Source organism: Tetrao urogallus (genome assembly GCF_951394365.1).
Source record: "Tetrao urogallus genome assembly, chromosome: 25".
In the NCBI taxonomy this organism is placed as follows: domain Eukaryota; kingdom Metazoa; phylum Chordata; class Aves; order Galliformes; family Phasianidae; genus Tetrao; species Tetrao urogallus.
Genome location: NC_136838.1, coordinates 2,394,399 through 2,464,662, shown reverse-complemented (window position 1 = coordinate 2,464,662; position 70,264 = coordinate 2,394,399). Strand labels below are relative to the sequence as shown.

The 70,264-nt window shown below is 52.6% G+C and overlaps 4 protein-coding genes across 4 annotated transcripts in view; 1 reads left to right on the top strand and 3 right to left on the bottom strand.

Annotated features, from left to right (window-relative positions):
- LOC306955455 (uncharacterized protein) overlaps positions 1-4,990 on the bottom strand; it is a gene marked incomplete at both ends in the record, with an annotated part of 5,883 nt that extends 893 nt beyond the window's left edge. The window contains 4 exons of the mRNA XM_079546752.1: positions 72-202; positions 303-368; positions 822-978; positions 4,964-4,990. Of these exons, the coding sequence (XP_079402878.1) occupies positions 72-202; positions 303-368; positions 822-978; positions 4,964-4,990 (381 nt within the window). The remainder of the gene's footprint in view (positions 1-71; positions 203-302; positions 369-821; positions 979-4,963) is intronic.
- A 14,817-nt stretch (positions 4,991-19,807) lies between these two features.
- On the top strand, positions 19,808-23,630 carry OAZ1 (ornithine decarboxylase antizyme 1; the record flags this gene model as incomplete). Its single annotated transcript, XM_079546819.1, is given in 6 exon segments — positions 19,808-19,923; positions 22,082-22,139; positions 22,141-22,227; positions 22,357-22,529; positions 22,999-23,084; positions 23,201-23,630. Coding segments are annotated over 6 exon segments (651 nt in total). The 3' UTR covers positions 23,332-23,630.
- A 3,525-nt stretch (positions 23,631-27,155) lies between these two features.
- Positions 27,156-29,648, bottom strand: PEAK3 (PEAK family member 3; the record flags this gene model as incomplete). The annotated part of the gene is made up of 3 exons (XM_079546751.1): positions 27,156-28,136; positions 28,828-29,414; positions 29,525-29,648. The coding sequence occupies 3 exons, from the start codon at positions 29,646-29,648 to the stop codon at positions 27,156-27,158; spliced, it is 1,692 nt and encodes a 563-aa protein (XP_079402877.1).
- Positions 29,649-35,090: 5,442 nt separating this feature from the next.
- On the bottom strand, positions 35,091-36,908 carry LINGO3 (leucine rich repeat and Ig domain containing 3; the record flags this gene model as incomplete). Its single annotated transcript, XM_079546949.1, has 1 exon — positions 35,091-36,908. The coding sequence occupies one exon, from the start codon at positions 36,906-36,908 to the stop codon at positions 35,091-35,093; it is 1,818 nt and encodes a 605-aa protein (XP_079403075.1).
- Positions 36,909-70,264: the final 33,356 nt, after the last annotated feature.

Genomic DNA, 70,264 nt, shown 5'->3' with positions numbered 1-70,264 from the left:
ATGGTTCTTTAACACCTCCAGGGATCTCCTCTGCACCAGAGGATGCTGTCCCCCCACCTTCAGCCCCATACCAGGTTGCTGTCCGCTTCGTCATCATCGTCATCATCATCGTCACCATCGTCATCCTCCGGTATGCTGCTCTCAGGCGGGACGGGCTGTGGAGCCACCACCTCTGGGACCTCCTCCTTGGGGATAATGACCTCTGGGGATGGAGAGCAATGAGCCACAACCCAAGCCCTACCCTACCCCTAACCCTAAAACCCCAGCAGCCTCTTGTGGAACCCACCCAGCTCCGAACTCACCATGGATGGGAGCTGCTGGGGGCTCTTGCTTGCCACTGCTGACACCGTCCCTGGGGCATGGTGGAGCTGGAAGAGAAGAGGGGAAAGAGGGCAGGGGGTGGAGGTGGCAATGTTGAGGTGCGGCCGTCCTGGCAGCACAGGGACAGCGCTCACCTTGGAGCACCTGGAAGCTGACGCTGAGCAGGGCGACGATGGAGGCCACCAGGATGCACTTGTTGAGGGTGAGCCCTTCCCAGATGAGCGGCTCCTCCGTGGGGTCCAGGCTGTGGGGCTCCACTTTTGCTTTCACGGGGAGGCTCTTGGGGACTGGGAACCCCAAGGAACTCAGAATTACCAGAGGTGGACCCTGACACCCCCTGTGCAGCCTCACAAGAGTTGCATCAAGCCCCGTAGGGTTCATATTGCAGGAATGGGGGGTTCTATCCCCAACCCATCACCAGATGGTGCCCGTGGGCTGCCTGGGGACATGGGACAGTGGGGCAGTGTTGGGGTTGATGAGGATTTTCCATGCACTCCTACCTGCAGGCGCCGCGGCGCTGCCCTTTGCTCCCACCTTCTCTGCACTTTTCTCACGCTTCTTTTCCGTGCTTTGCGACGTCGGCTCAGGCATGCTCAGCTCAGGGACGTCCAACTGCTGCTCAGGGACACCACACCGGGTCCCCACCTCCTTTAGGCCCTGTGCAAAGAGGAGCAAACGTTGGTGCATGCACACGGTCAGGTGGGATGGCGGTCAGCTGCGTGAACCCGCCTAGAGCCAGAGCCAGAGATGCTGAATGAAGCTGGGGATGAGCGGATGGAACCAGCCCCTGTTTGCAGTCCTGGTGGCTGCTAGGGCCAGGCTGGAGCTTTGCCAGCTCCTCCCTGGTGCCTGTGTCTGTATCTCTGAGCACGTTGGGATTTGATTATCTGCTAAGATGGGTTTCACCACTAGCTGGCTCCTTGCTGCAGTGTTGGGCTGCGCCTGAGCAATCCCAACCCTTGTGGGATCCGCCAGATGGGCCCCACTACGGGGACAATGCCTGGGGTCTGGGTTCGGTGCTGGCTGCCTGCTGCCCTGTGTCACAGTGCTGGATTGGTGCCACAAGTGAGAACTGCCACTCAGTGACAGCAACAGCTGGGCCATGAAGGCTGTGCTTCCTGCTCCCAAACTCTGCAGGAGGGACCTCTCTGCTTCCCAACCTGCAAACCTCTCCGGGGTGTGCACCTGAGGATGCCCAAACGCTGACACCAGGGCAGGATGCAGATCCCAGCCCACCACCACTACCAGCTCCTGAGGGTGGTGCACTCCATGTCAGGTGGATTGTTTTGTGCTGTTCCATGCAGGCTGGGAACGGAGCAGCCCCTGGGCCACATACCACAGCCCTACACAGACATAGGGACTATGCTCCTCATCCCCAGTTCAGGAGCTGGTCTCACCCCTTGGCTGAGTCGGCGAAGGTTTTTTCCCAGTAACCCTCCCCAGGACCCTTTGTAAGCCCCGATCCCACGACAGGAGGGTCTCAACTCTTGTCCAAACCCACCAGGTTGCAAGGTGGAACCACAGGTGTCAGGATCCCAATCCTGTCCTGCACCCAGTTTAATCACTGAACCATCCAGTCTTCATCACAGTTGGTGCAAATGGGAACTGAGACACCGCCTCCCTGTCCCGATGACGGACCCAAAGGCACCAGCACACTTACAATCTATGGCTCTCCCCACCGCTGCTCCCCGGCACATCAGCACCTGCAGAAGACAAGCAGAGCGTGGCACTCAGTAGGATGCTCACCTTCCTGGGTGAGATGAGGGGGACAGTGGCCTCTGTGCCATCACCCACATGGGGACAATCAGCCTGGAGGGCACAACATCACCCCAAAAGCACCACCCCAAGGCCGTGGGCTTCCGGGATCTGCACATCCCATCCATCATCGGGAAGAGGAATTTCTGCCCCATCTGAGCCAGATTTAGTTTATTTTTCCCTGGTGGAAAAATGAATGCTGAGAAAAAAAAGCACCAATTCCCAGGCTGGAATCTAAAACACGACATTGGAAGCAACACAAATAATGATGAGCAAACTTGGTGGCTGAGAAGCAATGGCTTGAAAGATCTTGGCTTTCGACATGGCATCAAAACAAGACTTCTGGTTCTGTTTTAGTTACCTCAGTCAAGGCAAGCTGGCCTGTGCTCCCCTGAGAAGCAGAGCATCTATTGCCCAGAATTGGATTTTGGGGGTCCCTCCCCAAGCTCGTGAAGTCTTCTCCATGGCGAGGCAATGGGAGCGTGGAGGCGGTAAGCGTGGTCCCCAGGGTTCATACTGGATCATCTCCAAAGCCCCAGGCACGCAGCCACTGCCCAGCAGAGCATGGCAAAGACGGCCACATGGCAGGGACAGCCGTGTGGGATAGGGATGGCCACATGGCATAGGGACATCCACACGGCAAGGATGGCCACATGGTAGGCATGACCACCAATGCCAGGGCTGCCACCACACAGCCCATTTCCAGCCCTCATCTTGCAGTGACTCCTCTAAGGGGTTAAGGCTACCTCGTGCATGAATGCTGCATCCTCTCCCACGTGCTCTGCACTCCAGGTCTTTTCAACACACAGAGTTACGGCCACAGATGAAACGTGGCCCCATTTTGCTGTTGCTTGGACTTTTCCTGAGCAAGCCCAAGTTGTGAGAGCCCGCGGTTGCTAACTCATGTCAAAGAAATGGCCAAAAATAGCCCCTTGCCTGCCCTGCCATCCCTGAGCACACTCACATAGCTGCATCAGGATGGGTCCCGTTGCCCTCATTGTGCCCGTGGCCAGCACGGCACCACATCCCCCTGGCTCTGTGTTGGGCTGCTGCCCACCCTGATTCAGTAAAAAAGTAGAAAATCAACACAAAGCCATACCTCGGGCTGAGCACAGCCGCCTCGCCTCCAGCCTGCGGTCCGGTACAGGCAGTGTGCAGTAATGTACAGCAACAGCTGCTCCTGCACCGAGCAAAATAGCACCCAATCACCGGGGGCTGCAGCGCCCAGAGCTGCCCCCCCAGAAAAGGCAGTGTGGCACAGGGCTGACCCCAAACCTGGGGCTGAGGCTCTGCTCCCTGAGTGCATCCCAGCGGTGAGGCTGCAAGGGGATGGGGTATCCCCTTTTTGGGCAGCAGGAAAGGAAAAGCAGCTCTGCTGGTGGGGACAGCCTCAGGTAGGAGCCCGCCCTCCCAGTGTGTCCCCATTGAAGTGGCACCACGTGGCACGTGTCCGTGTCCTGCCTTGAGGACACCTCTTCGGATGTTGCTCTGGAAGGGAGAAGGGCTGAGAACCCAAAGCTGCAACACGTCGTTTTGCAGCACTGACATTTGCCATCAGCACAGGTTTGATATTTCATCCATTGCAGGATTCACAGGAGGGACAAACCAGGCACCGGCACCTCTGGAGCCCCAGACAGCAGGAGCCGATCCCAAACAGAGCTCCAGGGCTCCGCAGCCAGATTGAAGCCACGCGGTCTGTTTCCTATTAACAGAATTAAAAACAACTTACAGAGCATTTTTTCCCCCTAACATCACTTCAGCTTGACGCAGCTCTGTTTTTCTGACGCCGCGATGATGGATGGCATGGGCTGGCCCCTGCCCAAGCTTGGAGGACTCCCAGAGTTTTATGCACATTGGGACAGGGAGGAAACCTGCACGGTGCCCAGCATGAAGGCTCGCCCTCCTCATCCTCTGCCTGGGGAGCTCCTATATACCCCAAAAAGGATAACTAGCATCCTCCTCCTGCATGCTGGGAGCACTCTTGGCCACGGGGCGTCAGCCCACGGTCCTGCTTTAGGACCACGCAGCAGACAGGAGCAGCCGTCTGCTTTCCAGGGCAGGGATTTCCCGGCTCTGGCAAAGGCAGGGCTGAGCACGCAGTGAACCCTACTGCAGTATAAATAACCTTCTGCCGAAGCCGAGCCCAGATGGAGGAGAGCTGTGCCGTAAACAAAGCCCTCCCCAACGCGCCAGGGCTGCGGGCGCGTGCCAAGGGTATATTTCTGTTTTGTTCCCACTCCAGTAGGGTCAGGCAGTTAGCTGGCGAGGCACGCTTGCTTTATAGGGGCAAAGTGAAAGCAGGGCTGAATAACAACCCCTTCTGCTCCCAGCTGTGTTTCATGTGGGGCTTGCAGGTCTGTCAGCTTGCTGTGTTCTCTTGATGTCAAACTCATCCTCCCAGGACACGCATGCAGAGCCCAAGCAAAACTTCTTCCCACTCATCCTGGTGTGGGACCGTGGGACAGGGACTCTCCTGCACATTCAGGGCCTTCTCAGCTCGTTTCTTGCAGCAGGAAGGGACCAAGAGGTGTTTCATCCCCAGTGTCCAGTTCTAACTCAGGCAGACGGAGGAAGGAGATACCCAGAGGTAAAATCTTTCCTAATCCCTTGACTTCCCCACCAAATCCCAGCTTTTCCCTTGCCCTGAGGCTCAGAAAAGGGGTTTTGGTTGGTACCCATGTGCCAGCTTCCAGTTGGGCCGCAGCAACCCTGTGCTTCTATAGCAATGCTCTCCCATCTTCCCAGTGGGATGTAATCTCCTTCCTCCCCATCCTTAATAACTTGTGCTTAAAAGACAGCTGCTAAGACATGAGGTTGGCCCCCGGTTATCTTCAGACTTGGGTTTAAGGGAAGTTGATGTTGTCTGTAGTCAGAACTGAAGGACTACGTGGTCCGTGAGTGCAGCCAGCGTCATCCCCGCATCGTGCCCTCGCACAGCCATGGGGTGATGCAAACAAATGGACACTATCTTCATCAGGGAGTGCTTGAGAAGTTACAGGAAGCAAAGAGACGTTTTCTGTCTGCCAGCTGTGCCTCTCCCGTCAAATCACACTTCTCTCATCACCGATGATTTGAGATGAATCAAGGCGAGCAATCTCCTTGTCTGGGTGCCATTAATTGGAAGCCCGCAGCGTTTTGGAAGCAAGATGTTCCTGTGGCTTTGTGCCACCAGGTGTTACTGTGGGATTGGGTAATGCTTCCCGACACGGAGAGATGCAGTGAGAAATGGAGCATCCTAAGCACAAGCTGATGCCCACGGCTGGTACCAAATGGGCCCCTCTGCCCTCGGTGATCCCATATGATCCAGAGCAGCTCTGCGCTGTCTGATCGCACCCTAATCCACGTGTGACCTAAATACTCCGATTTATGAATCCCAGAGGTTTTCACTCCATTTGCCTGGCAGAAGGAGCAGCATTCAGGTCAGCTGGAACACGAGGTGCCAGATCCCATTAAATGCCACTTTTAGTCTCAGCTTCATTTGATAATTGTTCCATTATACGTTTTCTCACAGCTCAGTGTTGCTTGGGGCTAATCGTTATTCTCTTTGAAGACTCCAAGCCATCTGTAGCTCTGAGTAGAGCATGAGCAAGCAACTGCTGGGACACGACATCCCAAACAAAACATCCTTGAAGGTGCTGCCTGGTGACAGGGACAGGTCCCACCAGACACCTCATCCCTGCCATGGAACAAGGAACAGCACCATGTGGTGCTGGTGGGACCAGGAACTCATTTCAAGAGCAACCAGCTGTTCCCCATTTCTCCTTTCCTTTATTAGATAAGAAATTCCAAGTTAAAAGTCAGCAGAGTTCAGAAATCACATGCAAATCTCACGTGCCAGGCTGTGCTCTCCTGCCTGCTCACTACTTGTTTCTTTGTTTCTCTGTGATAGTGGAAGAAGGCTGGAAAGGCTTGATTTCCACTTTCTTTAGCATCAGAAAGGACCATGATCATGGATGGTTTGGGTTGGAAGGGGCCTTAAAAATCACAGAACCATATAATATGGTTGAGTTGTAAGGGACCTCAAAGATCATGGAACCACAGAATGGTTGGTTTGGGTTGGAAGGGGCCTTAAAGGTCATGGAACCACAGGCTCCATCCCACATAGCTGCCTCTGAAGGGACCTGCATGAGCACCTCCAGCTGAGGTTGAAGTGCTGCAGTGGCTTTTATGCTGTTTTCTCCCCAGAGTAGCACAGTGACATGACTAACAGGGCTTGCACTGACCACAAACCCTTCTCTTTTCACCCCAGAGGAGCCAATCCACCTCAGCATCCCACCTGCAGCTAGGGATAGCTTAGGTTGGGCTCCATCGCAGGAAGAAAACCCACAGCACAGAAGCCAGGAGCGGGGTTTTGGCCACGGCAGGACCTTGAGGCTCCCCACAACAGGAGATGGATGCACAGAGCCCATCCCAACCACAAGGTTCCTGGCATTGCCGCTGTGTTTGAAGCATGGCTGCCCTCGAGTGGTGCCTCAGGAGCACAAAGCATCCCTGAAGGGATGCACGTCCACACCAGGATTCCATCCCTTCTGTCCCTCCTCCTGGCCCCATATGTGCGGTGGGGGAGCAGAGCCAGCTGAGGCTTCTTGCTGTGTATTTTTTTTTTCCTGTTCTAGGAAAACACAAACAACAGCCTGAAGGAATTTCCTCCTCCAGCCCTGAGTCAGGCCCCAAATTGGCTGCTTGAAATCGCGAGGGTTTTTTTTTCATAGGAAGTAGTGCAGCAGCACTGGGCACAGCAGTCCCCATCTCTGAGCCCATCACGAGGCAGTGCTGGGCAGTTCTGGGGGAAGGCGGGCAGCTGGACTGGGTGTTCTTAGAAGTCTTTTCCAACCCTAATGATTCTGTGATTTTAACATTGACTTATTCTTGAGATGTGGGGATTTTAAGAGCAAAAGAGAGACAAGCAGAAGGCACTACTCTTTAATCACCTGTTTTCCTGCAGAGAGTGGGGTGAGCACCTCCCCATGCCCATCCTCAGTCTCATGTAGCATCTGATGAACCCCATGCCACCCTGAATCCGGGTGACAATGACCCCCAGCATCTTGCTGGTCCCTTCTGCCTCTGCACCTGCACAGTGCTTTGATCGATAGCCAGGTGCTGTAGGACTGCTGAGATCAGAGCAGCAGCTCTCACCATTAATGTGTGCAGCAGCCATCCCCAAATGCTCCCAAACAGCACCACTGCCACCACTGGGCTGTTTTCCATTTACCAGGACAAGAAGACGACAATGTGAAGGCCCGGTAGGGAATAAGCAAGAGAATGCAAGAGTCCAGTGAAACAGTGAAACAGCCCATGCCAGGACTACACCGCTCAGTTTTGTGTTTTGTGCTGAGAGGCAGATGATCTCATCGGGGAGGAATCAAAGGCAGCACAGCAGCGTGCAGGTGGATGAGCAGTGCAGCCAGGCTGGGAGGTAAGGACAAGATGGGGCAGGTTGTGGTGTGGGGCAGAGCCCGGCTCCGGCTGCAGGGCAATGCGCTGCTGCGTGGGAATTTCTTTCCATGTCACAAGGGGAGGAGAAAGGGTGAATAACTGCTCCACGGCAGCTCCAAGAAGTGAACAATTTTCCAAGAAGAAAGGTTAAAATCCCAGGTGCTGCATGGAAGGGCACCCTGTGAATAGGGCTAACAAGGCAGAGCAGTGGGAAAAACGGAGCAGAGGTTTCTCATCCCTACCTCCACCACCTCCATGTGTCCCTCCCTGTTCCCAGCACTGCCACCAGCACAGCCCTGCTGTGTCCTGCTCACCTGCACTCCTTCCTGCACCCAAGCATCCTGCTGACATTTCTGCTACCATCCAGTTCTGCTGCTCCTGGTCAGTGCTTTCTGTGGTTATTAGAAAGAAGATGGGGAGACAGCGTGATCATCTACGCTTTGTTTCTTTACAATAAGAGCACGGCTCCCCTCTAGTAGCCCATGTGCAACAGGAGACAGTCAGTGAGCAAATGCTGTGCAGGGAGCTCAGAGGCACTGTGGGTACAGCTGTGCAAATGTCAGCGCAGGGCTTACAGCAGCAAAAAGGCATCCTAGGGGATTGCTGCAAATGGTGCAGAGATGATGCTAGAAAAAAGCAGCCTGTGCATGCAGAAATCCCGCTGTGCACCTACATCTTGAAACAGCACTGGTCATCCTGTGTCAGAAAAGATACAGGAATGCAAAGAAAGAGGGCTGGGGGTGCATGGGGTGAGGAGTGAGGCCCGAGTCTGCACATCAAAACATATTTCCCATCAATCACCCCATGGAGGCTTTTCATACTGCATGTGGTGTGATTCATGAGGAACCTGTAATGTTTAATTAGAGGGGAGAGACTGATCCTGCTGTGAAACACTTCCAGATCCCACACCAAGCTCCTCACTGACTTAATTTATGGGATGCAAACAGCACAGAAAATGGTGTAATGGGAGAAGTCGTGTAGCTTTGTCGACCTTGGGATTCAACAGCTGTTCCAAAGAAGGGTGATTTACAGATGAAATGAGATGCAACCAGCAGTGAACCCAATGGGGAGACCCAGCCTGTGTCCTGCTCCCTGCCCTCTGCCTCCTGGCATGAAGGTCACCCCTTTATCTACTCATGAGATCCCTCTTTGGCTTCGATTACGTGTGACCCAACCCTAGATGTCAAATTTACGGCTGGTGACAAGGCCATAAATCCTGATTGGCCTCCAGTCAGGGTGATAGGGTTACTCTGGTACCCCCAGCACCCTGCAGGGGGTCCCCCCAGGGGCTCTCACTATGTGCGTGCCCCATTCTGTGCCCTTTATCGCTCTGCAGTGTTATTCATCAGGAAAAAATGCTGTAGGACTTCTCTCCTTCATGCTAACTGGTCCCATGACCTCAGTTTCATGATTCTTGATTTTGGAGTGCAATAATTTCCAATAGCAAGAAGGGAGAGGCTCTAGCTCTAGGGAAGGGAAGGCTCTAGCTAAAGCTGTAAGGAGCAAGTGCTTGCCAAATAACTGATTGGGGTCTGCACATCTCCAACCCTGGGCTCCCTATGCCACATGGGTCAGCACGGCAGGGAATGGGGAGCTAAAAGCACAGAGACTTGCTGCTGGAGGCACCTTACCCAGTCCCTAAATAGAGCAGCTCTCCTTTTACAGAGAAAAGAAGGATGCGAGGAATTCAGAGCCAAGAAGGGAGAGGAGGTCACTGCACAGCTACGCGGGTTTGGCTGCTTTAAATATCGCTCCCTGCTGTCCTGTCCAGGGCTGGGAAGAGCAGAGAAGGCAGCAAAAGCCTGAAATCTCATGGGAAAAAGGTGAAGAAATAGCGGGGGACAGCAGGAGAGGCTCCTTGGTTGTACAGGGAGATGCCTCCAGCTTCCTTCCCTCTGCCCTCTGTGGGTTTTGCAACAGACCTGAATTTAGGACCTAGGGAGAAAAAGCAATAGAGTGGCTCACATGGAACCTAGAGGCACCCTGCAGGCACCCTCACACCCCAAACCTGAACACCCGTCTGCATCCCATCCCACCTGCCTCATGACACAAAAGGTCACCCCAGCTCCCTGCACGCACGAGGAGCTCCCAAAGCAGAAGAAAACCAATTGCAAAGGCAAAAACATATGCAAAAAAAGCCCAACCCAAGACTCTTGGGTGCAAAAAGATCTGTGGCTGCCAGGAACACCTCTGTCTGAGGAACGCTTGCAGGTGACACCCAGCTCCGTTCCGGCTGAGCAGAGAAGAGCTTGCAGCAACAGTGCTCTGTGCACTCTTATCTCAGAAACACCACAGGGCCACGGCATGGTTTGGGTTGGGAGGGACGTTGGAGGTATCCAGTTCCAACCCAGCACCATGGGCAGAGACATCGCAGACTAAATCAGGTTGCTCCAAGCCCTGGCCCTGAGCGCTGCCAGCTTCCAGTGATTTTGCTCCATGCATGCTTGCAATGATGCTACTCTGCGTCTGCTCACAGCGAGAGCGTTCGCTGAGCACCCTGGAGGAGTGCTGCTCTTTGCACAATTGAAGGGTATTGCTCTGTGCGTGCTCACAGCGATGCTGCTCTGCGCACGCCTGCAGCTTCCTCCAAAGGCAACAGCAGCCAATGGGCGGCTCGGTGAGGGGCAGAAATGCTTTCTGCTTAGAGACAGAACAGCAAAGAGACAACTTGTGCCAGATGGGAGCGGGGCTGCATTGCTGGGGTGTGGGGGCTCCTTGTTTCCTCTTCCTCCCCCAGTGACATTTAAATGGTCGCTCCCCAAACACTTTCTGCTTGCTGTGTGTTTTCCCAGCGACACAAAGCCCAGAGCCTTTCAGAATAAATCATTTAGAGGCAAGAAAAAAAAAAAAAAAAAAAGGAACAGCTCTGACCCCGCACGTACACACACTCCCCTCCTCCTCCGACCGTGGTTTGGAGCCGCTCAAGCAAAAGGAAGAGTGAGCAGGAGTAATTTTCCATGGATGCAAGAAACAATGGAGCCCCGCGTGGTTTTTGCCGTTCAGAGGTTTCCCTCCAGCACTTTCTGCTCCTCTACAGCAGCAGACAAAGGCAGTGTGCATGCACAGACCGGCCCGGCCTCGCTGCACCCTGCGGTGCGAGGTGCGGGGTGACGGCGAGGAAACTCTGCACAGCACGTAGGGGATGTCTGAGTCAGTGCTGGGCAGGAGGGGAGAGCGGTTGGGGTGGCTCTGGTGTGCCAAAGAGATGCGTTGGTTTGGGGTTGGGGCCGTGGTTGGATGGTGGGGATGCTTTAGGGGAAAGCTACGGTACTTGGTGCTGGAGCATGAGGCTGGGGAGTCGGGGTGCCGAACCAAGCAAAGCCCCACCACAATCCTTCTCTCCATTCCTACTCAGGTCTTATGGGGAGTGGCTGAGGGGATGGAGTGGGACAGTCTGGGGAAAAGGAGGCTCAAGAGACCTCATTGCTCCCTACAGCTCCTGAAAGGAGATTGTAGTGAGGGGGAGTTGGCCTCTGCTCCAGGTAACAGCAATAGGATGAGAGGAGATGACCTCATACTGCACCAGGAGAGAGTCAGGCTGGGTATGGGGAACAACTTCTCCAAAGAGTGGAGAGGAATTGGCACAAGCTGCCCAGGGAGTGGTGGGGTCACCGTCAGAACTGCGTAGATGTGGCACTGAGGGACATGGCCAGTGGGCATGGTGGGATGCGTTGGAATTTAGGATCTAAGAGGTCTTTTCCAACCTTCATGACTCTGTGATCCCTGACTCCTTTCCATCCTCACTGCTTTCAGAGACACACTCCTAGAATTGTCCCCATCCCCAAACCCAAACCTCCATGCCAGGAGGGAGGACATCACCTTCAAGCCCTCCAATGTCCCCTGCCCAGTGCCAAGCCTACACAGAGCACGCTGCCTTGGCCAACAGCACCCAAATAAGAGCATAGCCCTTTGCACCCACCTCCGTGACCTGCAGAACAGCAGGAGCAGGGCTGAGGCTGCCCTTACACATCAAGCATTGTTTTTGAGCCCCTCTTGGTGCTTTGCTCCTGCTCTGCCTTGAGCAATGCTCCCTGCACCCACCACGCCTGGAAAGCTGCCCACAGCAAGCCTGGGGGCTGCAGGGTCCATGCAGCTGTGAGCACAAAGCAAAATGAAAAGCAACCAGTTTTCACTAAAAAATATTTTCTAAGTTCCTCATCAAAGATGGGCACATGGAACCGAGGCAGGCTCAGGCCCAGACTGGTGGGAGACCTCCGAGCCACATTTTTGTGGTGCAGAATGAGGCTTTGCCAACCTCCTTCCACCCCAACGCTGCAGAGCCGGTGCTTCAGACCTGAGCTGGTTTGCAGCCCTCTGCCAGAGCACGGAAGAAAGCTTTCAGCTGAACATCAAAGCTGAGACCCAACGAAACCTCAGCAGCCAGTTCTGAGGCTGCAGCAGCCCTTTCATACAACATAACACCAAAACCCCGTTATCACACTTGTAACCTCCCAGGTGCAGGCTTTTGGTTCCTGTGTGCTTGTTCTTTTTCACCTCTCATCACAACAGGCAGCAAACGAACAGCAGGGTTTTGCCTAAGAGGTGATGGCACTTAACATGGTCATGGGTTGATGCTTTACATCTGTAGCAGCAAAGGCATAGGGATGCTTCCCTGATAATCATCAAAACAAGGCAAAAGGAGGCGAGTGGGACCCCAGGATCATGTGGGAACAGCATATCTGGGTTTGGCTTTGAAGGTGTCCTCTGGCCCTCCACCTCTGCGTGTTGCATCCCATTGGGAAGCTGAACCATACACCATGGGGAAGCCTCAGTTCTCAGTGTCTCCATAACGCCATGCTGAGGGCTCTCAGCATCTTCCCAGATGAAAAAATTAAAGCAGAGAAACAAGCTGCCATCCCTTGGATGCTGTGTGCCTTGAGATTGTTAACTTTGCAAAATATCATAACGAGCAGGGAGCTTGGAAAGCAACAACAATGGCTTATTTGGGAAGAAAATTGAGAACAGCTTGTTTTTCCTAATCTTACAGCTTCCTCCAAACAAATGGGTCACAGCTGTTATACCTGGGGGTCATGGAAAAAAGGTCTCAGCGCCGCTATGAGAAGCATTTGGGCTGTGGAGAGAGAGTCTCTGTATCCTCCAGTGGGTCTGAACCAACCAAATAAGCTCAATCTGCTACTTGGAGCTGATGGTTTTGGGGTGGATTCCTTTGTAGTTGAAATTCAAAGAGTTTAACGGGTGGTGATGCAAACGCTCACCCTTGTTGCATCCCACTGGTGCTGCTGGATAAAGCCTGAGCTGCAGCACGGGCAGCAGCAATGTCAATCTGCATCACCATGAGAGCACTGAAAAGAGAAAACCCAATTTTGAATAAATCAACATTTGATGGCCGTCTCTGCAACATTTCATGGGAAAAAAAGCATCTTCTTACCGCAGGGAAGGGTATTTCTGAGCTCATTTCAAATCCTAAAACCACAGTACATCCACCCAACAATACCAAGCAGCAAGACATCAGGAAGCCATTGAAAGAAAAGCTGAGTGCAATATAAAAGAGAACTACACATAACCATCACTGCCAAAGAAAGATCTCCCAGGAATATTTTTAAAGGCAACAAAGAGGATTATCAGTGAGGTTTGAGGCAGATAAGGACAGATAATTTAGGCTCAAGAAAACATTTTGCTTATTCCAAAGGCACTCTGAGGTCAGTAGGATGAAAAGCCCAAAATAGTGCATTTTTCTGTAGGAATTGAGGCTGGAGGAGCTTTACCTCCACACAGTTCTTCATCCCTGCCTCAGTTTCCCCACCCAGTGACACAGGGCAGCAGATGCAGCTGGGAACACCAAGGGAATAAGAAATTGCACATTAAGAATAAGAATTGCACATAAGAAACCCAGCGCTGCGTGACAGCAGGGCACACTGCAAGCTGCATGCAACGTGTTAAGATACACCCAGCAACCAGCCCAAAATTAGCCAGAGACATTGACCCAAGAGAGGACTGAGACAAACAGAAGCCACAGCTTCAGGGGCTAAAACACCCCAAATCCAAATTCTGGAAATACTCCTTGCCCAGAAGTTTATTTTCTGTAACAGCTGCTCCCTTTCTTTGCATGCACTCCTGAACAGTAGGTTTTCCAATTAGTAAAAGTCACAGTAAGCAGGAAATGAAAGAAATCGGGTGACTAGTCCAATTAGAACAGTCGTGTCAAGGCTTCCTGTTTTCCTTATGGCACCTCTTTATCTCCCAGAACCTCGGTTCTATGGGAGGTACAGCACACACAGAGCACTGTGGTGGATGCAAGGACATGTCCAGGAGCTCTCATTAATGACAAGCAGGAGGCAGTGTAAGTTAATGTGTACCTAAGGCAGCTCCATCAGTGGAAACCTGTAGGAAAACTGGAATTCTGTTGGCATAATAGAGCTGCCATCACTTTCGGACTTCCAAACAGGGTGAGGACACCCTGGGCTCGATGGCACGTGCCATCGTGTGTCCTCACACTTGGGGTTTGGAAGTCTGAAAATGGGCTCAGCAGTCTGAAATTCTTGAGCATTTTTCATGCTTTACCAGCTGTCCCCAACCTGAGCTGCTGAGCATCCCGCTGAGCTGCCCGACGGCCGGCTGCAGCTCTGGGGGAATCACTGACCCGCTCTGTACACACAGCCCTGAGTCAATATTGGTTCAACCACAGGAGCTCATGGATTGAAAGCACGAGGCTGCGTGAAGCTCAAACAAACAGGCTGGCAGGAGCACTGCCTGTCCCCTCCTGTGTCACCGATGTCACTGAGGGGCTGTGCTGGGTGCTGGCAGTGCTCCGAGCAGCTTTTGGGGTTATACCCGAAATAAAGCTGCAAGAACTAGATGTCTACAGCTGGAAGAGAGCCCACGTTGCCAGCTCTGCTGTGCTGAGGCCGTTCTTGAGCTGCAGCAAAGGGGCAAAGTGATTCCCCTAGCAGCAAAAGGACGAGCGTGGCACATAACTCATTGCAGGCGAAACAACCTTCCCTGCCCTCGAGGCTTGTTCATTTTATTTATGGGAAAATATGCTCGTTAATGCTCTTATCAAAGGAACGATCTAATCGAGGGGGAAAAGTCTCCTTTGAATATTTCCATTTTAATGAGCTGTTGGGCGAAATGTTTAGGCAGGCAGAACTGACTCTGAACTCGTTTCTGACGGAGCAGATTCTGCACAGGTCTTAACTCTCATCCTGCTGTTTGTTTGGATAACATTTCCAAACCAAATTACCAGTTACAAAAGCTGAGCTGCACGCACCGTACGCTTCCCGGTCCCTAAGGCTGACTGATCCAAGCACAACAAGAGCCGATGGAAAATAAGCAATCCTGCCCAGCTCTTGCAACACAGAGGGTGTGAAAGCAGCCCTTCCTGGAAAGAAACACCAGAACTGCTCTGCAAGAGAAAAGGGAAGTTAAGCAAAAACAAATCCAGCGTGCAAAGCTCCAGCAACCAAAGGGGTCAGAGGAGAAAGAAAGCGCTCACAGCAGAATGCCACTCCAAAAGGCAGGGTGCATGTGGGCAGATGGGGCTTGTTGCCTCCTCTCTGTGGATCTGCAATTTGGAAGAACCAGAATTTCATCATCTCTTGTTAATGTGGGGATGGAGAGGGCAAACCCTGCGAGCTCAGTTTGGCTCAAAGGAAACGAAACAGAAAATAGATCGTGGAAGGGAAGGTGTTGCAATGTCTTGCACTATATTCTTGTGCAACTACCTCTAAACACCTCATGACCATTTGCTCATCATTGGCAGCAGCACCTGGAGAAAAAAAAATAACCCAAAAATAAAGTAATTACTTTGAAATTACAGAGCCATAAGGACAAACTGCTCAAGCAGCTTCTCTCCCTGCCATGTTGAGGTGCTGTTCCTGACAGCCGCTGTGTCCCTGGCTGCTGCTCACTGCCACATGTCCCATTCTTGCTGCAAGCTGCTCCCCTCTGCATTATTTTTACAATAATTATTATAACTGTTTACAAAGAAACTAAACTGCAGTGCTTCTAAGCCTGATCCTGGTAACCTAGAGAAGAAAACTCATCACTACCGACACTATGTTAGTTTACACCCTTAAAACAAATAATGAGATTTTAAAGCATTTTAAGTGTCTTACCTCATCTGCATTCAATTTATAATCCTCTTCATAGTGGCTGTTATGAAGTGAGAATGCAGAGTTCCTAAGTTTCTTTGGTAGGAAGTGCAGACATTTGTTGTTTAATATCTCACCCAGATGTTGGAAAATAAGTTCTTCCCTGTGCTGGTGAACACTGAGGAATCCCAGCCTCACTTTGCAGTGGCACGCAGAATTTCTTCCAGCACAAGTGGGTCTGCAGAAAAGCTGACCTTCAAATCACATCATTCTCACAGGGAAGCCGATGAAAATGATAGAGAAAGTGTTCTAATTACATGGCCCACAAAGATGAGAATAGATTCTAACACACCAAAGAGCATAGCTAGTGGTGGAGTATTTAGAACTAGGTAACTGGGAGTTACCTGTATGAATCAGAACTAAGGAGGAGATGGATAGATTTAGTGGCCCCACTTTAGAAGACTTAGGTCTTATAAAGTTTAGAAATAACACCGCCTCGTATTTAGATAAACTCATGCTCATAACCTTATAAACTTGTGCTGTACTCTGTCTCCGCACAGAGCTGACCAAGACGAATGTTTAAATTATCCTGGGACAAAAAGAGGCTGAATTACAGGGTGGAGAAGTCATCACATAGACTGATTTCTGTGAAAACACAACATGACAGACATCTCTGCGTCATATTTTGTTCCGTTTTGGTGCTTGGCTGCATCTCCAGATAACTCTTAAAGCTGTAAGAGCAATGCCTGTATTGCTGGAACAGAGAGAATGAGAGCAACCAGAACAACTGGCTTTTATTCACTGGGATGCTTGAGTTATTAAAATGTTGGTTTTTTAATTACTTTTGGGGAGATATTCAGTGCGTAATGCTATGTAAGAACTGCACGTGCTTTAAAAGAAAGCTCGTGTTTTTCTTTCTGTTGCACTTCCCTACTCAGCAAATCAGAGGCAGATCAATTCCCACAGCACTGCTCAATGTCAAAAACACCTCCTATCCCACACCCAAGAGGAGCTATGATAGCGTGATGCAGCTGAGCAGAATATATATGGGGTTTTCTGCTCTGTGCCCATTACCAATCTTTTCCATTCACCTCCACTGGAGCTTTGTTGCTGCTCCAGCACATGCATGTGGGTGCAGCTCATTCCTCTCACCAACAGAAAATAGATTAATGCTTGAATCCTAAGGGTGTTTGGGGATCTGTACAGCTTCCTATGCACTAGCTTTGTGTCACCTCCTCACAAACTCATGCAAGCCTGAAAACAGACAATGAAGAGGAAATACATTTGGTTGCTGGTCTCATCCATTTCTTGCTCGAACATCTGCTTCTATCAGCTGCCAACTTTGACCTTGACTTCATTTATTCCTGTGCTGCCACAAACTGTTCTTCCATCCTAAGACATTTGGGAAAGTAGAAATAAAGAATCATTAACTGGGGATTCTGACTACTGTCTGGCATCTCTCTTATAAAAAGAAACTGAAAAACATGCTGGAATGAGGTTAAAAAAAAAAAAAAAAAAAAGGCAAATTTCTGGAAAATAAAACTCTTGTTTTCCTCAACCTGAAGCTACTCAAATTCAGACTCCTGATCTGGAGTGCAGCATCATCGCCCCTCCTGTACTTTCTCTCTTAACAGATCTGGTTATTTAGTAACTCAGACTGTACAGAATATTTTCCCAGCTGACTTTACAGCCTAATTGCTGTGACCTGTTTGTGTAAGACACAGAACTGGGACTCGCTGTGTGCTCTCCTCCAATGAGTTCAGCAAAGCAGTTCAGAACTGCTGCAAACCAACTGCCCCAGGCTGCCTGCTGCACCTCCAGCCCTGAGACTGTTCTGTTCCTTTGAAACGTGTCTTGGAGAAGCAGTATTTAGAGCCAGTGGAATAAAAAGGCCACTGCAGAGGACTTGGGATGAACCCATCTGGCCTCTGGGTTGAAAGCTGCCGTGCCCCAGCAGTCATGGACGCCTGCACATCAGCTGTCTGGGTTCACTGCCCAGTTATTAGATAACCTAGGGATGAGATGGGCTTGGCCAGAGATGCCAAATGGGAATGTGACTGGAGCAGCTAATTCTGCCTGCTCTGCTACAGGAGGGTAATGATGGCAAAACAGTGGTAAAAAACAGCTGGGGATGGCAACATCTCAAAGTGCCTCAGCTGCTAATCCTGAAATTCTGAGTCAGAGCCTTTTCTGTGAGGATGCATGAATCATTGTCGCTGCTAAACTGGAAGAGTCAGGCTATCTCAGCAAAATTGCAGCTGGAACTAATCTCATTCAATATTTAAAAAGAAAACAGGTTGATTGGGCTTTTTGCACACTGCAGAACATCGGTGTTATCCAGGTCACTCAGCTGTAAAATGGAATGAGGGCCCACTGAGACGACAGGTATCCAGCGAGCAAAGCTGTTTCCAGTGCCACAATAAAGCAGGGAGCAGCTGTGAAGATGAAGCCCTTTGACACTGTGCCATTATCAGGAATTACAGTCGGATTACTACATAAATAATAAACACCATTATTAGAAATAATGAAACCTAAAACAAAACGCTAAGGCAGCCTAATAGATCCATCCCTCCATTCAGGAAAGCCTTGCTAAAACAACACACAAAACGTGAATTGCCAAATCTTCTCTGATGTGCTTCATTTGCTCCCAATTTTCCCGAGTCGCAGCTATCCTATTGTTTCAAGTTGGTCTCTGGGTAATACATTAAATGGCAATCAGCTTCCCGTCCATAAATCAACGTGTAGAAAGCAGGATGAAAGCACTCATACCACAGTTATTCTGTATTCCAGGAGCTAAGAGCAGCTACCTGCAGCAGGAAAAGGCTTTTTCTCTTGTACTTCTTACTTGCCATGACTCCCAGAGCAGTCACTGCCTGCTGACCATGCCAGGCTTGTCATCTAAGCTGCAGGAAAAGAGACAATGGTTTCTTTGGCAATATGCTTTGTTCCATTGCAGTCAATCAGAGCAGTTTCAGAGGGTGAGGATTTCGGTTCTTGTTCAAAGTGGAACCAATGAATGCTTTACCCCCAAAAGCTCAGAGCTTTTGGATGGGAATATCTTAAAGCAAATAAGCATAAGAGACACGGTGAAAAATGTGGAAATACTCAAACGCAGCAACTTGATAGCTGGAGGGAATAAAACAGGCTTGGAATTGCCTGGGCTGCATGAAGAATTGAATAGAGACATCTGGGGGGTATGGGGGGACTCATATTGGGAGATCAGAGGGATATTGGGAGATCAGAGGGATATTGGGGAGGAACGTGGGTATATCAGGGATTAATAGGGGCAGGATTTGGGTATATAAATGGTTAAGGGAAGAATCTGGGAGCATTTTGGGGGAGATTGAGGACAGCGAGAGTGAAGGGAGGGTTGGGGTGACCCCAGAATTGGGGTGAAGGCACAGTTAATGGGGTGCATGGGTGTATAGTGTTAATGGGGGAGTGTGAGGGGTATGGGAGGATCTGTGTATAGGAAGGAGGAATCTGGGGGTACTGGAAGAGATGTGCGAGGAGCAGGGGAGATTTGGGGCCAAGTTTGGGACGGCTGTGAGAAAAAACTGCTTGTAATACTTGACCCTAGCACCGACCAAACGCAGGCACAACAAACGAAATAAAAAGCTTCAGGAAAGCACTTTGGTCACCCTTTCAGGACCACCCGCCCTACCCTGGGGCGGGCAGTTATTGATTGATGGGATCGACGCCCCCGCCTTCACAGCGCGCCGCTGAGGGGCGCTCGCGGCAGCCACTCCCGCTCTTTCCTTCCGCGCATGCGCCGAGCCCCGCCCTCCCGTCGCAGTTTACCTCAGCGAGGCACAGTCGGGGAACGCGGGATTCGAACCTGCGGTGCGGAGGGAAGTGCGGGCTTACGGCGCTGTGTAGAAGGCTCCCAGCCGAGCCCCGCCCACTCTCGCCTGGCGCAGCCAATCGGAACCCTCTGTGCCCCTCCTCCCACGCATCGCGCTGCCCACCAATAGGGAAAGAGCTTCTCGTTCCGCCTCTGCGCTCGTTTCAGCCAATGGAAAGCGGGGCTTTATCATGGACAGTTGATCCATCCACTGCCAAAGAATCATCTCCCGTCCGGGGGCGTGACCCAGCCAACGGTGCGTCACCACAGGAGGGGGCGTGGCTTTCCCGAGGGTATATAAGAACCCACCGCGGCCGGGGTGCCATTTTGTGTAGCAGTGCCTGGAGAGCGGTCGGCGGGGGGCGGCGGAGGGTTTCGGGGTTCGGACCAGAGCGGCCGGATGGTGAAATCCTCCCTGCAGCGGATACTCAACAGTCACTGCTTCGCTAGAGAGAAAGAGGGGAATAAAAGTACCATCATGCCCGCTGTGCTGAGCCTCAGTACCGGACAGAGCAGGTGAGGGGTTGGGGCCTCCCTCCCCTTCCCTCAAGGCCCGCCCTGGTGCCCCCCCCTCAGGGTTGGGGGGGGGAGGGGGAGGGGTGCTGTGGGGCGGGTGGGGGCGGGGCGGTGCTGCGGCCTCCTCACTCATACAAGGCAGGGGAGGGGGGGCGGGTGGGGAAAAGGAGGAAAAAAAAAAAAAAAACCAAAAAAAAAACCACCACAAAAAAAGACAACAACGACAAAAAGGCAATAAAGAAAAATGTATTTATTTCGACGTCTGAAGGCTGCCCGTGTAACGCGGTTACACCCCCACGCATCGCCTCCCCCATCCCCGCCCCACGCGGCTCGGTGCCACGTTTGCTGGGGGGTGGAGGGGGGGGGGGGGGGGGGGGGGATGGGCGGGGGGCACCGCAGGGAAAAGGAACCGGGCCTGACGGGGCTGGGAGATGCATTGCGATGCAGTGCGAGCTGTTATCCCCTTATGTAAGCGCAGGTCTGCTGGAGAACGACGAATCGAGGGCGCTGAGCCCAAAGCAGAGCGTTATGGGAGCTGGTAGTTTAAAAGTCGAGCGGGGATTAAATAATGCCGGCAGATGTTGGGGATGCAGAGCTTTGGGCTGAGTGGTGTTAGGAGGTGGAGGCTGAGGAGCATCGCTGTGCCCTCTGCGTGGGAAGCGATGGATGCAGCTGCTTCAGGATGGAGAGCAACTCCACAACGTCACCAAAAGCTGTTTTTATCCTTCAGAATGGTGATAGTGTTTTTTTTTTTTTTTTTTTTTTCAACCGGAGTAGATGTGCCCGAGCATCACTAAAACACAGAATTGCAAGGTGTGAACAGCCTTTGTTGTATACTTGGGGGTGAAAGGTGAGGTCACAAAAAGGGTTAGTGCTGCCCAGGTTTGTTTAAGGGCTTATTTTGAGGCTGATGAGGAATACAGGGATCTGCAGTGATTCAGAAGTAAGGCTGCTATTGAAGTATTCCAGAGGTCCTAAAATAGTGGATTGAACCCTTATTTAATTGAGATTGAGCAAATTATCGTTTATATTTAGCTTAATAACTTTATAGCTGCTGTGCTTACTAATGCTTCCAGCATATAATATTAGACCTATAAGGCCATTCATTGCCTTTACAGTCTGGATTATTCATCACAGACGTCAAGCTCGTTTAAAAAAAAAAAAAAAGAAAAAAAGAAAAAAAAATTAAACTCGTGTGAACTGTGCAAAATGGTGGATTATTTTGTACGTGTTTATTCTGATTTGCAAATGGCTGCTGGCACTCACAGACAGGACGATTGTGAAAATTTCCCTAAGGGCCTCGATTGCTGCATCTGCTGAGATGACGCAACTCAAGAGTGAGCCTGCAGGGTGAGGGATGGTGCAGAGGGAGGGGCCAGGCACAGCTTCTGCTGTTTGTACAGTAAAGGCTTGCTCACAGTGATGCAGCCTGATGGATGGGATGGAACTCAGCGTGTGTACAAGAAAGGCTCCTGTCTCGACAGAACATCCTTCACCCAAAGTACCACGGCGTGGCTGAGTGGTGTAAGAAGGCTCTAAAAGTCAGGAAGGCTCTTAGATTTTTCGGATATTTGGATTTGCGTTGAAACCAGAGCTTGCTTTCTGAGCTTTGCATCGTAGGAGCTATTGAGACAGTCTCACAGATAATGCTATTTTATGTTTTTTCTGATCTCAAGCTAAAAGCACTGATGCAAAATTCTAATCTAATTAAGGCTACATATCTTGTATGTAAGGAAGAGGATCTCTAGCTTGCTGGGCCAGTTGTGATCTCTTAGAGATCAAGATGGGGAAGAAAATGGGGTCTGTGGCATCACGTACGCAAGAGTGAAATGGTCCCTTTCTTGAGATTGGGTCAAACATTCAGCAAATACAGGAAATAAAAACTGAGAGTATTTTCACCCTCCAAACCAGTGTTTCCATCCAGATACTCCATTGATGCCTTTCTGGTGCTTCTGGCTCTGGACTTTAGGTGATGTTCTTTGCCTGGCCTGGATGTTCCTGTGTCTTGCTACCAACTAGGTTGCAGCAGGAGGAGTTCCCTTGATCTAGGTTTATTTAAAAAAAACAAAATCAAAAACACTGCCATCTAACGCTTATAAAACTTAGAATTTTCATGACTCTTAACGCTTGCTTACCTCTGACTGTGATCCTTCTCTAGTTCCAGGGTTCCCTTCAATTGCTGTAGTAACCTGGGTCCGGGGCCTCGGTGGTGCTCCTGATGTCCCTCACCCACCCCTGAAGATCCCAGGTGGGCGAGGGAATAGTCAGAGGGATCACAATCTTTCAGCTAATTTATTTTATTCGGTGAGTATGAGTGTTGTTTAGCAGCTCTCTCTGGTTGGTGGGAGGGCTCTTTTGCCATAAACCTTTCCATGGAAGTTAACCTATCTCCAGAATGAACTGGAAGTAATGTTGCGATTCTTAATTCTGCAGGATAATCGGCTGAATGTGACAGAAGAACTAACATCTAATAACAGGACAAGAATTCTGAATGTCCAGTCAAGGCTTACAGATGCCAAACACATTAGTTGGAGAGCAGTGCTGAACAACAACAACCTCTATATTGAAATACCCAGTGGTGCTCTGCCTGAAGGGAGCAAGGACAGGTGGGTGGAATAAAATGCAACTTCAGTATAAATTGTCGTGAAGGTCTGCAACGCTGTACTGTTTTCCATTTCTCTAAAATGGGAAGTCTGGTTACTTGGTGGCACTCATGTAAGAGAGCACCAAATGGTTTGAGGTCATCCTCTGCCTGTTCTGTCAGCCAGAACCAACTAAAAGATCTGTGATGGCAAACTGTGCTCCTGGTAGCGATGGCTGCCTTTACCCACTGAAAACAAGCCTCATTCTGAGTCTGTCTCTGCAGTTCTCCCTTCAGAAATTTGGTGTAACGATGACTTAGATTTGTGCCCCATGTTTGAACCTTGGCTTGGTGTTTCTTGCTGGTGCCAGTCTTCAACCCCTGACTTTCACTTGTGCTTACAATGAGCGAGGATGGTTTCACAGGGCCTCGCTCTTTACATCTGAGGGAAGTGCTTGCCTGTGTGCACTCAGTGCCCTGTGTTTGTCTCACAGTTTTGCAGTTCTTCTGGAGTTTGCTGAAGAACAGCTTCAAGTTGATCATGTGTTCATTTGTTTCCACAAGAACAGAGATGATAGAGGTAGGTGTGAACTCAGCATTAAAAGGCTGATGCAATACCTGAAGTTGGTTTTGGTGGATACTTCAGCTTCTGTTACGGAATCACGTGATGAAATGTCTTCCTTTTTTTTTTTCTAGCTGCATTGCTCCGTACTTTCAGCTTTTTGGGCTTTGAGATTGTGAGACCAGGGCATCCCCTTGTCCCCAAGAGACCAGATGCTTGCTTCATGGCCTACACGTTTGAGAGAGACTCATCAGAAGAAGAATAGATTGCAATGTTTGCCTCTTAGAGCTTTCTTGTTGTCTATAAAGATGATTCTGTAGAAATTTTGTCAACATCTATTACAGTATATGTAACTTTGTATGAAACGTTGTGACCAACTGCTCTGGTGGTGAGATGTTGAAAATTTCAGACTCCACATCTTTTTCTGGATTTGTGCGCATGTTGTGGTTGTGCAAAAATAAATGCTCCCTCCAAATTAGCAGTATATTTCTTGAAGTTTAATATTGTGTTTGTGATACTGAAGTATTTGCTTTAATTCTAAATAAAAATTTATATTTTACTTTTTATTGCTGGTTTTAAGCTGTTTAAGACTTGCACTCTGAAGAGGTGCCTTTGCATCTATCCCAGCTGTTTCAGGTAGGGAAAGGCTTTGGGTCACTTGTGGCTTGATGGGAACTCGAGGTGATGATCTAACAGGACTTGCAGTCCAGGAAAAGCCTGCTTTTATTGAAATAATTAGCAGATTATCCATTTCACTGGTAATTGTGATCCCCGGATCCCTGCTCTATCAATGTTTCATAGGATACTTGGGGCGTCTGCTGATTACAGTCACCAGTGAAATGCTGAGAAGCACAGCTTGCACATGCCATGAGGTTCAGGTGTCTCAGAGTATCAAATGCACACTTGTAGTTCTGGAGGCTGTTGGTGCTAGCAGTGGAGTCCTGTGCTTGTGTGCAGTCATGATCTAGGAAGGCTTGTGGCACTTGCTAAGCTACTGTGACCGAATCCAGGCAGCCTCCTTAACAGGAGCTGCAGATGTGGTGAAACTGATTGGGGTTGAAGTGTGAGGAGAAGGGACTGGAGTTGAGTAATGCGTGTTTGTAGAGCCTCAGCTGTTTAATGCCTGCAGTACTCAACTGCAGGAAAAAAGTGCTTGCATGTTGCTAGAATTACCAATGCTTGCACTGAGGCTGTTCACTACAGAGGTAAGTCTCCAGAGGGGCTGAACTTGAAAGCATATTTCACTTTTTTTTTTTTTTTTTTTTAGTGCTTATATCTGCAGCTTTATAGGGTTGTTTTGTACCATCTGATCCAATCAAACTGCCTATAAAATGCGTAGCAGTGAATTGCTGGGATGGTTTGTGTGTTGGGTGCAAGGTTATCTTACTGGGTTTGAAACGTTTCCTTGTTCATGCTGCGAGTTGGTGTAAATCCAAGCACATCGTTACAGAACACGTTGTACCCCTGCCTTGATGTCTGCAGCGCTTGGGCTTAGGAAAGCTCATGTGTTGGGCTGTATAAAGGGACCACAGGGGTCTGCTGTGTGGGGTGACACCTGGGCAGCTGTGCTGGGCTAAGCAATTCAGCAATTGCATGGGGTACATCGACCTGCCAGCCTTCCAGCTTTGCTCAAAGCAGCAGGCAGCACATCCTGCAGTGGAAACTCCTGCTGCAGCACAAAGTGACAGAAGGTTGTGGCACTGTCTTCTCGGGGAGCGTGTTAAATTAGCAGTGTTGCTAAGGGTGAGCGTTCTTACGGTCTGTTTAATGAGCTTTGGGTGCTTACACAAAGCTTTTGCTAACATCTTGACCCTTCCCACCTGCAGTGTGTGCTCCTTGCGTCCTGGTGGACCCCGTGCAGCAGCAGCTCTCCCTCTTTCCCCCTGCTGAGTGCTTGCAGCCTTGTAATCCTGCTCTTCCTGTATTGTTTTTTGGGAGAGCTGTGAACTTGCCAGCAGCAAAACAGAAGGATGAGGGAGATGGAGTGAAGAGTGAGAGGATGTTTCTGCTTCTCCCCACCAAGTTGGCAAAGGCCTGAAATTCCTAAGAGGGTTCTCTAGAGGAATCTCTTTTCCTCCCATGTGCTGCAGCAGCGCTGCTGCTGTCTGCTTTCTGCAGGGTGTGCCAACACAGAGCCCAAGCTCTGCTCTGAGGCTGTGGTTCCCTACAAACCTGCTGACCGTGGGTATTCTGAGCCACTTAGCAAAAGGGGAGAGGTTTGCTGATGGTGGTGGTCAGGTGGAAGCCAGAACTGGGGATGCAAGCGGCAGCAGTGCAGGATCCGGCCAGCCTGGGGCTGGAATGGGCATTCAGAGCAGTTTGTTTTTCTTTATTTTTTCATGGTGAAATGCCCAAGCAGGCTGTGCTGCCAGGGCTCTTACTGCCATCTTGTAGCCATGCATGATACTACAGGACGCAGGGCAATGCCTCTATGTGGTTCTGGCCCAAAGGCTCTGACTGGGAGAATGCTGGCTTTGTGAGAGGGCTGTGCGAGTCGTGTTTGGGCAAGGAGCTTGCTTATCTCCATTTCTTCCCATCTCTGATCCAAAGGACCTGGCCATCTTTTGTCTCACTTCCAGTGCTGCTTTGCTTTGGGAGATGTTTGGGGCAGGGATGCTCGCAGGAAAGGTCTGTGATTTCAGCTGGGTACAGCCCTGAGCCCATGGCCATGAAAATGGATGGGGATGGAGCATGCTTCCATGCTGGGCTGGAAGAAAGCAGTGCCCTGGGGAAGCAGCACACCGAGGGGACAGGGTAGGAACCTGCTGACTGGGAGCATTTTTCTCCCTGTGCACACAGCCTGCAGCAACTGCTCTGCTGTCAGCTGATAGCTGTGAGCGGATTAATAATTACTCAGTTAATAATTATACCAGCTTCCCAAGCAGGGCCTTGCATGACACCCCGCCCTCTGCACAGGCCGGGTTGGGGTCTGAGGTGCTGAGCTGCTCTGTGCTGAGCAGTGACTGCATGTGCAGTGTGTCCTTGAGATGGGTCGCTTTGCACTGCCCTGGACAGGTGTGGTTATGGGGCTGTGTGCAGCACTGCTCCCAGCTGAGTCACAGCCTGAGTCAGATGGAAGCATCTTGCCCACGAGTGAGCAGTGCTTCCCAGCAAGCCCTGTTTGAGGGGAGGAGGTGCTGTGCAGCCCAGTGCTGCGTGCAATGAACTTGTGCCCCTGATGTGCCAATCCCTCTCTGCCACCCCATGTGCTGCAGCCAGGCCTTTGGGTTGATCAAATTTCTGTCTTTCTCACGTGGACTTCTGCACATCCCATGCACCTTGAGGTATCGCTATGCAATGCATGGGATGTGCTGGTTGCTGGCTCCTGGTAGGACCTTGAATGGGTCTCTTACAGACCTGCAAGCATCTCCCAGCAGCCACAAACCCACCAAGTGCTCGCTGCAGCTCCAGCTCATTGCCACAGGGCAGTGAACTTCAGCTTCGTGATCCTCCCACGTTAGATCCCCAGGGTGCATAGCACTGTAAGAAAGCATAGAAAGGAGCAGAATTTAAGAGGTTCAGCTCTGGGTTTTATTGAAGCTGTGTGGCTGCTTTATTTCCTCCTCTGAATGTCATTTCTATTTGTGACTGTGCCACAAGCTGTTCCTAAAAAGGACATGGCTGTATGATCTGTTGCTTTTCTCCTCCCATAAGTGCGTCTTCAGTGAGCAATAATGTATTGTTTCGTATTGTTATTTAAAACAATGGCAGCAGCCGTGCAGGAGGAGGGATTTTTGGGAAAAGTCTGAGCTTTATTCGCTTTAACTCAGGGCAATGAGCTGCTGAGCTGCTGCTTCATCCTGTGCCTTCCATCCAGCTATCTTTGCTGAGAGGCTCTGATAAGCTGGATTCAAAGCACTGAGCAAAAATCAGCTGAGGATGCAAAAACACATCTGCATCGTGGCAGCCAAGGTACTGTGCTGAGAGTTTGGTCCTTGCTTGCTTAGGTCTGTTTGTGTGCTGTGTGGGAGCAGATTCAGATTTGGAAATGAGTTTTCCCAGCCAGGATCGGCTTTAGTTGGGGAGATGAGAGCTGGAGCCTCCGTGGGCTCTTGGCTTTGAAGGGGAACCTTCTGAGCAGGTTGGTCTTTATGGCTTGTAAAGAGTCTGGGTGACTTGGTAGAGCATGTGCTCGGTGGCCTCCACAAAGTACTGGCAGCACAGCCAGTCCTCGAGGCCAGGGCTCCCTCCAGCCGCCTTCTCAGCCAACTTCAGCAGCAGCAATGCTCTCTTCATCTCCAGCCAGCTCTGGAGCAGGGCCAGCGTCTTCCTGCTCTTAGCAAAGAGCTCCTGGCGAGGCCCCCAGAGCAGGACCTGCAGGATGTGCCTGGCTTCCTTGATGGAGACCCTCTTGCATGGATCTCGGTGGAGAAGCAGCGTGGTCAAATGCTTGAGTCCCATGGAATAGATGGACAGGGAGGGGATTGCAGGAAGCTGATTTCTTCTCAGATCCAAAGCGTTTTCCAGAGAGATATCCACATGCAAGATCTTATAGATCAGCATGCCTACGTTCAGCTCATCTGCCATCGGGGTGGGGAGAGCAGCAGACCCCTTGGTCCAGTCCCACTCTTGGCTGGTGGAACAAGGCCTGGTCTTATCTTTCACCTTGAAGAAGTTGCTGATGAGCAGCCTTGGAAGGGACAGCCCCACGGATCCCTCCTTGTCCTGCTGGCTGCTAGGGGGACACGGGCACTGCACCAGCAACAGGTTCTCAGAGCAGATGTCACCCTGCCCCACATTCTGCACCCTGAGGTGCTCCAGCCCTGTGCACAGCTGCAGGAGCAGGAGGCACGCCAGGCGTTCATAGTGCCCAGGGCTGCTCCTATGCAGTGCACGGGAGCTCTCCACAAACCCTGCCAGGGTCTGGTAGGGCACATCTGGGCAAAGGAGGACCTGCAGGACACGGGGAACAGCAGGGCAGCCTGGGGACAGTCCCTGCTCACCGGGGTGACCTGGGAGCACCAACGCCCCTGGGAGGCGGTCGGTGAAGCGGCTGATGATGCGCTGGATGCTGCAGTGTGATCCAAGGGAGCTCTGCATCTCCGTGCTGCAGCAGCCTGGCTTGAGGACCTGCAAGGAGAGATGGGGAAGGGGCAGATGTGCTGGGACAGAACCTGTCCTGAGCCAGGCCATCATGCAGCTCCTACCCACGTGCAGCTCCTACCCATGCACAGTGCATGGGCTCCCCTGCACACTTTGGTGCATGCTGAGACAGCTTGGAGCATGAAATCAGATTGGATATGAGAAAGAAGTTTTCTACGATAAGGGTGGGGAGACACTGGCACCGGTTGTCCAGACAGGGATGTCCCATCCCTGCAGACACCCAAGGTTGAATGATGGGGCTTTGAATGCCTGATGGAGCTGTGGGTGTCCCTGTTCAGTGCAGAGGGTGAGGCCAGATGGCCTTTCAGTGTCCGTTTCAATTCAAACCATTCTGTGATTCTATGAAGAAGCAGGGTGTAAAGAGGGGGGTCAGTCCCAGCCAAGCTGCAAAGCTGCTGTGCTGCCTCTCACCCCACATTGTCAGGACACCCAGCCCTGCTCCACGTCTGCTCAACCCTCAAGGCCTTGTGCACCTTCCCCAGCTGTGTCATCCTTGGACCTTTGCTCCCTTGGATGTGCAAGAGCCTTCAGCACCACTTTGTTTTGCAAATGAAGAAGTGGGTGCCAAAGAGGAACCACCCAATTGCCGTCCATCCTACTCACCCACCCAGGGCTCCCTCTGCCTGCAGCCCCCTCCTGTTGTCCCAACCCCCCTTACCTTGGCTGCGAGCTCCAGCTCTTCTTTCCTAAAGGTGACCCCCACACGGTAATACCAGGCATCCCCGCTCTGGCAACATGGCTCCTGCTGCAGCACCCTGAGCGCAGCCCAGCCCTGCCCTGCCAGCTTGGCCTGCAGCCCCCCCCAGGACCCCATCAGCCCCTCCATGGCATGGGCACAGAGCCGGGCCAGGCCAGCAGCGTGGCAGCCCACCATGGCCTCACACAGCCCTGTCCGGTCCTCCAGACCCTGTAGGATCGGGCCCAGCACCGCGTCCCCTGTCCCAAATGTCAGATCAGCCAGGTTGGGCATCAGAACAACCCCCCGGGTGTCCCCCAGGCTCTGTGATTTGGTCAGGGGCTTTCTGGGTGCCGCGTCCTTGTGGTGAGGACAAGGGCTGCCGAGTTGTGGCGGGGGGTCTTGGTGGTAGGGCTGCCATGTGCCTGGCTCAGGGAGGGACTCAGCTCGCTGCAGCCGTTTTTGGGGCAAGGGGGGAGGCAGGGGGTCATGGCTGGGCTGCGGGGGGGCTCTCCTGGCTCCATCCCCTCGGCTGGCCTTGGTGGGGACAAGGTGGGCACGCAGCTCTCCTGTGGAGAGAGAAATTATTCACCCCATGTTATTCCCCTCAAAGACACACACAGAACCCAGTGCTGAGCACCCCTCCACCCCTCTGGCTGGATGCCGGGCTGTCACTCACCCACGTTGCTGTAGATGAGGGCTGAGGTGGGAGTCTGAGGTGGGTGCTCCTCCAGGGTGTCCAACACGGGGGCGTTTGCTATAGAGCCCCCCAGGTCCAGGCTGGCACAGCGGGCGCGTGCCATGGCCCTGCACAGAGCTGGGAGTCAGCACACGGCCCCCCAAGGGCTTCCGCTGTCGGCTCCAGAGGGTAAAGAAAAAGGGGAAGCAGTGGACAGGGAGGCCGTGTCTGCGTGCTTTTGTGAAAAGCAGGGAGTTTGGGTTCCCTGTGACTGCACGCCCTGTTCTGCTGGTGGAAGTTGATGGGGCCTTTGCACACTGGTGGGTGTTTGCAGAAGGATGGGGTGCACCCCAGGTCTGCCCCGCTGGTCCCTGGTTGGTGGCCACAAGGTAGATGATGGATGGGGGGGGGGGGGGGGGGGGGGAGTGAGAGCAGGAAAACTTCCTTCCCAGCCCAAGCAGGGACTTGGGCTCTGATCTTGGATCTGGATCTGGGATCTTGGATCAGGGGGATCCAGAAGTCTGTGCACAAAGAGGGAAGCACACAAACACTGAGCGGGGAGCAGTGAGAAGGGGCCACCCATGGGGCTGCACTTCCCCATTCTGTCCAGACTTGGTGCAAACCTGCACCTCCAAACCTGCTGCTATGGACAGTACTGAAACAACGCTGACTTTCTCAAAACCCATCGGTTTCTGCTTCCAGCATCATCAGACTTCAGCCCAGATTTGCCTCCCTACCCCCCGGGGAACGATATTGCCCTGCTGCAACCACAAGTCTCACTGCGGTGCAACACTTTGGGCTGGAGCATTCTAAGCGGGTTGCAGCCGGGAAGTGAATTTGGGGAGATGTTTGCAGAGCAATTTGTTACCTCCAAGCTTTTCCTGGCAGCGGTGGCGGCTTGCAGGGCTCCGTTTCCATCTCCTGGCACTGCTGGGGGCTCTGTGAACACTCCCAAACCCCATCCTGTGCTCCCCCTGCGCTGGCCATGGCCTCTGCTTGCAGGAAGAGATGCTTTCAAAACACATTCACCAATGTCAACGTGAGCTTAAAGGAAGCTCGAGGCTCAGCGTTGCTCCCCACGTCACCCCGGGGTGCTCCAGGGGCACCGATTGCACTCAGCAGTGCACGCTGACTGCTGCAGGTTGTTGCAATGGGTTTGCTTCACCCTGCTGCTGCTCGGATGTACTTCATGCTCCTCCTTCTGGGTGCTGGCTGGATGGCAGGGGGGGATGCTGCTGGAAATCCTTCTGAAAGCACCCTGAATTCCCTGCTCTCAGCAACACAACATCAGATGTATCAGGGAGATGGAGTTTTTTGTTTTCTTTGGCATTTTTTTTTTTTGGTCTGGGTTTTCCCGCAGCCATTGCACATCAGGAAATCCCTTCCCTCCCCCTCTGTCCTCAGGGCTGTATTAACACTCTAAAACATCAGTGGGCTGTTTTGTGGCCCAGCTGTAGGTAAATCTCTGGAATTTCACCTGGGACCATCGAGGCTGCAGGGTGAGCAGATGTGGGTTTGCAGAGAGGAAAGGTAACAGGTTTTGTGTTAGAAAAAGGGAAGGGGAAGGGAAAGGGGAAGGGGAAGGAGAGGGGAAAGGGAAAGAGGAAAGAAAGGGAAAGAGGAAAGAAAGGGAAGGGAAGGGAAGGGAAGGGAAGGGAAGGGAAGGGAAGGGAAGGGAAGGGAAGGGAAGGGAAGGGAAGGGAAGGGAAGGGAAGGGAAGGGAAGGGAAGGGAAGGGAAGGGAAGGGAAGGGAAGGGAAGGGAAAGGGAAAGGGAAAGGGAAAGGGAAAGGGAAAGGGAAAGGGAAAGGGAAAGGGAAAGGGAAAGGGAAAAGGAAAAGGAGAGGAGGGGAGGGGAGGAAAACGGCAAGGAAAAGGCAAGGCAAGGAGGAGGAGCCCTACAACAGGCAAAAATTTGGAGGCTGGAGCTTTGACATCCTCCAAATTAACTTCCATTGGGAAGCAGGAAGATGCTCACCAGGATTATGGAAACAAAAGTGAAATTGCTCACCCGCACATTGCAGTGGGGGATCTATAGGGCTGAGGTGGGGAACCTCCACTTAGCTGAAGTCTTTCTAATTTATAAGGAAATTGGTTTCTCATCCCGGCGGGGGATAAGATCTCTAAATGCACCTGCTGGAAAATTGCTTTTTATTTTTTTTTCCCTAATTGCCTTTATTTTTGGCCTTTTCTTGGTCATTGTTCTTAGTGCACTCTCTACAGCTCTGGTTTCTTTGGTCTGCACTCAGATCCAGTTGCTCGGCAGCACCGGTCCCGTTACACCTAGAGCTAGTGCAGGTCCCACTCATGTCCTCATTGGCATTTGTGGGGGCAACAAACCCAACCCTGAAGCTGCCATGCCCTCTGGGGATATGCCCTTTTTCTTGTTAACATTTTCCATGCAGAAAATGACTGAAAAATCCCAATTTTGTTCTCCTGCCCTGGCCAGCTGCAGAGCCAAAGGACAGTTTCCAAACAGGGCCACCATTGTGCTGGATGCACCCCAGGAGCATCCTCAAATCCCTGCTGGGTACGGTGGTTTTGGGGCGCAGGGGGAGGAGGCTGGGAGCCACTCGGAGCCCTTTCCTCCAGCAGATGGAGGCATTGCTTTGCTTCACCACCCACAGTGCCCGCCCCAGTCCCATACTGGGAGAGCCAAGACTGTGGGGTGGCACAAGCCTGGGATCAGGGTGACGCTGTGTTTCAGGATGCTCAGCAGCCCCACTGCTGGGGACACAAAGGCAGGTCGTCCCCAACCAGCTGAGCAAGGGACACTGGGGACATCCAAGCGCCTCATGGGGAAAGCGATGGCAGCTTGCAGAGAGGGCCTGTGTGATGCCAGGTTGTCCCCTGGGGTAAGTGGGACAGGCAAGGGGACTTTCTCAAGGATAACCCTCAGAAGTTGAAATTCCCCCCAGCCCTTCTGGTGCTGCTGCCTTCAGCCCCTTTGCCCCACCGCAGTGCCCATCTGTGCCTCAGTTTCCCCCCACAAGCTGCACACAGATCCCCACGGCTTGGATTCCAGCTTTGTTAGAGGGGTCTGGACAAAACAAAATCCTAAAAAATTACACTGCCACGACATGCAGCTATTTCCAGTGTCTGGGACTGCAAGCTGAGCCTGAGATGGTGTAGCAAAAGGAAGGGATCTGTGGGGGCACTGAGGATGGAGAAAATGTGTGTGTGTGTGTGTGTGTGTGTGTGTGCACCTTGCTGTGCATGAATCCCTGTAACCCCCCCCACCCCCAGCTCCATGCAAGCAGGAGGGTGGCTGCAAGGCTTTGCACCTGTCAGCTTCGGGGCATACTTACAAACACTCCCTTAATAATTAATAACAGATTAATAGCAGTGGCAGCTTGTTAACACATGCGCATTAATCATTTATTAGTTATTAATATGCACTTCGGTCCCCTCTGAAAGTTGTTTTAACATCGTTTATTACGGGGTTCACAGGGCTGGCAGTGGTGCTCAGTGGCAAAGCCCAAATCCTCCACTCCTGACCTCACCGGGGCCCTCACCCCCTGCATGGTAATCCCACCCCAATGCCCTGGGCTCTGTGTTTGCCCCTAATTGAGCTCTGGGTGTTGCCTAAGCCCTTCTGCTGGAGGCCATGGCATGGATCCTGTGCACGGTGCACGAGTGGCTGTCCTGTACTGGAGGCACATGGGGAAGAAAAGGAAAAAAAAAAACAACAAAAACAAACCCAAACAAAACCACTAAAAACCCCAAACAAATCACAAAAACCCTGCCCCCCCCGCCCCCCCCCCCCCAAAAAAAAAAAATTATATATATATATATATATTTCACATGCTCATCACATATAAAACTGTGCAGGTCTGCACTGCCCAAACCTTCTTTTGCACATGGCAGGTTCCTGGCTGCAAGGATTTGTGCTCAAACCCTTCCCACCCCCCAGGTAAAAATCAACCCCAAGTGGGGTGACATGGGGGGCATGGGGGCACCTGGCACGCAATGGGACCCATGGAAGGATGACAGTGTGAGATGGATGTCCCCATCACAATTCCAAAACATGGGCAGGGAAAAGTGTGGGAGCAGCCTGGGGGGTTTGTGCCCAAAACACAGCCCCAAATGCCTGGGGATGCCATTTACTCCAGCAGGAGTCTTGGTGATCTTGGGTGTGTTCCCAAGGAGAAGGGACACCCAGTGGGACACCCACAAGAATGGGGATGGTTCCTTTTCTCAGCCCAAAATCATGTCCCGAGGCCAAACAGAGGTGAAAGAACCAACAGGACAAGGATCACAACGCTGGGGACTGTCCCCATAGCAGCAAGTGCCCACCACTGAGAGATGTGGGATCTGAGGATGAGGAGAGTGCAGAAAAGGGCGAGAGGAAGAAGTGGGACCACAAGGGCTCCCCATGTTGAAAACAGGAGCTGCTGGAGGATGGCTGCAATGGCAAATGGGGAAACGAGCAGTAGAGGAACCTGCATGGGTGCTGTGCATGTACCCATGCTTTGCACGTGTGCACACACAGCCAGGACCTTCCTGCCCCTTCCAGCTGCAGCAGCACCATCCGGGATCTTTTCTCTGGGGTTGCTTCTCCCACTGGTTCCTCAGCTCCAACTCCTTTCTTTCTTCTCTCCTGTCTTTCTTTTTTGTTTTGGCCTTCCCCATGCAGGATGAGCCAGCTCCTTCTGTCCTGCAGCTTTCAAGTTTGCAAGCTGAAGGAAATGCCCTGCATTCACCCCAAGCTGCTTTTTGCACCCACAGCAGAACCACCCCACTGCTCCACAGCCGCCAACAGGTCAACCCCAACCCTGGCTACAGCCTTCCTGTGGGGCTGCTCCTCCAATTCTTAATGCCTGTTGCCTCATTTTTTCCATTGCTTCCTTCTCACACCCCAGCACCAACCTGCACAGGTGCGGATCATTATTGCTTGTGCAGGAGCACCCCCAGCCCACAGGGTTGAGCTGCCCTGTGCTGGAGTCACCCAGGTGAAGGTCCCATGGTGTGGCCGTGCCTTGGGGTCTGTCTGTGCCCAGGGAGGGGTTGGGGACACCCCAGTGCTGCTCCCCAGTCCTGTGTCGCACCGGAAGACTTTTCTTTTGGAAATTCATTTTAAAAAAAGTGTCAGAGGAAAAAAAAAAAACAACCATAAATAACACCGAGATGGTTTTCTTAAGTCTCTTAAAAACAGAACAAAAAAAAAAAGAAAAAAAAAAAAAGGGAACAGGGGGAAGAAAAGTTGTTGTTTTCTGTTTGTTTGTTTGTTTGTTTGTTTGTTTTTTTCCCAGGCCAAAATGCTGCTGATCTCACTGAGAAATGCATAGTTGGTAGCAAAAACATCAGCTACATCAGGAGCTGGGATGGCCCCTGGGCCACTTGTGGGGTCACTGCGGGGCTGGGGCCAGCTGGGTCATCCAATCACAGAATCATTAAGGTCGGAAACGACCTCCAAGATCATCCAGTCCAACAGCCCTCGGTCCCTGACCGTGCTGCTGGCCCTGTCGATGCCCCAGGACATCACTGATGCCCCTGTGCCCCCTGGCCCCATTGTGCCACAGCCGTGCCCGGGGCCGGGCGCAGCCAACAGTTCTCCTTTGGAGAGGCTCAGATCATCTTCATGTTGAACTTCCTGGCTCCTCCTTGGCCCGTGGTGGTGGTGGGTCCATCCACCTTCCGGAAGGAATACTCCACCGAGAAATTGTTCTTGTGCTGCCCTCGGCCCCGGCTCCAAACGAAGAGGAGCAGGAAGCAGAAGAGGACCACGCCGAGGAAGGTGATGCAGCCCATGGCTGTGGACACCAGGATGGTCTTGAGATCAAGCGTGAACTTCAAGAAGACCTGCGTGTCGTTATGGTAGGTGTCATTGAACTCATTGAGGTACAAAGTCCGGTTGGCGTTGGAGGAGCCATCGTTCGGGTGTCCCTTGACCGTCAGAGTGGCAAAATAGGTGTCGTTGCCCCCTGCGTTGCTGGCAATGCAGATGTAGGTACCGCTGTCCTGCACTTGGGCAAAGCGGATCTCCAGGGTGCCCCCCGGCAGTACGACTGCTCGCCCCGTGCTGCGCGTGGTGATCATGCGGTGCTGAGGGGACACCCAGACGATGGAGGGCTCTGGCTCCCCGTCCGCCCGGCACAGGAAGGACACGGACTGCCCTTCGCGGGCCGTCACGTGCTGCAGCTTCCGATCCCTGATCTTGGGCTTCTGGCAGGTGAAATACTCGAAGAGCACGGAGTCGGGGAAGTCACGCAGAGCGTTCCCCTGGATTTCAGGCGGTGTGGAGCACATGGGCTGCTGGCCATCAAAGTTGAGCGTCTTCCGCCGCTGTAGGATCCAGAGGAGGCGGCAGTCGCAGGCCAAGGGATTCCTGTCCACCCGCAGCGTCTCCAGCGTGTTCACAGAGTGGAAGGTGCTCTCCTCCAGTGTGGAGAGAAAGTTGCTGGAGAGGTTGAGCAGACGGATTTGTCTCAGACCAGAGAAGGCCTGCGGCTCCACGGACACCAAGAGAGCGCCCACGATATGCAGCTCCTGGAGCCGGATGAGGTCTTTAAAGGAGCCCTTCAGCACAGTGCTAATGGGGTTGTAGGACAGGTTCAGGTAGCGGAGGTACACCAGGTTCCTCAAGGCAGCGGTGGGCACGGCTGTGATGTTGGTGTAGGTGATGGAGAGTGAGGTGAGGTTCAGGCCCTGGAAGCTGGTGGGGGAGATGTCTTCCAGCAGCGGCCAGTTGTCGATCTCCAGCTGCAGGAGGTTGTAGAGCTTCTTGAAGTTCTGCTCCTCCAGCGCAGAGATGCTGAGGTGCCGGAGCCGCAGCACCTCGAGGTTCTGGAGGTAGGAGAGTGACTCAGCCGAGATGGAGGTCAGATTGCACTTCTCAATGGTCAGTTGCTCCAGGCCGAGCAGCCCTGAGAAGGCGCGCTGGGAGATGTACACCAGGTCATTATCACCCACCTCCAGGCTCTTCAGGTTCCTCAGGTCCTGGAACATGTAGTCCAGAAGGATGACGAGTTTGTTCTCGCTGATGTCCAAGATGGTGAGGTTGGTCAGCTTGGTGAAGACCCCCGGGGGGATGAGCTTGAGCTGGTTTCCCCGAAGCCGCAGAGTCTGCAGGTTGAACAGGTTGCTGAAGGCTCCTGGCTCCACATTGGTGATGATGTTCTCGCTGAAGTCCAGCTCCTCCAGCAAGGGGTATGGGGAGAGGTCCCCCGGGTTCAGGCAGCGGATGCGGTTCTTGTTGAGCTCCAGGATCTTGGTCTCTGTGGGGATGCCCTCGGGGATGGCAGTGAGCCGCTTGCGGTGACACACCACTGATTTGAGCTGCGGGGCACACTCGCAGCGGGCAGGGCAGGCTGCCACCTGCAGTGGGCTCAGGAGGACAAGGTGGAGGACCAGGACCAGGAACCAACATGTCATGGTGTAGAGCATGGTCTTACCGACTCTCTACCATTCTCCCATACACCTGAAAAGGAAAGAGAGGGGTGTCAGCAGCGAGCTCTATTGAGATCACCAGGCTGTGAGCTACTCCTCCTTTGGAGCAGTACCCCAAACCATGGTCCATGGCCCTGAGAAGGTCCTCACCCTGCAGGAAACACCACCGACCTCTTCTTGTGGCCTGGGGACCATACTCACTGCAAACACAGGCATAGAGCAAAGGTGGGACACCACGTCCTCCTTGCTCCCTGTGGTGGCTGTGGTTGAGTCTTGCCTGATGAAACAAATCCTACTCATCCACGGCCTATCCTTCCTGCATAGGATGGAGGGCACTCAGAGCTTCATGCAGGAGCCAGTCCTCCCTTCCCCACCCTCAACAGTGGGGCTGGGGGAAGCTGCGGGCTCAGTCTTGGTATATTATGGATTACTGCTGTCACATCTCAATCACTGCTGCCCTCCTTTTGGAGCAATTAGCACCTTGCTGCCCATTTGCCTTTTTGCTTCTTTCCCCTTCCCCAATCTCTTTTTCCTCCTTCGCTCCAAATCTCCTAGAGATGTACATCCCGGCGCTGCTGCAAAGCTCATCAACCACCTTTCCTGAACCAAGCATTGTCATTAACCTAATTAAACAACGGGGCTGCTCGGACAGAGCATTGTGGGCTGCTTCTGGAATGCTACAGGATCCAGCCTCGGGGTGCACAGGGACATTCCCAACCCTCTTTGTGCCCACAGCATGGGGAAGGATGCTATCTCTGTGGATAATTTTCAGCCCTGATCCTATTATACAAGCCGAGCAATTCTCCAGCAGTAAACCCATTGCTCGGTGCAATTTAGGAGCCACAGGAGATTATCTTTTAAAGACTTCTTTTTACATGTCTTAATTTCACCACGCTTTCCTGTCTCTCTGAGCGAGGAGGGAAAGCATCACCATCATCCACAGGGCATTAGCATGGGGCTGTGCGGTGCAAAGAAGGGCTCTAGGGAGGGTGGGGTCACAGGTCCCACTGCTTTCCCCACTTTCTGGCCATGCATTCCTATTGCTTTTGGGATCCACGAGGAGCTGGCCGTGTGCTCATGCTTTGACTTCATCCTTGTGGTCTCTGTTCCTCCTCTCCCCGACCTGGGAAGGATGCACCCAGACTCAACCTGCAGGAGAAGTCACTATGGGTTATTAATAGCTCATTACTGTCGTAGCATCACCATCTCCGGGGCTTGCCTGGCCTCTGGGGAGTGAGGCCAATTAAGACTCAACTCAAAGGCCTAGATAGAGGCTGCTCATTACGTTTAATTTGTTTTTTAAAATAACACGCCTGCTGCTCACTGGGCTGGGGAGCAGAGCCAGGAGAACCCAGGCTGCAGCACAGCCATGGAGCAGCGATGGAGCAGCGATGGAGCAACTGAACAGTGGGGCAGAGCTGTGCAGAAGTGGCTCCTCAGCTCCCAGGTCTCTCCTTTTCTGAATAAAGACCAGAAAACAAGCCAGGCTTGACATTTCTAGGCTCCTCTGCTTTGACAACATGCAAGTATAACTACTTCAGCTGAAGCAACGTCTTGTTTTATTCTTGCATCCGCTTGCAGAATGGTCCCACTGGGGCTGCCCTCAGAGACTGCTGCTCGAAGCCATTTTCACTCTTGGATTGTGCTTTAGCAGCACCCACGGGAGTCCCAGCCCCATGCCCAGCAGCACCCGCAGCTGCCAACTCACATCTCCCTCCATGCAGCTCCCAGCTGCTCAGCCCCACATCTGCAGCACTGCATGGGGCTGCTGGGAACAAAATTTGGGGATTCAGCACTTGGTCTTGTTGAAGCTCATCCCATCGGCCTCAGCCAAGCCATCCTCCATAGGGATTGATCCTTCCCTCAGGCAGATTGATGCTCCTTCCCCAATTGGTGTCATCTGAGGGTGCACTCAGTCCCCTACTCCAGATACTAAGCATGGCCAGCCCCGATGGCTTCACAGAATCATAGAATGACTTGGACTGGAGGGGACCCCAATGATCAAACTTCAACCCCCACTGCTGCATGCAGGGCTGCCAACCTCCATATCTAATACCAGATCAGGCTGCCCAGGACCCCTTCCAACCTGGCCTTGAGCACCCCCAGGGATGGGGCATCCTCAACCTCTCTGGGTTTCAGGAAGACGCTTGCTGGTCACAGGCTCCTGGTCCACCAGGCTGCTCCATCTGATCTAGGGTGCAGAATCAGAGCAGCTGATGCCAGGAGCACAGGAGGTGCAATGAGAGCAGAGACACAGAGACCTGGGGGTGATGTGAGGCCAGCAGCCTCCCCGCACTGCCCCGACAAGGCTCTGGCCATCAGGCAATTAGCAACGCGAGCACGAGAACAATCCAGCTGAAACAGGGCGAGCTGAGTGCAGAAAGGAAGAAAATCAATCAGCAGAGCCAATGGAGAATTACCAAACAGAGTTATTCCTAATCCCATCAGGGTCTGCTGGGAATCCAGTGCTCCCGTCTTTGTGCATCCCAACAGATTTTCTGGGTCACTTCATTTCCAGGCTCTGCTCACCACCACGTGGAAACCCCCATCCCTCGCAACGGCTGCGAGGCCCCGGAATGAAGGATTCCCAACACCAAGGAGACAGCCCCAAAGAAGGCACTGCTTATTTTTAGAGACAACCTTATGATTGTTGAGCACGTGGCCCAGGCAACACCGCGCAGGCAGCCACAGATTGGCCGCAATCTGCTCCTCTTCTTGATAGACATCACGTCTGAATCTCTATCTCTGCAAGATGCTCTCTGGAGAGAAGACATTTCGACACGACCACAAAGTACAACGTTTCCAAAAGGTCACTGCAGCGGGTGCAGGTGGTTGGTGTTCCATGAGTGTCATCATTGCTTTCCAAGGCTTCGGGTGGGGGGTGGCAGTGGGGGCTCAGGCAGCACCCCTGGGTTATCATTGGGGTTCGCCCAGTGAGTTTCTGCTGTGCAAGGAGAAGTTTTAATTTGCAGAAACCTGCATTCCTGCAACTTTGTGTGGTTATTTCCCCAAAACTTCACCGCCTGCTCATTGCAGCCTGCACAGCACACTGAGATGGATTGGGGATGGAGGGGGGCTCGATGGATCTCCAAGCTTGGGATCCCCAGGCTATGCTTGGGGATGGCAACAGGAACCACCTCCCATTGCCACCCACCTCCTGCAGGCACATCACCCAACGCAGCACCCAAGCACCCAGACCACTGTGCCACCTCATCACAGCCACCTGGGGAGGGGACCCTGTGCCTTCGCTCCGAGCCAGACAGCTTTGTGATAAATGAAGAGCGGGAGCAGGATGATTAATAACCATTTCAGAACAGCATACGCTGTAATTATCCACCTTTCAGAGAGCTGATTAATGATGCTGCTCAGGGGCATGAAGAGTCCCCACTCTCACCCTGGCTGGGTGCAGGCTCTGGGTGCTGAGGATTTTACTGCTGCTGCCCCAGGAATGCTCCAGTTTGGTCCAGCGCTTCCATCCAGCTGGATGGGGCTGTGCATTAAGCTCAGGCTCCCAGCTGGGATCGCTGGGTTGGTGAAACCTCCGAATTGCTCACCTGGTGGCACTCCATGCGAGATGCTGTGCAAAATGCAGACAACAAGGATGCTCCAGGGGCACAGGAGCCCCCCCAGATCAGCACCCGAGGGATGGATCCTGGCATAGGCTCCTTGGGGTGCTGCAGGCCTTCAGCAGGGCTCTATGGGGTCGGCCACCCCACATGGGCACCGCATCACTGCCAAAGCTCTGATTTGAGCAGACAGATGGATTTGTGGGCAGGAGGAGCAGAATGACAGGGCAGTCGGACAGACAGATGTCTGCTCTGAAGACAGGGTGGAGAGGCAGCCATGGGTGGAAAACAGCCTGAGCCCGTCAGGACCGCTCTGCTTTCCATGGGAAAACAAGTTGGCGGCTCAGAGGGGCAGCAGCTGCTGATCCACAGCCCCCGACCTCCCAGAAAAACCCACTCAGGGCAGAGATCCCTGTAGGGCAGTGCGGTCCGTCTGCCTTTCAGCTCTGCTCAGCATCAGTCCGGGGCTGGATGCCTTTTTTAAGACATGTCTACAGCTGCTGTGCTTGAAATGCTATCAGCCGTCCCAGTGATGATGATGGGAGCAGCGACTGAAGAAAGTAAAATGCCATGAAAGGGGGAAATAACACTCCACTTCGCAATGCACACCCTCATCTTGCCAGGCAAGGGTGTATATTGCAACCTAGACCCAACCAGCTTTGTTTTATTAAGAGGAGGCAGATGGGGGGCAGGGGACATTGTCTCAGCCCTATGGAGAGCAGATCTCAAACCCACACCGCAGCTGGTTGGGTGGACGGATGGATGCAGTGAACCTGGGTAGGAAGCAGTACAGATTTGCATTTCTGGAGGATGCAGCCCTGCACCCGGGAGCAGAGCAGCCCAGGGGCTCCCGCTGTGCTGCCCCAATGACTTCTCCGTGCCGGGAGCTGCAGAGAATGGGGACATTTGGAGCACGAGATGCTGGCATTGGTCCCCAGATTGGCAGCTTCAGGGCATCAGCTGTGGCTGAAGCAGGCAAGCATCACCGTTCCCATCTGCAGCCCCAGAGAGGCTCCCCAAACCCCAAGCTCTCCATTTGGGGCAACGGGCAGAGATTTCTCAGCCGTTCCATGGAACAAACCTGGACACAGCAGCACTGAGCTGTCAGTGCTGCAGCACCAATGCCACGAGGAGCACCCGGAGCCGAACCCCCGCAGATGGAGACCCCCTGTGCTCACCGTTCTGCAGGTCCAGGGCTGCGCTGACAGCTGGCATCTGCGAGGCTGGGCAGGTTTACATGGCGAAGTGTGGAGAACGGCCAGAGTCCTTTCCTCTGGGTAAAACAGCACAAGAAGAAGAGCGTGAATCCCCTCCTGCAGCACCCAGCACCCTAAACAGATACCCAAAGCGCAGTCACATCGCGGAGAGGGGAAGCAGACTTAGCTTTGCTCCACCCCAGTGTGTGAGCTGGCTGTTGCACCTCCCCTCGTTATACATATGTATGTAATCACATAGGAAGATCTGACAAACAGGTAGGTGTCCAAATTTGTGACCCTTGCCTGGGTCTCTGCCTCTTGGGGTGAAGCATCCCCAACCCTGGCACAGGGCACCAACCTCAGAGAAGATCAAGTTTAATTTGCCAGTAACTAATGAAGATTTAAGGATTTGAGAACTCCCTTTAAGGGAAATAGAGCACCTTTCAGCTAACAGATCACCAGAGCTGAGGCCAGGACAGTGACTGTGCCCTGCAGCCTCCTATGAGCCACCCTAACCCCAAAGCCCTAACCCTAAAACTAACCCCAACCCTAACAACAAAGCCCCAAGCCTAAGCACAAACCCCTAATGCAAAAACCCTGACCCTAACTGTAACCCTAAAGCTCTAATGCCTATCCTTAACTCTAATCCTAACAGTTCATTGATGGATAGAACCCCACTGTTGGGGTCCCCAAAGACCAGAAAACCAAACATCACTCCAGGAGAGCCCACTGCCGCCCCACTGATGGCAGTGACATGCTCAGCAGCTCCTCTCCTCCTCCCCTGTGCTTCCCTTTTGCAGCCAGTAGCACCGTGCACATGCACAAGATAACACTTGGGCTTTGCACACCTGCAGAATGGTGAGGAGGAAAGGAGCAGCATTACAGAATCTCCCATTAGTAATAGCAGCAATACCAGCAAGGACCCCCCCCCCCAAGCAGAGCTGTGCTGCTGCTGAAGCAGGGGGGGTGCACATGGGGAGCACATAGGGGTGCAGATCTTGGGTGCAGTGGTATCCAACCCACAGCTATCAAATGCACGGGGCAGCACATGCAGCAATCTGTTTCTGTTCCATGCTGCTGGCTGCAGAGCAGATGGGGCTCCTGCAATGCCCAAGGTATGCAATAATTGTGAGGGAGGCTGCAAAATGTGATGCACTGCCGTGCTGATGTCAAGCACAGCGACAGGGCAGCTCGACTCACTGCAAATCCCAATGCAAACTGCAGCAGGTTGGGCATGCTCCCTCTACTTATTCCAATCCTGTTGGAACCAAATTGCAGCGAACGCAGAGGCAAGCAAACCCTCCCCAGCCTCTGCTCTCCTTGCAAAATGCTTAGCATGGCATGGTCCTGCCTGGATGCAGTCCCAACATTCACTTCAGAGGAAAGCAACGGCCTCAACCCCCTGCCTTCATTACAGAGCCTGCTGCTCCCACACATCTGAGTGATGAGGGTCTCAACCGATGCTCTTGGCATTTATTTTTGGTTACTCTTACATCACTTAGCAACCTCCAGTTCAGGTTACTTCAGGTTTGTGTGTGTCTGCATGTTAATCCCCGTGGAATGGGTCCCTTCCCATGCACCCACTGCCCCTCATTCCTATCACCCCGATGCTCGCTGCTTCCATGCAGAGCCTGCAAACGTGCAGCAAAACCAGCATACAGCACGCTCAGAGTGCTGCAGGAACCCCCAAATCCAGCCCCAGTCCCTCTGCCCCCATGGCGCTGCAGCCAAGAGCACAAAGCAGCAAGCTGGAGCCTTTCCCTCATTAGTGTAATTAATGTCAGGTCTCCCAGCTGGCCGGGCTGTGGGCTGACCTTTCCCTTCTGGAGAAATGCATGACAGCACCGACCCAATGCGGGGGCGATGGGAGATGTGGGTTCGTTTGGAGGCATCAGCTCATTTGTCTTAGTGATGTGCCTGCAAAAAGAGGAGCATTCTGCAAAAAGGAAAGGGGATCATTTGGAAAATCATCCTTGGGAGGGGAGGAAAGCTCTGCTCTGCTCACCCAAAGCAGCAGCAGGGGCACAGCATCGCTCCTGGGGGGCACTGTCAGTGATGATAGGAAGATGAGGTGCTGGAATGATCCAAGTTGGAAGGGACCCATAAGGACCATCAAATCCAACCCTACAACCCGGTGAAAACTTGAAGACAAACTCCTTTTGCATTTGCGACTGCAGCAGCAAACAATGTGGGGACTGAGTTTCCAGCTGCTGCAAGATGTTGGTGTGAGGGGTGGGAGGAAGCAGCATGCAGCAAAGCCCCAGCACTGCATGGGGACATTCTGCAACCCTCAGCACCTCCTGCTGAAGGCAGACCCCACACAGCAATGTCCCCACCACAGCTGTGCACAGAGGAGCTGGGATTACCAAATGCAGCAGTGTTTCTGTCTTTTTTTTTCCTTTTCCCTTCCATTTGTCATGCTTGGTTAACACCCCTGCTTTGGTAAAAAGGTCACCGTTTAGATCTCATTTATGTTACTTCTGTGGATTGCAAATGCAGGGTGCTGCTTGTTTTTCCTCCTTAATTAGCGTTCGATTACCAGGGTCACGCTCCAGGATTTGGGCTTGGGAAGTGGGAAACAATGAGCTGCAGTCATTAGGGCAACACTCTGCGCTGGAGCAAAGGGGTTCAGAGGTAGTTGGAAAGCTGGGGAGAAGCACGGAGTCGTTCCAAATGTTCTTCCGCTTAAATATTCACCCTCCTCCTTTATTTCTCCCCCTCTCCCTGTAGCAACGGTATCTGGCAGAAGGATGAATTTTTAATAGGAGGGGGTGGCAGGCAGAGGGAGACCCTAGGGCAGCAATCTATTAAAACAACATCTGAGGGAAAACCGAACCTGCGAGGGAACCACGTGTGGGAGCAGAGACTGGAGCACTGCAGCCACGCAGTGGGCTCACATTGCCCACAGCCCCACTGCTACAGCCCAAGGTTCCCAGCATCCTGCCAGGGAAGCAGTGGGATTTCCTCCTTTTGGAGATGTTTCCATGCTGTGCACGGCTGGCTGCAAGAGACAGCATTTGCTCAGCCCCTAGGATGAGGACGCAGAGGGGTTGGAGGATGCTGCAGGGCTATGAGGATGCCCGTCTCACCACCCCATGTCACACGGCTGAACCTAAAGATAGCCCCCAGTTTGCTTTTCATATCAACACAACCAGCGCTCCGGGTAAAAGTCCTTTCCCATGAACTCACTGTTGCTTAATAAAGCACGAAACCCTCCGAGACTGTGACACTGGGATCTGTCATTTTAATTCTCAGCAACACTTGTCCCTCTCCCCGGCTGTATGCGGCCGCTGCTATTTTGGCTGATGTGTCGGGAGCTGAAAGAGGAGCTCCAGCACTACACATCTGAGCTGCTCAGGCTTAAGAAAAAGAGCAGAGATGTGACTTATAACAAAAAGAGCAAAACTATAGAATGGGAAGCTCCCCTTCTGCACCCCAAGCCCATGGGAGAGCTGTTTGGGACCCAGTGTGTGTGCGTTTGGGGATGCTGAGGGCAGAGCATGGTGGGATGGGGCTGATGGGCACAGCACAGCCAAACTCACAGCGGCATGAAAAACTCCAGGGGAAGGCAGCACTGTGTGGGAAGGAGCAGGGATGGAAACCCACGAGTATGGGGAGAGCTCCTGCACCCAGAGCAACACGGCATAAAGCACAGGGACCCAAAGCAGGAGGAACCAGCACACGCCATACGATCACCCAAATCCCACTGCTGACAGCCAAGAGGTGCTCCTGCATCTCCTCATTGCATCCCTGGACTGCACTTCCAGCCACATCCCTGATCCCAAATGCCCCCACTCACTGCATCCCACATCCAAACCCCCCCATGCACTCCATCCCTCTGACGGCTCTGCAAAGCGCTGCTGCTCCCGGCAGCCCCAGGATCAGCCCTTGCTGAAGGTAAATGGCACACAAACACTTGGACAACGTCCTCCCATAAAAATCACCCCTCCAACATCCCTACCACAGCCGGCCAGCTGGCAGCTCCCATCATCTTGCTCCAAAAGCTCTCATGGGTTTCACTGCTTCACTCCACCTCTCCGCAAATCTCCTCTCTCTGAACATTTCTGCCCTCCCCTGTTTGTTCTGGTGTTCTTCCACTGCTCTCAAAGCCACCCCTCGGGCTCAGGCAATGCTTCTGCACTGGGATCATCACACACACACAGTGTGTGTGAGCACCATGTGTCCTCCAGCTTGAGGTCATCACTTCGGAGCTGACGTGGAACCGCAGCAAGATGAGGGCTGGGAAAGTGCAGAGCACAAAGAGAGGTCCCTCCTTATGGGTGGGGAAACTGAGGCACGGGGCATGGATATATTTGTATCTATCTTCTATACCACCTGAGGGGGTGAACACAGCAGGGAGTGAGCCCAGGGATGGCTCTGCCTGGCCCTGCACATAGCACTGTGTGATTTGGAGATGGGGAGATGCTGCTGCTGCTGCCTAAGCTGCCCACAGCACGGCTGATGGCACAGGAATGACCACTGCCCACATGAAACACTTCCAGCCATGTGCTCTGTGTTCCCAGCGCTATTTCCAGGGCAAATCAATGGCTCCAGAATGGGAAAGCAGCTGGATGAGCCCAGATCCCTCTGTGCTAACCTGCAGCCCTGTGCCCTGCACTGATGCAACACAATGCAGCCAAAACCAGAAGTCAAAAAGCCTCCATCACCTCCAACAGCATCACCTGTAAAGCTCTAGATGAGACCGCATGACACCCAGGCACTTCTGTCCTTTCATACCATGGGGCTTCAGATTAAATGCTTAATTCAGGCTTGTAATGCTGCTGGGAGGGAAGAGCGCAGCACTGAGGTTGGGACCCCGGAGCAAAGGATGTGTGAGTGTACGAGGCACAGAGCAACACAGCTAATAGGAGCAGACGTGGCTGTGCTCCAACCACTGAATGCAGAAGGAAGGAAGCCCACAGCTCTGCTAGATGCTCAGGGCAGAGATGTGTCCTGTGGGATGGAATGAGATGGGGATGGGATGAGTGAGGTGGGGTGGGATGGGATAGGAGGGGATGGGATGGGATAAGACGGGATGGGATTAGCTGACAACAGTGGGACCCCAGTGCCATCCCTGCTCACTCTGCTGCACAAAGCCATTTTCCACCCTGGGGCCATCCATGCCAAACATGCCCCATGGCATAAAACAGAACTCAGTGCTTTCTTCTCCTCCTCCAGCTCCTCTCCCAGGAAAAAAAAAAAAAAAAAAAAAAAAAAAAAAAAAGCTAAATTTGCTGATGTTTAAGCAAAAAAAAAAAAAAAAAAAAAAAGAAAGAAACAAAAAAGCCAACACAGAAAGCTCTCACTCCAAGCTGCTTTGCCTCCTGTTTGCCTGAGTCGCTGGGAATACGGCTGCTCCCTGTGCTCAGGCTGCTTCCTCGCTGCATGGCAGCGCTGTGCTGGAGAGCATCGCCCTGGAGCTCAGTGCTGAGTGCGTCCAGGATTATTTCTGCGACCTCCAAAAGCCCCGAGGAGCCCCACAGGAGCAGCAGCCACCTCTGCCATCCCCCAGCAGCAAAAGGCAGCGCCTCCGCTCCCTCCTCCCCCACTTTAGCAAGAAACACCGATGATAAATAAATTAGCTCAAATTAAACCCATTCAATCAGCGGCTGTCACACCGCTTGGGTTTTTCTCCTGTTCCAAGCACATGTACCACATTCCTGCAAGTGGGGATGCTGGCTCCATCCCGAGGGATGCTGGAGCAGAGGTTTGGGACGCGCAGCCCTGAGCCCCGCGGTGCTGGTGGAGCTGGAAGGCATTGCTCCATGCTGGGTGCAGTGGTTGTGTGGGCACAGCCAAGCGGTGCAGCACTGCCTGCATGGGTCAGCGTGGGGTTCATCGTCTGCATTTCTGCATGCAAGGCCAGCAACAGGCTCTGCCCTGGCTTTGGAGGCACGCATCACAGCGAGGAGCTGTGAGCTGATGGCCAGCTCTGCTTTTACTGCTGGCTTTTAGAAATTCCTCGTGGTTTGGTTGCAAGAGATGCTTGCAAGAACTTTCCCTCTCTGGATACGGCCCTCACAGTGCAGCCCTCAGAGCAGGGGGACACAGCACCCAATGGGGTTTGCTCCTCAACCCCGTGGGCATCGCATCCCCAACCATGGAGCGAAGCCACAGAGCTGAGCAGAGTGCAGGGATGGCCTAGGCTGCTCCTTGCTGGCCATCTCATGTCCCCAGCTTGCCCCACGGCTCACATTTGGGGTGCCACGAAGCCGCCTTGCTGATCTGCTCTGGGTATTTTGTGGGTGCTTTGCCTGCTCCTGTCATCCTCTCTCCTCCTGTTTGCTCTTTTCTCCTTCCCAAAAGAAAAAAAAAAAAAAACCAACAGCAAAACCACCCATCTCCGGTTAAGGCTGGGCACGAATTTACAGAGCAGCTGCTCTTCTGCAATCGCTCCCTTGAGTGAACGCGGTGGGAATTAGAGCATCTTTTGTCGGGTTTTAGCTCAATCCAGTTTGCGAGTGGATTAGGAAACTGGCACAAGAGTGCTCAGGGTCTGGAGCAGGAAGCTGCTATTCTGGAACGCGATAGGAGCTGTGTGCTGTGACTGCTGCCTGCTCCATTTCCCCGAGAAACACAACCCCGGTAACATTTGCATTTAAATCAGTCAGCCCTGGGATTTTTGACAGGAGAATCCGCCTAGCCCTAAAATCGAGGATGCGGAGAGAGAGGGGCTGGCAGGGCCTTGGGGTTGGAACCTGCAAGACTGGGGGGCGATGGGGGCACAGGGAGACCCTTCGTTGTGCCAGGAGGGCTGGGGAAAAAGCTGCGGGGAGGACTGCGGGTCGGGAGCCCAGCAGAGGTGCGGGGGGGTGGGGGGGGGAGGTGAGGCCGGAGCGAGGCACGTTCGGGCTGGAGGCTGCACCTGCAGCTCTGCGCGCATCAGAGGGCACCGAGACCCCCGTGCCCGGCGCCGGGCATCAGAGCGACCGAGCTGCCCCGGGGGGGAGGGCGGTGAGGGGGTTGGAGGTGGGGGGGATAAGCAGCCATCCCCGCTCCCCACGTGCAGCCCCCAACCCACCCGCTCCCCGCACTCACCGCTCCGTTCCGGCTCTCGGGCGGCCCACGGTGCGGTGCGGGAGCCGCGGCGGCGTTGTTGCGGGCAGAGCCGCAGCCCCGGGGGCGGCGCGGTGGTTCCGGCGGCGGCGGCGGCTCTCGGTCGGACCCCGGCCCGGCCCCGGCGCTTCCCTCCCCCTCCCCACCTAAACCGCACCCCCCCTCCCCGCTCTCAGTCCGTGGGGCGGCGCTCTGTCCTTCTCTCCGCGCTCTGTCCGTCCGTGAGGAGCCGGAGCGGCTGTGCAACCGCCGCCCCCCGCGCCCCCCGGTATAACGCGGGGAGGGGATGGGAGGGTGGACGGCCCCGGGAGGGGGTGCGGGAACGCAACGCTAATTCCTCGCTCTTGGGCACTGCAAGAAGGGTCGTGCCCCCACCCCTTCGGATCCCCTCCTATCAGGACCCCCCCCCCATTTCTGCTCTAAGCTCTGTGCCCCGCATCACCCCATCCGGGTGCACCCACCTCGTTTTCCTTGCCAGACGCTTTGTCCATATGGATGAATGAGGACCAACGTGGCTGTTCTCCTATCCAATAGGAAAACTGGGACAAATGGGGTGCGCAGCCCCCAGCCCAGCCAGGGCCCCCACCTTCATGTCCTCGCATCGGGCTCTGCCAAAGGACAGCAGCGTGGCTCAGCTCCCCACCAGCGCCTGCATCCCGTGTGAGGACAGCGCTCACCATCCCTCCCCCCAGCTCCCTGCTCATCTCCAATCCCGCTAAAGCCTCCCACAAACGGGGATGACTTGGTTCATTAGGCTTTGAGGATGACAGAGGCCAATTCCCAATTCCTCGGGGCTCATTTCCTTCCAGCACAGAACTCTGGCTGTGCCTTATTCAGCCGCGCTCAGGCCGGGCTGCTCGTCACGCTCACAGGGCTGAAGTGCACAGCCTCAAGCCCTCTATCTGTTGCATTACAGCCAGCATCACCCGAGCTCCTCACCTACATTCCCTCTATCTGTCAATGGTTTTCGAGCGGCGTTTGGCCCACATCCTCCATTTTACCGATGGGGAAACTGAGGGACAGGCAGCAGGGCTAGGGAGAGAGGCACAGCCCGGTGTCCTGGGCCACCTTGCCGGGTGCTCTGCTCCTATTTGTGCAAAGCACTGCCAGGAGAAACGCTGACAGCTCTCCCACTTCGGGTGTTTTATCAGTGCTGCTTCTACTCTCCGTGCTGTGCTGCAGCCCAGCGCTTCTGCTGGCAGAGATTTCCAGCTGCATCCCACTCCCCATTTGCTCCAGGCTGTGGGTTTATCATTTCAGCACAGACACAGGCTCTCAGGCTTCCCCCTTTGAGTTCCATCCTTGGATCTGCAGCTAAACCTGGCGGATTTATACGGGCGTGAAGGAATCTCAGCGCTGCTTTAAACAATAGCAATTGATGTGCCCAATAAAAGATGAAAAATCAGAGCGTGAGATGCAGCTGGTTCAGCTGGAGCTGCCGTTTTAAGGGGCCTGTGGGGGTGTCCAGAGCAATCCACGTTTTGTTTTGGTTCCCCAGGCTGGAAAGGTGATTCCGGCTATTTACAGCCTAGCCGTTAAGGCATTGCTTCAGAATCACAGAGTCAATTAAAGTGCATTCCCCCCCCATCTGCATGGTTATTAATCAAGGGAAGGGGGAATTGCTGCATCCACAGGAGGTAGATGGGGGGGGGTCTGGGGCATTGGGATGGCCACATGTGTCCCCAAGTGTCACCGCACCTGGGGAATCCAGCAGGCTCATGGAGGGGCTTTCTTTAGAGGCGCTGTTCTGAGCCAACACAGAGCATCTTGACAAGATTTACTGCTTTCTGGGTCATTTTCACACCGATTCAGCAAAACGATTATGAAAAAAAAAAAATAATTGAAAAAAAAAAAAATCTGGCACATGCTCAAAATCCCGGAGTTCTTTGGCTGAAAAGTACTAAAGGAAAAAACAAACCGCAGTAAGAATGAAGGTAAGCCCTCCCATTGAGGAGCAGAGCAGCTTTCCAGCCCTCTCCCAGCATCGGTGCCCTACCAGCCCAGCCCAGCACACAGCACTGCCAGCTCTGGGGCAGCCACAGGAGCTCACTGTCCCCAGTGGGGATGCAGCAGCAGTGGGAGCAGTGTGATGACTTCAGCTTCTCAGTGGTGAGTAATGCATAGAAGGAGGTATGGATCCCCAGGGTGGGTCTGGGGGTGAGAACTCATGGCATTGGACCCCGTGGAAACGAGGGAAGTGAGACTGAGGTTTCATTAAGAGCCCTTCTGGCACTGGGAGAGGGACAGTGGGAGTGATGCTCACCCCCAGTGCATGGCCCCTGCACCAGGACAGGGCAGATGGACCCAGAAGCACCCAGCCACAACTGCTGCCAGCATCCCCATGAACCACCCTACAGGTATCAGGTTGAGCCCTGCCCTTGGCACCCGTTTGCTGCTGGGGTCATGGAGAGGGGCCATTCCCCACCCCAAGGATCGCTGCTTTGCAGAGGCACAACCATGAGCGGAGAGTGACACCGCATGGCCGCGGGCAGCAAGGCCCCGGGTGCCCTCGGGACACCGGGCTGCCGCTGTCCTTAGGCTGGAAGGACAGCAGGGACAATGCCACCGCCCCATTGCAAACCACCCCGTGCCCTCTGCTGCATGGGGCCGGCAGCATTTCCCCTGCAGCTCCGTGCCGCTCTGCCCTGACCCCGTTGTTTCCCTGGCCGTGGTTTTGATCCACTTCAGAGCGTGACCCCCTGGGGAAGGACATCTCACCTCATGTTTCCCTACAAAGCGCCGGGCGGATGTACCCGCTCTGCAGACACAGCCGGGGCCCATGACTAATCCTGGTTACTTTTAATAAGCAGCTGGTAACTAAAATAAAGTCTCTTTAGCCAAGAACCTGCTGTTCTGAGCTGTCCCGAGCAGAAACACAGCCCAGCAAATGGAAAAGGACCTTTCCCCCTTCTGACTGCCACAAGGAAAGGGCAGCACGGTGCGGTGCACCGATGCCTCAGGTGTCCCTTCCAGTCCAGGGTGACTAAAGGAGGGTTACCCCATCCCCCTTTTATAGGTCCATGACCAAGTTCTCCCTGGGGTGGGAAATGTCACTTTCTGAACTCCAGCTCTGAGCACAGGCTGTGACTGCTTTCCTGAACCCATCAAGCCCAAATTGTGCACTTTTATCACATCCATGCACCCCAACTACTGGACATGCAGCGTGGTTATTGTTACAGCCATTCTGCTTCAGAGCAAACATCCCTTCCATAAACATCAGCTCCACCACTGCAGCACTAACACACACGAACCACCCTGTAGGAACAAGTGATGGGAATGGGCAGCACCAAGAGGTGTGAGATAGCCCCAAATCTCTGCCCTCCATCCTGGCAGTGCCACACGTACCCACAGACAGCACGTGGGTGCTGCCTTTCTTCAGGGTCCTTCCCACACCAAGCTTTTCTGTCTATTCCCCATCTGATGCCCTCCATGCTGCTGAGCTCTGCAGTGCCCATGGGATAGGGCAGAGGTTCTGGAATCAGCCTGTCCTCATTTGGACGAGCATTTGGGTATCACTGTGCACAGCTACTCCTCTCTGTACAGAGGTGATGAGCAGCACCAGTGTAACAGCTTTCTACAAAACACTGCCTGGTTCACCCCAGCTGCTGGATGGGACCCGAGTCCCTTCTCCATCCCCAGCAAAGCCCACATCAGGGCCATGACCACGCATACCAGAGGTTGCCCTGCAGTTATCTCCCCTCAGTCCCCACTCCACACAGCCCACATTCCCCTTCCCACAGCTGCAGCATGCAGAAGCTGCTCCCACCCCCGCTTCCCCCCTCCCCCGAGCACTGCCTGCATTTACAGCGCAGCATTGGATCCCTCCTGCACTCCAAGCTCATTTTCAAATACCATTAGAACCGCTTTGCAGGCAATTAGGATTGCAGGTGCTACAGTGCCTGGATGCTAAAGATGCCATTCACACCCATGAGATGGAAACTGTCCCCAGTGCCCTCCATCTCCTGGGGGAAAAGCCAGGCTCTCCATACTAGCTCCAGCTGTGGCCGTGCCAAGTGCAGCCCTGGGAGCTGCTGGTGCCCAACCAGCAATGGGGCCATCACAGATGGGGGTCAGCACTTTGTCCCCAGCCAGAAAAACCTCAGTAGGGTCAACATCACACCGAAAATCCCAAAGCTGTACCTGTGAAGCATCTGCTGGGCTCCATGGGTGCATGGCGCTATCAGGACACAGCTCAGCTCCCAGGACCCGAGTGGCTGCCAGGGCCACCAGCCAAGACACGTCTTCCTCATCTATTTCTAATGACTCTCTCTCAACCCTGCAGCACTGCTGACCCATCTATCATTCCACAAGACATCATCTTGGGAAAGAAGTTGTGCCTCGATGCAGCTCGCTCAGGAACACATCTTCAGCCACTGCCAGATTTGCCTAAATACCCTTTAAGTGCTTTCAATGACTCGTGGCCATGTAGAGGTGCCAGGCCATAGACATTTTTTCCTACTGCCCACACGTGCCATATCCAGAATGCACCACCAGCACACGGAGTTCCGCTTTTTCAGCTCCGCATCCTCTGAGTGGGATGAAGCCATTACGTTGAAAGACAAGGCAAATTATGCTGGTGTGCAATCTGATTCACAAGCCAGGTGGGCCTCCAGGGTCTAATTTGGGATAGAAGACAGCCGATGACTTCTTTAACAAGCAGAAAGTCTTGAGAAACTTCAACACATCACTCCTTACCACCTAAGTGCAGTTTCCAAGGCTAAGAGCTTGGCTTCTGCAGGACAGAGAGGCTGCAGGGTTAAGGAACAAGCTACCAGGTGAGCACACATGGCTATTAGCCATGGAGGAGGTGGGTTACCATGAATGCTAAGGGCTGCAGGAGCCAGGCTGCCATCCCACAACCTGCTGGGATGTTTCAGGAGCGCCAGCACCAGAGGTGAGACTGCACCAGGCACTGCGCCAGCGTTATTAGCGTCTCACAGGCAACAAATCCACCCACAGCCTCGATGGAAGGAAAAACTGTTTGGAAACAAAGGTTCTGCTTGGCAAGGGGATGTGGGCACCCAGCACCCCACGACTCCCAGCTGAAGGCAACACGTTTGGAGGATGGCAGTGAATGAGTGAGCTGAATGCCTGCAGCTGGGTGCAGGTACAATCGCAGCTCTGTGCAATTCAGAGCAGGGGAGCAGCACCCAAAGGACCACGGGTCCACTTGCACATCCCTACATCCCATCCCCTGCCCATAATGCAAAAGGAGGTGAGGATGGCAGCAATCTGCCTCGTGCAGTGAGTTATTAGCCCAGCTTGAGGCAGGTCAAGCTATTGAATCTTCCCCACCAGCTGCCCCAAAGCGTGCAGGGAATGGGGATACAGCCATGAGTGCAGATGCTGGAACAGCTCATGGGGTGCTGCAAGTTGAGCTCTGCAGGGAGCAGCAGCCTCTGCTGGCTATTGTGAGCTTTGGGACAGTCTCTGCTCCTTCTGCCCTGCCTCCTTCCATAACAAAACTCACAACTCCTTCCAGCCAAGCCCACAAATGCATCTCCATGCACAGCAGAAACATAGAACAAGAGCAGAGATGCACAGCATCCAACCCCCTCCTCACCTCCCTCCTCCCCCCCCTCCAAAAAAAAAAAAAAAAAAAAAAAAGCACTGTCTCCTTACTCCACATCAACAAAAACCACTAAAACTGCATTAAACTTTGGGAGTAACAGCAATTCATCACACCACCGCCTTCATTAATCCTTGGCAATTGTTCCTATAATTAAAAGCCCCACTGTGTCCTGTCTCTTTAATATGAATTTATCAGATTGGGAGCATTCTTGCATGAGCAATGCTTGGCTGGTGGGAAGGCACCTGCCTGGGGGCTGCGTGCATGCAAGGGAAATGCACACAGGCTGCTTCCAGCCCTGCCATCCCTGCACACCTGGATCCCTTTGCTCCAGGCTGCTCCTAAAAAAAAAAAAAAAAAAAAAAAAAAAAGAAGGCTTTATGTGGTGAACCTGAGAGCTGCTCAGAAGGGTAGAGGAGCCACAGAGATCCAGGAATGGAAGCACACAACAGCTCTCAGCATTCCTCAACACCTCCCCCATTTCCAAGCTAATATTTGCAGCATCTTAAACAAAAGATGAATAAATATGGCGAGTTTGTGAGAGTGCATGGATGAAGCTAATTGGACCTGAAAATTACTCCTCCTCATGTGAGTCACTCTCCAATGTATGTGCATAGCAATGTTTGCAGTGTGCTCTCCTTCCATCTTCATTTTCCAGCCCTTTTGTTTGGAAGGAGTGCATGTGGGAGGCATGGCTCATTCCTCACTCGGGCATTGGCAGCAGCAGCAGCAGTCTGACCACAGAGGCTAATGATTTTGGTGCTGTTTTGCTGACAGTGTGACATGCAATGAGCCCTCCAACCCTCATCTCCACCATTTCAACAGAGCATTGGTCCTTCCGTGCCACCCAGCATCACTCCTCTACAAAGAGCCACAACCAAGATGGAAACAGGCATTGGCTCCACACCTCTGGAAGGGCCCAATGTTCAGCACCAAAACTATTGAGGCTGGAAGTTCTGGTTCTCCTGGGTAAGGAGGGATATTTCCTGCCCATGAAGGGAGCTCAGTTTTAATGGCAGCAAATGGCATAACTGCATGCAAGCTCTTGCTGCACTTATCTCTGGAGCTCAGCTCAAGGCTAAAAGGCTCTTTAGTTGCTGCTGCACCCCAATGATCTTCTCCTTTAAGTGAGAGTAAGGTCAGCCTGCATGGGATGCTCCAAGGCCACCAAGAACAGAGACAACAGAGAGGAACAGAAAAGGTGTTTAAAAGACACTTAGGAATGAGCTTCAGCAGAGAGCTCTTCCCTGCAGCAGCAGGAATCTTCATGCTCTTGGTCCCCCCCACCTCCACCCCTCTGTAGCATGAAGAGGGGCTGAGTCCTCAAGCAGCTTCAGCTCCCATCACCCCTAGAGAGCAGGATGCTGCAGCTCCTGTGTTCTTTCACCCACCAACACGTGTATCTCTGCAATGTACAAACCTGGCAGCAAAGCAAGCTCACATACAAGCGGGCATTCAGGACAGCACATCCACAGCTCTACAAACCAGCAGGGGTTCCACCATACTCTGCAGCAGCAGTGGGCCCCATTCAACCCCCCTCAGCCCCTCCAGAGGTCACCTGAGCCCTCACCCCCTCCTCCCCACACCGACGGGCACGCAGCACCTACCTGCACTGGATCTGGGGGGGGGGAAAGCACTTCAGATAAAGCTCTGCAGCTCATTCCCACCCCAATGAGCCATTCACCACCTCCACACTCATCTGTGGGCTTTTCTCCTGAAATTAGGGCTCAGGGATGGTTTGGGAATGCCCCTCACTGCAGACAGGTGTGAGCAGAGCTGCAGGTGAGCTCAGAGCTGGGTTCAGCACTGCTCCTTTCCTGCTGTATTTTGAGGCATAATGGCTCTGCAGCCTGGCACCCAGACAACAAGTAAAGCCTCCCCTTTATCTCCACATCCCAAAGCTCAGGAGCAAGCAGGAAAATCCAACAGATTTCAGAAAGAAAAAAAAAAAAAAAAAAAAAGCCCTTACCTAGCTGTGTGCCACCGAGCAATGCTTTATTAACCTCTGATTTGAGAAATTAGCTTCAGGGAGCACAAACAAGGGGCAATTGACTTAATGCAGAGCCCAACATCACATCCATGAGTTGCAGTATCAGCATCATTATCAACCTTAAGGAAAAAAATCTTGCTGTTATTCAGCAATAATGAAAGCACCGCTGCTGTGGCTGCAGCTAACAGAAGGTGAGAGGCATACCTGCATTTAAAGAGACACTGCCATGAGGAGGGTGAGAAGTCCCATACCTGAGCTTTGCCACATAGAACTACTCTGGTTGCACAAATAACCAATCCAGCTGGGGAGGAAAGCCACTCTGTCCTGCCCCAGGTGATCCCCACTGGAGCAGCATCAGCCTGGGGGCTGCAGCATGCCAGGGTTATTTTAAATCAGTTGGAGCATCCTTCACAAATACACACGCAAACAGGGCTGAGGGCAGCTGTGCCATAACCCCCCAGCAAGAGCCAGACACCCCAGGCTGTACCTACTTGTATACTCACATTTGGAGCATTGTTCCTTTCAGCTTCAGCTGCCGTCACTTGTTCCAGATAGCAGATGTGTGGTCAGATTTGTGTCACTGCAAGGCAGTGGCTGTCTGTGGACCTCAGAACCCGTCTGCACCTCCAAACCCTGACTCACCACTCGTACTGAACCAAAGTCATCTGTAGGGTTCATTTGGAGGGAGAGGATCCCACGCATGATTGAAGATCCTCCAGGGCTCAGCAAGCAGCACAGACTCCACATGAAATTATTGGAGTATCTCAAAGGCAAACTCTGTGTTTCTGGGGATGCTGTGTGCCGAACACCCATCCTGCACCTCTGGGGACAGCCTAGGGATATCTGAGATGAGTTGGTGTGACTACACTTGGGTACTGCTTCACAGCTACACTGCTCTGCTCCCTCTTCCCATCACACACCACAGTATTCCAAAGCCATCACTTCCAGGAGTGACAGAGACCCCCCCCTACCATGGAAAGGATCAGAGCAGATGGTCCCACTGCCAGTTCCATAACTGTGGCCACGCCAGGTCCTGCTACCAACAGCCAACTGCATCCCAAATCATGTGAAAAAATAGGATAACTTTATTATGAAGTTCAAGAAAGAAAAAAATCATTAGAAGGGCAGCTTACACTAAAGTATAGGTAGAGAGCAGCAGGCATGTCACAGCCATAGTAGTGTTCAGGGCCATGGATCAGGGCTTCTGCTGACCCTAGGAAGGAAAATTAACTTTGAGCACAGCTGCAAGCATTCACACTGAGCTGATGGACTCCACAATTTCTCACCCTCCTGTGAGCTGGGCACCAGATCCATGGGAACTGGGATGGTATCAGCCAGTGCTGCAGGGACAGGTGGATATGGAGCAGCACAGGAATGCTGCTAAGTTGCTTGTGATAAAGACACTCCCACAAAGCCTTTCTATTCTACAGGAAGTCATGAGGGATTCGTGATGTGCTACTGGCTTTGGCTCAGAGAGAGTTGACCTGAGAACCAGCATAAGATGCTCAGGTGGTATTTGGTAGTCCTGGCAACCAAGGGAGGAAGGTACCCATGCACACCCAGCAACCTCAGCTCCAGACATGACATCTCCTCACCCAAAGGGTGGTCACAGCCCTAACAACCCTTGCTTTGCTGGCACAGTGGAGCTGCAGAGAGAGCTGCCCCAAAAGCTCAGAGCCTGGGGACATCTTCCCAACTTAAATCCCCTCTGAGCACTGATAGCTTGGGACATCTTTCCCAATAAGGGAGGGCAGTTGAAACATGCACAGATGAGAATTCTTACCCCGAACTGTGAGGAACTGCTGCTCTCATGTTCCACGTCAGCCTCTTGCTCACTGCTATCCCTGCTGCTCACATCTTGGGGTGTCTGAGTGTCACTGTCACCACTGTCATCATTTGAAGCATCTTCTGCACTGCTGGATGCAGCTGGGTCCTCCTGCCCCTGCTCTGAGCTTGTGGCCAAGGGCTCAGGGTTATCCCCATTGGGTTGGGCATCATTCAACTGCAGATAAGGGGAAAAGGTCAGACTGCAGCTCCACAGAAGGGCAGCACAGAACACCAGTGAGTGATTCCATAAACACATCCCAGAACCTCTTTCTGCAGCTGAAGGAGGAAGGACTGAAGTGTCCTTCCAGCTGAGTATTGCTAAATCCCCCCAGGACTGAATCTGTTGCCCACTCACCTGGAGATCCAATGACTCCTTCAACATAATGGCTCCCTCATGCTCTTCAAACTCCAGGTCTGTCTCTGTACTGTTCTGGGACTTGTACTCCTCAGTGTCTGTATTCACCTCTGAGGGCTGGGGAGAGAAAAGGTGCCCCTGAGGGATGCATTTGCCCCCTCCCCACAGGGCTGGGAGCTGCCACAAGCAGCCAAGGTGCTGCTTTGCTGGGACACCACCCAAAGGGGGGCACCAAACACTGAAGATGATGCTCAAGCGCTCCTTGGACAGCCTGCAGCCCCCTAAAAAGTGTTTGTCAAAGGAAACCACCTTACAGCTCTCTGCACAGTGACAATCCCAGTCCACCAGGGAGACACAGAGACCACTCACAAGCATCTCTAATTTGCTCAGCCTCTGAGAAACAATACCTCATATGAGAGGTCCTCTGGGTCATCTTCTGGCAGGTCCTTCTCCAGCACCACCACCCAGGACTCCTGCTCCTCCAGAGCCACATCGTCCCGTTTCCTCTTGTTTGCTTTGCTGGATGGGTTGATCAGAGCTTCTCGGATCTCTGCAGGAATCCACAGGAGGTGCAGTCACAACACACACAGAACAAATACTTGTGCGCTTCCCACTTCCCCACCCTGCAAAGGAGCTCCAAACCCAATGTTTCAAGCTGCAAACCATCTGAGTACTCCAGGAGGTCCCAGCTCTCACCCTTGGACACGTTGCTCTTCTGGCCCCAGTCTGTGTGCAGGTGGCCCAGGACTGCCTGGATCCTGGTGGGGATGAAGGCAAGGAGGAGACGAGTCAGGCGCCCATGGCGCTTCTTGGCAAACCGTGTGGGTCTATGGGGGGACTGCACAGGGCAGATCCTGCTGATGATGGCCTCCATGGGGACCACAAATCCAACCCAAACTGATACTTTCTGAAGTATCTTCAGCTGTAAACACAAGGAGAATTGTATTTGCAACATGAAACCCCAATGAAATCCTTAAACCCTACTGCCTCCCAGTGCAATGCTATGATTGGGACTTCAGCCAGGTCAACAGGCACCAGCAGGGTTACACTTCATCCCAGAGATCTCCCATTTCTTCCAGTGCAGAGAAGAGAAATGTCAGTGCTGCAGTGCATTAGCAGGAGAGCAAGAACAAATCAAGCAGAAATGAAGCTAGGGCGGGAAGGGAAGAAGATGAGCACACATGGGGCACAGAGCAGGGGAAAGAGACCAAAAAAGCAGAAAGGATATGACAGAGAAACCAAAGCATCAAGGCCCTACTACCTATCCCTCACCCTCAAGCCACCGCAGCAGCAGGAGCAGCACCTACCAGGGACCTGACCAAGCCCAGCTGAAGCACCTGGTGCAGGAACCTGCTGGAGAAAGAGCCAGGCTTGCTGCTGGTAACCATTTGCCCCTAGGTAGAGAGAAAAAGTCAGACATCCTTCATGTCACATTCAACACTGCCTACCAAAATCTACTCCACAGTACCTGGAGGAGCTCTGCCCAATCTAGTTTAGTGCAAGGCTTAGCTGACTGCTCCATACAGCCCCACAGCCTGAACTACACCAACCTAGTCTAGCTCAACCCTCAGCACCAAGCCATTTGTACTTGCTGGCCCAGCTGCTCCCCATTGCCCTGATGAACTGCCCACCCCTATCCTCAGCCAGGCAGCCCCACAGCCTCCCATGGGGTTTCCTTGGTGTGAGCATGGATCTTGGTGTCTTGCTCAATGGAGGATGATGACTGTCAATCAATCAGGGGTTTGTTTTCTCTCCACTTGGGGTGCACATCTCCCAGCAGGGGTTGTACAGCCAAAGTTCTGGGTTGGGTTATCCCCCAACACCCCAGTGCTCCCCCAACACTCCCAGAGCATCCCTGCAGGTTCTGCATCTCCCAGCTAGTGCAGGAACAGACTGCCCAGAGGGACAGTGGGGTCACCAGCCCTGGAGGTGATTGAGAACCTCCTGGATGTGGCAGTGAGGGATGTGGTCAGAGGGCATGGAGGGGGTGGGTTGGGGCTGGGCTTGGTGATCTCTGAGGTCTTTTCCAACCTGAACGATTCTATGATTCTGTGACTCCAAGGGGGCTGATGCAGGAGGCTGCCTGCTGCCTGTGACACAAACCAGTGTATGAGACACTTGTGTGTGTGCTGTTCCTGCCCAGGTGGGACCACTGCTTTCCCGTGCCACAACTCCCCAGGGCACAGTCACCAACCAGCCCCACCAAGCCAGCTTCACTGCTGCCTGCGTGCTCATAAATTGCTTTTGGCTTTTATTGAGAAGCAGAAGGCCTGCAAGGCCAGAATTAAAGCATTCATGGTTAGTGATGCTGTGGGATTAATGGAGCACAGTGCCCTGGGTCAGCAGGCCGGCTGTGGCTGTTGTCCCTCCGGTGCTCTTCATTTCCTGCAGGGCCCTTTGGGGTGGGACTGTGTGCTTCAGCACATTCCCTACAGTGAGACTTCCATGAGAAATCATCTCAGTTTGATTCCCACCTTCTGCACTGTGGACAAAAACAAGGAGTCCACAGTCCTGCTCTTCTCCCACAGAGTGTGCTGGTACCAGGGGGTGTCAGCGGTGCACAAAGCAGCTGCAGAGCTTTTCAGAGTGCAAATCTCAGGCAACCAGGTGTGCATGTGCCTTCTGCTAAAGCTCACAGGGCTGTAGGGAGGGAGCTGGGTTCAGTTATGCCGTAGAAAATCCACCGAACATTTATCATAAGGTGCTCTGGCACCGTGGGATGAATCAGGGAAATCTGAACTGATCTCCGTGTCCTGAGGGCATCACCTCTGCTCTGTGCTCAGAGCTCAGAGGGTAGATGGAGTTACCAGAGATTAATAAATGAGCGGTTATCAGCTCACTGAGCTCTGATGTCTGAATGTGTGTGTGCTCTGAGCTGACAGACAAATGGGAACTGAGCTGCAAACGTTTCCCCTTCTTCTCTTGGTGCCCCATCATCTTCCAAAGAATGCACTGGGACTGGTCCTTGCTGGCAGCTCATTGAAACTGATAGATTTAGCATTTAAACTTGGAGATCAAGAGCCAGCACTCCTGGGTGCCATTCCCTGCTCTGTGACCTTCCTGAGCTTCTGGGGACATTTCTGTGCCTTTTGCCTCGTCTACAAAATGGGAAGAAATCTGCTCTGCCTCATAGGGGGATCGCGGCGCCTCATCCATCCTCGTTCACAAAGCACTCCGATGCCCTTGGCAGGATTTCCCAAGGGAAGAACCATTATGCTGTGCTCTCACAGCCTGCTGCGGTGCAAGACTGGGCAGAACCACGCAGCCAGGGCTTGTCTGAAATAGCTGCAGTGGGGATTGCTGGGGAGCATGGCAGCGTTGAGGATGCTCCCATCCCGCACACCCCACGCCGGGCAATGGGGACACTGCAGTGGGAGGTGTTGAGAGAAACAGTCATCACAGTGGCTCATTATTCTGCCTGGGCCCGGTTCGTTTGCTAAATGTTGTTTTTAACTGACTCAGAGCTGTGTCCTGGTCTCCTGCAGGTACAGCAGCAGAAAAGCTCACGTCAACTGCTTTCAATTCCATGTTCCAGCCCACATTGGTGGGTGGAAGGAGAAAAGCAACCGGCCGAGCCCACCGGGAGCCCAGGGGGATGTCAGCTACCTCAGCTGCTGCAAAATGCCACCCTGCGATATTGCTGTGCTAGGCAATGGGAGGGATCACCCCCAGAGACCTCAATGGGCAGTGGGAGCACCGAGCATTTCCCCCTCTGATTTTTATGCGAGTGCACACACCTGGCCTTCCCAAAATCAATACCGAGCCTCAGTGTGTGCCAAGAGACTGTTACAGTCACTGTCCGTGCCTGCCGGGAGAGATAAGCTCTCATGTGCTCATTAGCCACGTCCTCCTCTCTCCGCTAATTGCTGCAGGAAGGGTCATAGTCTGGCTATGATATGGCTCCTTGCTTGGAAGCTGGAGGCTGGGGCTCTAAAGCACAGGGGATGCTGCTTCCTCACTGGCATCGCCCCTGCCCAGGGCTCGGTTCTGCCCCGGTGCTGCTCTCAGTGCCATGGGCTGGATCCGGCCCAGCTGAGGCTGCCAGCTCAATTAGAGTCAACACGCAGAAAGCATCTGCAGGGAGAGATCTGCTATCAGCACAGGGCAAAGCTGAGGAGCTGCGTTGTTGTCTCATTTTCTCTAATTATCCATGTAAATGGAAGAAGCTTTGGAAGCTGAAAACTAGACCAGTTCTTACCTATAGGCTGCCAGCAATGGCAGAGCAGAGAGCTGCTTGGTCCCCCTGGTGGGGTCACCTCCTCCTGGCACCTCTTCCCATGGTTCAGGTTCACAACCTAGAGCTACTCCTGTTCTTACCCTTAGGAGAAATAGCATTTGCAGGGAGCACTTTCCCCAGTCTCAGGGTTGCATGGAAGGTGTTCCAGCATGGAAACCCTTCCATGCTCCACGTTCAGCTCAAGTGCCAGCAGCAGAGCTGCTTCAGTCCCTGTGCACTGGATGCTGTATGCAGAGAGCCTGAGTATCTGTGGGATCACTATCCACTGCCCCCAAACCTCCCCCCAAAACATGAGGCTGTCTGACCCCTGGTAAGCCCCAGATGGTTAGGAACAAAGCACCAGCTCCATGTCATCCACTGCAAAAATGCAGGAAAAGTGTAGTTAGCTGGATTCTTCATCTTCTGCAACAACTTCTCCCTCACATGTGTGACTGCATGTGCAATCACTAGAGGAGCAGTATTGCTTTCCCCATCACAATCACAAGCCATTTTTAAAAGCTTCCATGGTTCACCTTTGTATCTGCTTCAATCTAATTGTTTTAAAACAAATCCAAACTCAAGAAGGAAAAGAAAAATCTAAGCAGGAAGCGTCCTGTTTTTCTCCAATGGCCCTGAGGACTGGGTGTATTGTGAGGGCCAACTTCTTTTCTGGACAACAAAGTGCAGGTTTGCTTTGGAAAGGTGAATCCTCACTCTGCTTTTGTTTGCAGCCTCTCAGGGGAGCTTTGAGGGCACGACTGCTGGAAGAGGAGCCTGAACCCATGGAATCCTATGATGTGGGTGCACAGAGGTGACCTGGGCTGAGCAGAAGGTGTGCTGTAGCTCCACAAAATCCTCTGTGCTCTCCTGGAAGGGCAGTTGCAGGCAGCACAGCCTTAGGAGCGCTGTATTCCTGCGGCAGTGTGACCCTGCTGGTGTTTACACAGCTATTTGCAGCCGTCCTACAATAACACTGCCGTCACATCCATTCCCTGCTTTTCCATTCTTTGCAAAAAATAAAAACCCCACAACAAACCAGTGTCTTTTTGCTCCCTCCAAAGCTTAGCTTGTTTTGAGCCGCTGCGTCTGCAATAGAAGCAAATTCTCTTAAGGACAGAGCTGTCCAGATTATATCCTTCCCTCATCCCGTCACCTCACAGCTCTGTCCACTGCTCTAACCCTTCCAGAAATGCTGTCCCCAAAGCTGGAGTGCAGTGCTGGAGGCAGCACCCGAGGGCTGCATGCTGCCAGCACAGCTCCTGCTCACTGCAGCCTCATCCTCCTGCCAACAAGTCAGATACGGGGGAGAAAAGATGATTTCAGTCCATTTTGCTTATCCTTTTGGGGCTGACATATTATTTTTTAAAATGGTTCAACCAAGCTTTTTGTCATAGGGCAGCAATGAGAACGCACAGGCAGGCACTGTATCTTCCCAATTAACGAGATTAGTCTATTGATTTTAATGGGGGCGATTCAGTGGCCGGAGATGAAACACCAGCTTATTTATCCACTGGATAAAAGCCAGAGAATGCAGGATCTGGCCCTCAAATATCGCATCCATCGTCAGTCAGTTCAGGAATCCAGTCCTGTGCTAGTTGTGAGATTCCGCTGGGGGTTTTATCGCTGTTGTTTTAGGCAGCTTGCCCAATAGGGAGCAGTATGATTAATATTTAGGGAACAAATCCAGAGGTAATGGTTCCCAGGAGCCTGGGGATGCTGATGGTTTGATGTGCTGGGCAGTCAGGTGGAACTGCTGCTTTCCAAGCTGCCATCAGACACACTGCCAGCAAACTGAGGGACGGATTGGTGGCCCTATGAACACAAAGTGTTTAAGCACCCAGCTCAGCCCCTCAGCCCTGCATTTAGCTGAGGCTCAGCGGGGCTTTTTTAAGAAACAGCCTCCTAACACCTCTCCTACGGGTGCTGCCTTGGAGCAGCCATGCATCCCCAGCCTCCCTGGCAGATATCAGCACGTTTGCAGGGAAGCACTTGAGGATCGTGAGGTGATCCGGAGGGAAGGGACTCATCCTCCCAGCTCTCGGTGCCAGGTCTGGTCCTGATGCTCAAGAAGTGCTGCTGACCTCATCGCTGCTGTCTCCATCAAGAAAGCCCACACCTCCCTGGGTTGGGATGAATTACAGAATGATTAAGGTTATAAAAGAGCTCTAAGATTATCATGTCCCACCGTCCACCTGCCACCACTATCACCCACTAACCATGTCCCTCAGTACCACATCTGCTCTTTCCTTAGACAACTCCAGGGATGGTGACCCCACAGGCTCAGCCCATTGGCTTCAGCCCATGGATGCAGCCTGTCTGGTTGTAACCCCATTACTGACCCCAGGGTGCACCACTAGTGACTGGATGCCAATGGGATGCACCTCCATCCATCACCACTCTTTGGGCCCAGCCCTCAGCCAGGTTTGTACCCAGAAAAACATGTACCTGTCCCAGCCATGGACTGCAGCTCCTCTGGGAGAATGCTGTGGGAGACAGTGCCAAAGGCTTTGCTGAAGTCTGGGTAGACCACACCAGCAGCCTTTCCCTCATCCGCTGTCTGCATCAGGTTGATTTCTAATTAATCATAGAATTGAGTTGGAAGGGACCTCTAAAGACCATCTGGTCCAACTCCCTGCAGTGGTGGTGATGATGTCCCACCACAGTGCAAAAGCAGGCAGGGCTTTGTGACACATTATGGCCACAGGTGGCACAAGGTTGCTGGCGCTCATCTCACTCCTGCTTAGCAGAGCACTGTTTGTTAGGATGGGTTCTCCCAGCCTGGAGGACTGTCCCGCTGCTGGGACGGGCCGTCCTCACCTTCATGCCGCTGGCAGCATTGCTCCTGATGCAGTCCTGCTGTTCCTTAAATATTAATGATGTGTTCAGCTGAGCTGCCTCACTTCTGAGATCACACACAGGGCAACATTCAGCCTTCTTTCCATCTTCGTGTGCCATCTGCTCATCTGTCATGTAATATGGAAAGGAGAGGTCCTTACATTCAGGGACAAGTAAACATACTCTTCCTGTGATACCTTTTGCTGAGGTGCTAACAGCTCTAAATGTGAAGGATAAGCAGGTTTAATTAGTGTTAAGACATTTCTTTTTTAGCATTTACAAGAGTCTCATTACTATTCCCCTTGCATAGGGAGATTCAGAACTGATAACGTGGCACAGACACCTCCTGTGTGGTGCACACTGCAGGGAGCATCCAACGACTACTGCAGGGTCCTCCCCTGCACCCGAACTTTGCTCTGCATCCTGAACTCCTGCCCCACCTCCTGCTTCTTGTGATGGGCAGCAGTGATGGCTGCAGGAGTTGGAGCTGTTGCAGTACCATAGCGTGAAATCCACTTTGGGGGTTTCCTTCCTAAGCCATGGGATGGGGGGAAATGGTTTCAACCTGCAAGTGGGAAGGCTGAGATTGGATATAAGAAAAATGTTCTTTACAATAAGGGCAGTGAAGCTCTGGCACAGGTTGCCCAGAAAGGTGGTGGGTGCCGCATCCCTGCAGAGAGCCAAGGTCAGGGGATGGGGCTCTGAGCACCCGATGGAGCTGTGGGTTTCCCCTGTTCAGTCAGAGTGGGACCACATGGCCTTTAAGAGTCCTTTCCAATTCAAACCATTCTGTGATTCCATGATTCTATGGAATGCACGGGTCCTGCAGGGTGGTTCCCAAGCTCAGGTCCAGCAGCTGTGAGCCTTACTGCAGGGCTCTCCAGGATGACTTCCAGAGCCTGGAGCAGAGGTGACCTCCACCAATAAATGCTGACGGAGGCAGCAGCATGCCTGCAAGCTGCCTGCATTGTCACCTTTGTCACGCTGCATCCCTAACAGAGAGCCCAGAGCATAGCGGAAGGCCAGGCAGAATGCAAGGCAGCAAATGAAACAGAGCTGCTGCATTCCCTGGGTGGCAACACCTCCACTCAGCCTTTATTTTTATTTTTTTCCCAAGGACAAAAGTCTTTGAGAGAGGAAAGGTGTCCCACGTGGTGGCAATTCCCAAGTGGGGCATGTGGCCTGGAGGCTTGTTTTGAAGAGGACGTGCGTAGGAGGATGGGTCCTAAGGGAAACGTAGGCAGAAGGCAGAGCTCAGGGGAAGGGGAATGAGCAGAGAGATGGAGAGCAGGGAGCTGTGCAAGTGGGTGCTAAAGGAAGAACATGGGAACGGGGGTCGGGAGAATGAACGCAGAGACATGGGGTGGGAAAATCTGTATTGGTTAAATTGTGAATAAAACCAGGCTGGAAGGATCCCAAGGGATGGGAAAATACAGCTCAGGCAGTGAATGACCCTCACTTTTGGGTAAGAGAAGTTTGGAGAACTCCTGCCATCAGTGGGATGGGTTCATGTGCGTGGAACACAGAGCATGGTAAGACCTGAGTTCAGCCAAAGGACTTCCAGAAGAGGAAACCCAGAGCAAACTCTACTGCACTGCACCACATCCTGCTTTGGGCAGGGAGCTCTGTTGTGTTTCCCCAAGCCCAGCCTGCTCCAAGAGCATCCCACTGGGTACACCATGCCCTTCAATCAGTGCCAGTCAATCTGCAAAACCCTGATCTGCCTTGTAAAGAAACCGCATCCTCTGCACGCATGAATCAAGTGATTGTAGAACAAGGAACAAGATGTTTTCAGAGAGCATAAATTTATATGCTCATATTTGTTCAGGGTGTTGATCCTCAGGTCTCCAGAATCACGCTGGCTTCTTACCCCATCAAGTTGTTAACCACCACGGAGTGCCTGGGAACGACGTGTCATGTCTTTACTGGCGTGAAACCACAGAAATTTAATCTGAATTTGGCGATTGCTTCTGATAAGGTTCTTCTTTCCTACCCATGCTTTTCCTTTCTGAAAGAAAACGACCGCATCTACCCCGAGGTGTCATTTTCTGATGATGAGTTTTGTCATTTGTTATGCTGTTAAGCTCCACGCTGATCTTGCATCAAATTCTTGTCTTGAGATTACAACCATGACAAACTGCAAGAGCTATCAAGGGCGTTGTCAAAATCCATCTGGATATTTCTGCTTAAATTAAGTGTTCCACATACCAACTTTGTTCCTAGAAAGAAAACTTCTTGGCACTGCGTTGTAGGGACGTGTTGGGAAATGCGCCCTGCCTTCATTACTGTGTTGGTGTAAGAAGGAGCTGGGGGCATTTTAAAAGCTTGTAGCATCTCTGCAGAGAGGTGGGTGCTTGTGGGGATGGATGGGCAGTGGATGAGCTGGGGGAGAAACCTCTGAACTGTGAGTAAATCCACATCTGAAACAGGGTGAAGACCCGAAGCTCATCCCAGCACAAACACGGGTTACTGCAGGATTTCCCAAGCCTTCCATTCTGTGAGACACCAAGGTGAACAAACTTCCTCTTGGCTGCAATCACTGCAACGCTCTTGGTTCCATAACTGGCAGCCCATCCTTCTGCTGTGCTCACTGATGCAACAAGCTCATTTCTTGCACACTTTTCTCCAGCCAGCATTGCTCTCACCTTTCCTGTGAGCCATATTTGAGATTAGGAAAAGGTCAGGAAAGGGTGAAAATGCACCTGATGTTGGGCACCTGTAGGGCACTTTGTAGGGCTGATGTTAGCTGGCAATTCATGTGGGATTAGGAGCAAATCCCTTGGGATGATAGCAAGTTTGTGGATGACTCTAAGAGGAACGGTGCAGTTGATAAATAGAAGGAAGGGAAGACATCCAGAGGGACTTGGACAGGCTCAAAAGGTGGATGAACATAATGAGGTTCAACAAGGCCAGGGACAAGGTGCTGTACTTGTATTGGGGCAATCCCTGATATGTGCACAGACTGAGAGAACTCAGGCTGAATGGGACCCTGGCAAACTGATCTAGTGCCTGATTTAGTGATTGGCAGCCTTGCCTGTGGCAGAGGGGTTGAAAGGAGATGATTTTTGAGTTTTCTTCCAACCTAACCATTCTGTGAGTCTACAATTCTATGATTCTATGGCAGAAAATAGCCCAGGTCCAGAAAACCTAGGGAGGTTCCCCACTAGTTTCTAGACTCCTCAGGAAATGACCTGATGGATAGCACCTGTACCAGCCACCAACTGCTCAGAAACCCCCAAGGATGGGGTGCTGAGCAAGTTCCCAGGAAGGGGAAATGGAGAAAGACCTGTGCCAACCAGTGTCAAAATTCCTTGCTGAGCTGATGCTGTGATTTGATGCATTGCAGAAAGCACAGAGAAAGGGTGCAATGCTGCCTGTATCAGCATCCTCATCTGCTTGGCTCGGTGCAAAGCTAAAATTTATCAGCAGCACTGAGCAAAGCTTTTAGAAATGCTCATAATTCAATTAGGCCATCAAAGAGATGATCTAATCACGTCAGCTCAATTACTCAGCCGGACGAGCTGACATCTCTCCTGCCACCTCAGTGGGAGCCGTCTGCTGCTCAGCCCTCCGGTAGCGATCCTCATACCCAAAGATGGGATTTGCTCAGGTTGTGCTCCTACTTTTCTCTCTGCTGTCCATGCATGCCCTGCTGCTCCTCCTGCCCCATCCCAAAGACCCAGGACCTGACCTACAACAAAACCCCGAGCCCTGCTGGCTCTCATTCCTGCTCCCAGCCCACACCCACATGCTCTGTCAATGCCCGTTACTTTGCGGTTAGGTGCTGTGCTACCAACCCAGCTCTTATCGGTTTCTTGGTTCCTAGAGACAAAACTCTCTCACACCGAGCTATGTCACCTGAGCCCTTCTGAAGCTGCCATGCACCCTGAGAACAAAGCCCTTGGAACAAGTGGACCGAGGGCACTCAGCCTCCAGCCTCACCCTGAAGGTACAGACAGCTCAGCCCTCATCAAACAGAGCTGTGGCACGACGCCTGGTTGCTACCTGGCTGTTGTCCTTGGGCAAATCCCAGCTGGAAGCATCAAGGGCCAGACCCCAGCCCTAGAGCCAGCTGGCTGCAGCATGGCACCTATTTGCTCAATGGCTTTTGGAGGCTTCCAGAAGCGTCCCACTCCTGCAAAACCAACTGCAAGTTGCTGGAGGATCCCTGAAGAACAGCATGGCAGTGACAAGCTGAGTCCTTCACACGGACATGCAAACGGGCTCAGTCTGCACAAAGCCATTCCTGCACACCCATTTAATTCTGGGACCACCACAATCAGAGTAGGGTGATGCAGCACCATCCAAGTGGTGCAGCTAAAAAGCTCCAATGTGAAAAGTTCTCTCTTTGGATGAGTGCTTTGTAAAGAGATGAGAAGCAAAGTGTGACCATCAGATGCAAACTTTCAGCATGGAAATCAACAATTTGTTGGGATGTGTTGCAGCTGGGATTGCTGCATAGATTTATTGCACAATGGATGTCAGAAAATTATGGCTTAACAGAAAATAATGTAGGGTGGGAGAAGTTGGAGTCAGATGAGGTATGAAAGGATTTGGAGGAACTTGGGACAGAAAAAAGGATCAGCTGGGCAACAGGATGGCAGCTGAAAGTCAATGCAATGCAATGGACAGGAGAAGAAAGAGGAACTATTCCTGGTCTTCATGCATTGTAAATCAACTAAAAGGCCACGGTGTCGTTGTAAAGATTTCATTAAGAAGCATCTGCTCAGCAAAGTGTTCTGG